The sequence below is a fragment of the Primulina eburnea genome, chromosome 7 (genome assembly GCF_022965805.1).
Source record: "Primulina eburnea isolate SZY01 chromosome 7, ASM2296580v1, whole genome shotgun sequence".
NCBI classification, from domain to species: domain Eukaryota; kingdom Viridiplantae; phylum Streptophyta; class Magnoliopsida; order Lamiales; family Gesneriaceae; genus Primulina; species Primulina eburnea.
In genome coordinates this window covers 30430839-30502927 of record NC_133107.1, presented here as the reverse complement: position 1 = coordinate 30502927, position 72089 = coordinate 30430839, and the positions used below count along the sequence as shown (strand labels likewise).

Sequence of the window (72089 nt, the reverse complement as noted above, 5' to 3'; positions counted from 1 at the left end):
TTTAATTTTTACCATATGGGACAAGAGATATCACAATCACTCCTCCTTCAAAACACGACGTCCTCATCCCAGCTTGATCCCTCGATCGACCAGGGCCGATAATCTAGAGATGAATGCTAAAGGTTCAAAATGTGGCTCCCATCATGTATCACTTCTCCCCACAGGTTCAAGAGGTGCCAACCATGCATGTAGCACTTTTCTCCGCATAGCACTTATTTCTCGGTGTTCCTTGTCGGTGACCTATAGAAACTACTTCGTATTCGTTCTCACTTTACGAAAATGATTAACTCAATTTGCTATAAAAGTCTGTTGTAGACCATTATAAACTCATTTTAAAACTTTAATTTTTAGCATGTAGGATAAGAGGTATCACAATCACATCTCCTTCAGAACGCGAAATCCTCGTCATTGCTTGGCCCCTCGATCCACCAGCACCAAGAATCTAGATGTGGCTTCTACAAGTTCAAGAGGTGGCTCCCGTCAGGTAGCACTTTGCTCCTGTAAGTTCAAGAGGTGGCTCCTATACACGTTGAACTTTTCAGCGCATAGAACTTATTTCTCGATGTTCCTTGCTGGTGACCGGCTCTGATACCATTCTGTCATGCCCCTAGCCCGAGCCCGCGCTTGCGTGGCTGCACAATTGGCCCCTACAACAATTACTTCGTATCATGTGGGACAAGAGGTATTACAATCACCCCTACTTCAGAATGCGACATCATCGTCGCAACCTGATCCCTCGATTCAGCGACGCCGAGAATCTAGAGGTGGCTGCTGTAGGTTCAAGAGGTGGCTCCCTTGCACATATCACTTTGCCCCGTATAGCACTTAATTCTCGATGTTCCTTGCCAGTGACTGGCTCTGATATCATTCTGTCATGCCCAGAGCCCAGGTCTGCCTGACTGCACAATGGTCCCCTATAGCAACTACTTCGTATTCGGTCTCGCTTTACGAAAATGATTAACTCAAGTTACTATAGAAGTCTATTGTAAATCATTATAAACTCATTTTAAATCTTTAATTTTTAGCATGTGGGACAAGAGGTATTACAATCACCCCTCCTTCAGAATGCGATGTCATCGTCGTGGCTTGGCCCCCCGATCCATCAGCACCAAGAATCTAGATGTGGCTTCTATAGGTTCAAGAATGCCTCCCGTCAGACAGCACTTTGCCCCGCAGGTTCAAGAGGTGGCTCCGATACACGTAGCACTTTGCCCCGCATAGCACTTATTTTTCGATGTTCCTTAGTGGTGACTGGCTCTGATACTGTAACTTTTAGTGCTAAAATAATATTATAATTTTTTATTTTTTTGTAATCAATTTTCGAAAATTGTTCAACACATGCATTTAAAAAGAATCATTCAACTACTGAATAAAAATGCTTCAATTGAAACGTCCACTACTCGTTTTCTTAAGAAGTAATAGATTTTTTTTACACTCTATTAATTTCGGCCGAGTACTTAAACATATATATAAAATATTTTCGACCCAATTTTAATATTTTCAAACATAAAATTGTCAAACGTTCGCATATCCTAACTTTGCAAAATTATTAAAACTAACAACCTCTCAAAATGCACTCAAAAGCAATATCAAAGTCGTAAAAATATCTTTAACATGAACTTAAAACCATAAATCATAAACATAAGTCTTGTACGAAAAACTAGCGCTGGTCCTCGGGTTATGTGCACCTTCAGTCCAGTCAGATCAACCATCAAGACCTCCATTATCATTATTTTCATATTCACATGCATCAATCACACCAAGTGAGTCTAAAGACTCGAAAAACCATATTCTTCATAACAAATAATACGTATACAGCTCACATGCAACAGTGAAAATAATTTTACATAAAATATTATTTTCATAATCATGCATAAACTTAAACATTTCCATATCAACATAAACATATTCATATTCATATCATCATAAACATATTCATATTCATCATATACGTGTATGTATTCCTTTTTCGTTGAATTCAGATCGTTAATTGTGACTTTCGTATTCTTATTGGAGGCGATGGATCCATCTACATGTAACCACAGTACTAGGCGGCAAGGACATCAGCGACACTCTCACCAGTCAACTGAGCTTTGGCCTTACGTATTAACATATCATCGTATTCGTATTAGACACAGTTACTTAACTCCCTTCAAGCATATAAGAATCATTTTACTTTTAAACCAAGCATGCAACATATCTTTTAGCGTTAAAGTTTCATTATAGAATTTCATAAACATTTAAAATAATTATATTAACATATAAAATAGCATTCAGAGCACTGCCATGACGTCTACTATTTTCTATGTGTAAAATTATCGTTTTATCCCTAGACGTAAACTTTCACGATTTTGACTTTCTCTTATTTCTGTTGAATCTAGACCATCCCAAATAATTATGTAAGATTAGATAAATTTTCTCATATTTTTATTTAGCTTACATACGAGGTTTTCTAATTATTTCTTAATTATTAATTCGTAGAGCGTTTAAATCCCGGAATAATTCAAACTTTGATATAAAATTTCCAAATTTTAAACATATACTTTTTATATTTAATTAGCCCTCGTGAACCATGATTCGACACCCGTGGAACCACTTCCTAAACCTTTTCACCAAGCACTAAACCCTCGAGCCATGTCACGTTTTCCACGAGCCATGCTCGAACCACCCTGAACCATCTTCGAACCAGAACTGTCTTGGACCATCATGAGCCCACTAGACCCCTAGGACTCGAGCCTATCCCAAGCCGAAACCACCATTAACAGAAGAAAGCTGCGGCTGAGACTGCTTCTTGGCACTAGGACACTTCGAATACTTGCTAGGACTCTAACCATCAAGCCAGCCCCTGACCCAGAACCTAGTGCACCCTCTCAGGACCCTAGAGTCCCAGCCCTAAGCCCCCTAGCCAAGCCATCCATCCATGCGCAGCAGCGGAACTCGTGAGGCTTCGGGGAGGGTCCTAGCTCGCATGGACTCCTCCCCAGCCGCTGTGCGTGAGCCATAGCGTGGCTATGACCCCTCTCCTGACCAAACCATGTCCAGCCCAGCATTGGTCACACCCAATCCGAGCCATGCACTATGGTCCCCCTTAAAATCGTACCTTGACACAAAAACGTGTTTCCATGGTTCCAGCTTATTCCAATTCATGTGCAGCCTATCTAGTGAATTCTAGGACTCCTTAACTCGTGTAAAAACAACCCTTAAACATTTAGTAATCATGTCAGCCCCTTCATGTATGCATACATCAAGTTTTGGATCAAATAACATGCTTTAAAACCCATATTTTTCATACCAATGAAAATAAATAAAAGGGTAACTTGTTTTTCATGCATCTCATATCGAATACATATTTTGGGTGTGATAGATGAGAAAAAGAAGATTTTTGGCATTCCTTTGCGTATTTAACGCACGAAATCCGTTGTCGATGCGAAGAACGGCGACGAGAAAACCTTGGCTGAATTCCTCAAGAATTTCGAAGCTTTCCTTGCGAAACTCTCGAGTGTGTTCCATGTGAAATGACGCTAGGAGTCTTTTAAATTATTTAGGTGTAGGGGTGTGTAGTATATAAAATATGGGTAGGGTTTTTTGGGCTTTTAATTTTGCTAAAAAAAATAAGTGTGCAAGCTTAAGCTCATTAAAAAGCTATGCTAGGCCCAATAAGCCCAATTGTGCATTTAAAAATTATTTCGTTTAAGAAATTTCGCGAAATTATTAGCCGAGTTGTCAAAAAGTTTGTATTTTTGTTGAAAATCGAATACCGATAAAAATTACGTCTCGGCGTATGAAATCGCATCGAAACTCCTTATTTTCAAAAATAATAAAAAGCATCAACCTTATTTTAAATAATTAAAAATAATTATTTAATAAAAAAATTTTCCATTTGTCAGTCATATGTCTCCGTTCTCGATCACAACTCGAATAACTTTTAAAAATACATTTTAACTCATTCAAGTATCAACATAATCTTTTTAGCAATGAAAATCAATTAATAAGTTATTTTCCATATTCTATAGATTTGCATGCAGTTGGATTACGTCGTCTTAATTTTGGACATTACAATTCTTCCCCCCTTAAATAAAATTTCGTCCTCGAAATTTAGGACGAAATTAGAACTTACCAAATAACTCTCGGTAGCGACTTCTCAATTCCCTCTTGGTTTCCCAAGTATCTTCTTCTTCCGAGTGATTCATCCATTGACTTTAACCATTGGAATGACTTTGTTTCAGAGTCTTCTTTCTTGTCTAGCCAAGATTGGATAGATCTTTCTTCATAAGTCATATTTGGAGTCAATTTTAGAGGTTCATAATTTAGTACATATGATTCATTCGACATGTACTTCGCAGCATCGAGATATGAAATACATTATGTACTCCAGATATCATCGATGGCAGTGCCACTCTATAATCTAGTGTTCCAATTCTCTCCAAAATCTCAAATGGCCCTATGAATCTTGGGCTTAGTTTGCCTTTCTTGCCAGATCTAATAACACCCTTCATAGGTGCTATTTTCACAAATATGTGGTCTCTCACTATAAATTCTAGCTCTCTTCGTCGCTTGTCGGCATAACTTTTCTGTCGGCTTTGTGCAATCTTCATTCTCTCTCGAATTTTGACTACTAGCTTGGCTGTGTTTTCGATCAAATCCAGATCAGTCTCCCTTTTTTTGCGAAACTCGTCCCAATGAATAGGATATCTACATTTCTTTCCATAAAGTGCCTCAAAAACAGTCATCCCAATAGATGATTGATAATTATTAGAGCAACCACAATGGGTGTTAAATGGTTGTTATAAAACCCATTTAACACCCTTTCTCCATTGTGAGTGGGTGTTATAACGCTCACTCACAAGAGAGAGAAAGGGAGGCGTTCATATGTTTGAACGCCCTTCTGTCTGCTTATTTTTTAAAAAAAATTGGACATTTAACGACAATTTTTGAAAAAACCGCCGCTGTTTACGACGGATTTTCAGAAACCGTCGCTGAACGCGGGCCCACAAACGTGATGATGTTTCCTTATTTAATGTATAAGTTTAAATTTCAAATTTTCATTTTTTAAAAAAAAAATCGGATATTAAAATAAATTAAAAATAACATTCAATTAAAAACTAACGGTTGTTTTTATTTATAAAATTAAAAAAAAAAATTAACGGCTAGTTTAATAAAAAAATAATATATTCATCTATAAATATTAACACACTACAAAAATTATTTCAAACATCAAAACATATTATTTTTCACTCCAAAAATCTTTTTTCTTCTTTTTTTTTACTCCAAAATGTCTCAATATTCCAATAGTTAAACCTCTAGCTCGACAAGTGAAAACGAAATCCAAGCTGAAGTTGATGACGAAGATTATGATCCGGGGAAAGAGCTAATGTCATTGATACTACAACAAAGTCGATAAATAGTTGAAGCATATCAAAGTAATAACGTGATGCGGTGAAGAAGAAGGTTCATCCAAAGAAATCGTGAAGCCGGGCATGCGAGGCTCTTCAATGATTATTTCTCTACAAACCCAGTGTATCCAGATCAAATATTTCAAAGATAGGATCGTTCACCGTATTTTCAGAAAAAGGACGATGCTGCGAGAAGAAAAGGCTTGTCACCACTACAAAAATGCACAGCTGCAATTCGTCAATTGGCGTATGGAGTCCTGGCCGACCATCTTGACGAGTACCTACGCATGGGTGAATCAACTGCCATCAATTGTATTTTCAAGTTCAGCGGATATGTGGTTGAACTATTTAGTGATCGATAATTGAGAAGACCAAATGCTGATGACGTTCAACGTCTTCTTCAAATGCATGATGAAAGGCACGGGTTCTTTGGAATGTTGGGCAGTCTTGATTGCATGCACTGGGAATGGAAAAATTGCCCAGTTGCTTGTAAAGGTCAGTTTACAAGAGGCCATGGGTCACCGAAAATCGTGCTTGAAGCGGTCGCGTCTCAAGACTTGTGGATATGGCATGCATTCTTTGGTGCCGCCGGGTCACGTAATGATCTTAACGTGTTGTACGAATTTCCCATATTCAATAACGTCTTGCAAGGAAATGCACCAGAGATTAATTTCATGGTCAACGAGACTCAATATACGAAGGAGTATTAGTTAACAGATGGAATATATCCGGAATGGGCCACTTTCGTTAAGGCTTTTCCTTGCCCGGAGGATCCAAAGAGGAGGCTTTTTAAGGAAAGATAAGAGTCTGCAAGAAAAGATGTTGAAAGAGCATTTGGGGTGCTCCAAGCTTGATAGGCAATTGTCAGAGTGTCACCTCGTTATATGTACAGAAAAAAGTTAAAATATATTATGTTAGCATGCATTATTTTACATAACATGATTGTCGAAGATGAGGGGGTTCACGTGACAAATTGGTACAATGATGAAGGTGATGAACCCGCACAACCCGTCCAGGGCTCAAACCGAGGATTTCATGAATATCTCCGAACAAATTCCGAAATACGTGACACTCATGTGCATCACCAACTTCGTGCCGACTTAGTTGAACATATTTGGTCACAATACAACAACAATCCTTGAATTAGTATTTTGCATCTTCTCTTAAGTTTAATTTATTTTCTTTTATTTTTATGCAAGTGTTATTTATTATTATATGTTGTACCGTTTTATTTTAGGTTTATAATAAATTTTTAATTTTAAATAAATGACACTCATAAAATTAAATTATTTTACGTACTAAATAAATAAAAACATATTATTATTAATATAAATTAATAATAATTTAAATTTCTTAAAAAATTTGAAATTGAATTTATTTAATTTAAAGTAAGAATAAAATGAATGAGTGGACAGCGAGACCTACAAATAATTAGTGTGAATGTTAAAATGAATGTGGGAGAATATATGTGTTAATGTAATGTGTATGTGGCATGTGGACCATACGATTTTTGATGAGGTAGTGGGTGTTATAACAATAACGAATGCGGGTGCCCTTATTGTAGGTGAACTCCACTAGAGGTAATTTTGGTTCCCAACTTCCTTGGAAATCGATCACACAAGCTAGCAGTAGATCCTTTAAAATTTGAATAAATCTTTCATGCTGACCATCGGTTTGAGGATGGAATTCTGTATTGAATAATAATATGGTCCCCATCACTGCATGCAGACTCTTCTAGAAAGACGATGTAAATCTAGGATCTCTGTCAGAAAAAATAGATAATGGAATCCCATTCAGACGAACTATCTCTCAAGTATACAGGTCGGCATAATATATCATGGTGAATGTCTTCTTGGTAGGTAGAAAATGTTCTGATTTCGTAAGACGATCCACTATCACCCACATAGCATTAAATCCCTTAATTGTTCTCGGCAGTCCCACAATGAAGTCCATCGTAATGTTTTCCCATTTCCACTCGGGAATAGGAAGTGGCTTAATGTGAGGCCCGGGGCCGAAGAGGGCGGGGGGGTGATCGCCGGTGCCATCAGTTGCACGGACAATGAGCGGCTCCTGGCAGGCTTCTAGGTGGAGGGAACATGAATGAACCGATCCACACGGGAATGAGAGGGATTCCGAGACTGTTAAATGTAATGGACTGTACAGTTGAAGAGGGCTTAAAGGATCTGATTGGTACTACTCATATCACGAAGGTGCATCTTCTTTTCGGTAACTCATCACATAAGAACTCCAAAGTTAAGCGTGCTTGATTTGGGGCAATTTTGGGATTGGTGACCTCCTGAGAAGTTTCCTAGGGTGCATGTGAGTGAGGACATAAGCACGGTGGAAAGACTCGTCTTGATACAGTGAGGACAGTCGTCGAATCTGGGGCGTTTCAGTTGGTACAGAGTCGACCTCTCTTAGTACGGTGTGGTTCGGAGACGAACCAAGCGGAAGCTGGTGGGCATGTGAGGCCTGGGGCCGAAGAGGGCAAGGGGTGATCGCCGGTGCCATCAGTTGCACGGACAATGAGCGGCTCCTGACAGGCTTCTAGGTGGAGGGAACATGAATAAACAGACCCACACGGGAATGAGAGGGATTCCGAGACTGTTCAATGTAATGGTGTGAAGCCCGGGGCCGAAGAGGGTGGGGGGTGATCGCCGGTGCCATCAGTTGCACGGACAATGAGCGGCTCCTGGCAGGCTTCTAGGTAGAGGGAACATAAATTAACCGACCCACAAGGGAATGAGAGGGATTCCGAGACTGTTCAATGTAATGGACTGTACAGTTGAAGAGGGCTTAAAAAGATTTGATTGGTACTAATCATATCACGAAGGTGCATTTTCTTTTCGGTAGCTCATCACATAAGAACTTCAAAGTTAAGCGTGCTTGACTTGGGGCAATTTTGGGATGGGTGACCTCCTGGGAAGTTTCCCAGGGTGCGTGTGAGTGAGGACATAAGCACGCTGAAAAGACTCGTCTTGATACAGTGAGGACAGTCATCGAATTTGGGGTGTTACAGTTGGTATCAGAGCCGACCTCTGAAAGGATCGGTTAATCGAATAATGAGTGTTTAGAAGGAGGGGTTGAATAAACACTGCTCAAATTTAAATATTCTTAGACAATATGAGTTCAGTTTTGTTATAAACTGAAACTAGATATCCCGTCGGTCAATAACAATCAGTTAAACTGAATAAAACAGTTGCGGAAAATAAACTGACCGAAAGATAGAGTATCTAACTGAAAATGACAACTGAAGTAATGACACCAAATTTGTTTCTGGATGTTCGGAGACTTGAATAACTCCTACGTCACCCCTTCTATCACGAAGATAGGATATTCACTAAATGACTTTGATCAAATACAAAACACTGTACTGACCTACTTCAGTTTGGACTTATCACTTTGTCAAAACTAAAACTCATAGTATGCAACACTTTTACAGATCGTAACTGATCTTAGCACAACTTAGAAAATCTATCAACGATTACAGAGTGCTATGTAAGCTTGAGAATGTAGTCTTGAATACTACTGATATAACTGATAAGCAGTGAGCTTTGGTTTCTGATTGCAAGTAGATATTTTTGCAGCGTGACAACAAGTAAAATGAGATAACTGAAAGTCGGTATTTCTTCAGTTGATGCCTTCGACTATTTATAGGCTCTCCTCTCAACGATAACATTAAAGAATGTTTGAATATTCTAACCGTTGATTGCCACGTCGATATACTCTGACAGTCGTACACTGTTCCATCTGTAATGCGGCGTTCCACTACTAGTTGCAGGTATATGTACTATTTGTCGGTTGTCGCTTTCAACTGATGACGTGTACAGTTGAGAGATTAGCTGGTAAAGAATCAGTTGACGAGAATGAACTTCAGTTGTATCGATCAGTTAACTGAGTTCAGCAGATGACGTGTTCAGTTGATGATCAGTTCAGTTGCTTAGTTCAGTTGGTAAGTCTTTTGTCAAAACACCGGAATTAAGTTTCCAACAATTTCCCCCTTTATGGTGTTTGACAAAACTTAGAGTAAAATATAACTGAATAACTGAACTCTTGTAGATAAAATAAGATGTAGATTCAGCTGAACTCATATTCTTCACAAATACAAGAATTTAAGATTTATTCTGCTTTTCTAAGATCTCTTTGATCTCTTCCCCCTTTTTGTCAAACAACTCCATATTGTGAGATAATTTCCGAACGTCAGTTGAAAGGAGCTGGACAGAGGATGAAATTCTATTGATAGCAGTAGACATTGAGAGTTGTAGCAGTTCTATCTTTCTTGAGACAAGAGACTCCACATTGTCAACTCGTTGTTGATAGAGTCTTGAGTGGCAGTGAGACTTGAAAATATCCCTCTGTTTTTCTGTATATCTTCAACTGCGAATGAAAGAGAGGTAACAGCAGTTTGTATGGCGTTCAGTTTTTCTACGTTGAACTGATGAGAATGGTCCAACTTCAGAGTGTGTGACAGTTGCGTATTCTGAATATTTGAGATGGCAGTAAGCATTTGTTGCATACTGTCCTGCATATTCTGAACTTCTTCAAAAATAAGATTAAAATATGATGAAGATGGAGGAGGAGACTGATGAGAGGTTCCTGGTTCTCTTGAGGTGTGTTCAGAAATGACTAAGGCTTGTTCAGTTGAGACTGTAGCAGCAACATTCTGAACTGGAATATCAGTTTCATTGATTTCTCCTTGAACTGGAGGCGGTGATGGTGGATTCTGATCAGCAGATGAGCTGGCTTGATGAATAGCAGATGGTGAAGAAACCAAAACTGGTGCCTGTAACGGATGATCTTGAGAATCAATCGGCACATCAGTTGAAAGGGTTTGGTCAGCAGATGAAACTTTCTGAACTAGTGCCTCTGAAGAAATAAGAGCCTCTGGATCGTTTTGATCAACGGGGTGATCAACTTTGTCAGAAATAGGTTAAATCAAATGGGATTCTGGTACTACTGCTTGAATAATTTCATCAATGTGTGTGAAGAAAGCTCGGCTTCAGTGTACAGTTGCTGTTCAGCAGGAGGTGGTTGAGGCATATCCTGAACTGGCTCTTCAATTGGAACAAGAGCCTGTTCTGAGGATGGTTTTTGTTGCTCAGAGGACGGTTCTTCAACTATATCCTCTTCTTGATGAAGAAATAACTCTTGATCTAATTCCCAAAATTTTATCTAAGATAGCACCCCAACCAAATCAGCGTCGAGCTGATAATTACTGCTTGATCTGCATAGGTAGTGGGATTTGTGGGAACGTAGTTTTCCTTCAATTTCCCAATAATTTGAGCCAACTTCTTGGCTCTCACCTGATCAAACAAATAAGATTTTCTTTCCATAGCCTGAGCAATTGTGGCAAAAAAGAGCGCGAAAAAGATTTTTTGGATAAAAAAAAAAGAAACTTTGGGATTGCTCAATCAAAGATATAACAAATAATCCATTTTAAAATAGAAAGCAACGGAGCCATCATAGTATTTTTTATAGCATTTTTGAACTCCTACGAAAGGAAGGGTGGCAATTTGATCATTTACCCATCTGGGGCTGATAAATTCTCATCGTTCTCAGAACAAAAGCTTCCAGTTTGATAAAATTGTTCAGCTGTGATTTGTTCTTCAGTCGCTTGGCAAAAATTTGGGTGCGATAAGCTGTCCAAGCATCATAGGCCTGAATTTTTGAAGCTGCAAAATTATTAACCTTTGCCCACACAAGGTCAATATGAGTTTGAACAGGGTTGGATGGTCTGGGCTCTTCAATCAACTTGCCCTTTCCTTTATCAGTACTCATGATGTGACGAATTTCCAATCCTGTTCGAGTAGATTCCACCACCTCTATGAATTTTATACCTTTGGGTCGAGTAGGTGCCACACTAGCAAGGCGAGTGATCTGAATCAGAGGAGCTTTGGTCCTAACTGATTCTTTTTTGGCACCAACTGAAGCTTCTGGTGGAATGATTTTCAAAGGGACTGCTTCTATTGGTTGCTGAGCATTTGAAGAAATTATCGTATCAGTAGGAATGGATACCTCGGTAGATGATGATTTAACCCTTTGGGTTCTTGGTTTCTTGGCAATCTGTGGGGATGGAGTTTTCTCTGAATCAGATGCACTCAAAATTAATTTCCTCTTTGCTACCTTCAGTTGAGCCAAAGTTTTGGCCTTCTTCACTGATTTTGGGGCCGCTTGACCAGTCCCAATCTCCTGTTTGATCTTGACAAACTGAGCAGGAGAAATGTCCAGTTTGGTCTTTAGTGGCATAGTGTTCTTCGCATTAAAGACTTTAAACTTTGATGATCTTTCTGAATCATCAGCCACTAACCCTTTCATTTTCAGCAGATAGCTGAGTTGCACTGCAAATCCCTTGGACTGTTTGGAAGACAGGAACATATTCTTCAGAATATTAAATATGAGATGCTTCCAGTTGAGTTGACGATCAGCCATAATAACAGAAATGGCTTGAAATTTCTCCAAAGTAAGGGCAGCAAACGATCCAGCTTTTGCCAAAAGCCCTTTGGCTACAACATCAGCAAGTAACTGAACTTCATACTTCAGTTCTTTCTTTGGATCGGAAACTTTGATCTTCCGTCCATCAGCGGAAAGTGAAGTTTGCATCTCTTCAATATCAGAAGTTTTAACATCCGAGAGGTGTGCCAATCCATCAGAGGGTAGAGAGAAAATTTCTTTAAAGGAGTCTTCAGAGATGGTCAGAGACTGATCATTGACAGTAGAAACTATGTTGCCATCAGAGTTGACCATACCGGTGGAGTAGAAATCCTGAAGTTCTTTTGGGTAGATTTCTTGAGATGATTTTCCCAAGAACGTCCGTAATCCAGCAGTCTCAAGTTTTTGAAAAAATTTCTTGACATCATCATCACCGAAGGATAGAATTAACCCAAAATTGATAGCCATAGCATTTAGCATATAAGCGGAAATTTGAGTTGCCATTTAGAACTGAATGAATTCTTGAAAAAAAAAGTTGAAGGATGAAATTTGTTCTTGCTCTCAAAAGATTGTGGATAAGCGTAAAGAAAAACTGAAATGGAGCGGGTAAAATCCTTTTGTAAGTGACTGTTCGAATTTTTGGACACGTGTCAGTCCAAGAAAATTTTAAATAAATTCGTGTGTACGTGTGCCAATGCATTTGTATTTGAGCTGTTTCAAAGGTGTCTACGTTGACACTAATCATTTACTGAAAAGTAGCATTTAATGCTTGAAAGAGAGTCACGTCGCTTGATTTAGAATATAATAGGTTTAATTAGTTAACTTATATGAGAAGATTAGTGAGAAGCTCAACTGAACGATCAGTTGTTACTGTGTCATTTCAGTTGAGAGCTGACTAATCAATTGTCTTCTCAGTTAACCTCTTAAAACCAATATTCCCCCTTAATAAGTGCATTAAAGAAAATGACGATAATATAAGCAAGATTAATTAAAAGAAATCACGATTCTTGGTAGAGTAATCGTCATTTAAAAAGACATTGTCCTTTCATCTTTCTCGTCTTGTTCTATAAATAAGAGTTAAACAGTTAGTCACAAGTATATCAGCAGATAACATTCAGCAATATAAAATGGCAGGTGCTAGTGGTTCAAAATCTCCGGACATGGCAGAGGAGTTTATGAAAGCAGCGCTGGAGAATAGAAAGATTGAGATGGAAGATGATGTTTTCCATCAAATTCTTCGTTACTGGAAGAGTCTCCAAAAGCTCCACTTTCTCTGGGAGAATGAGATGGCCAGTACTCCCATTTTGGTGGAAAAACTAAAGAAATATCGGGAGCGTTTGCACGAAGCCCATGCTGAGTACATTTTCGAACCAGATAACATCTACGAACTGATGCTTCACAAAGAGAAGAAAATCCTGGAGGACATAGCTGAGTCTGCCAGCTTCGCCAAGACTAGTTCTGGAGACTTAGGACACTGGCTGTCCAACTGGAGAGATTTTGTTCAAGATGAACTGAATGTAATACATAAAAATTTCCTCCAGTGAATAATAGGAATTTGCAATTTATCTTATTCTGGTTATTTTCCTGCATTACTCAATTTCTTTAGTTAACAAGTAAATCAAGAGCAAAATTGCTTAATAACAATTAATTGACAAAAGATTAACTGACAGCAGTTGAAATCAAAAGGAAACTGATTAGGATAAATCAATTAATCCAAGTATATTGCGAAAATGAGAAAACTTAGTCTCGCCCAATGGTTTGGTGAAGATATCAGCCGCTTGCTGCTCAGTTGAGACGTATTCCAGGCTGATGTTCTTCTTCAGGGCATGATCTCTGATGAAGTGATGTCTGACATCTATGTGCTTAGTCCTGGAGTGAAGAACTGGATTATAGGTAATAGCAATTGTGCTTGTGTTGTCACAGAATATGGGAGATTCCTTTGCATCAACACCATAATCTTTCAGTTGTTGCTGAATCCAGAGCAGTTGAGCACAGCAGCTTCCAGCAGCAAGATATTCTGCTTCAGTTGTGGAAGTTGCTATGAATGTTTGCTTCTTACTGAACCAAGAGATCAGTCTGTCTCCTAGAAACTGACATGATCCACTTGTACTTTTTCGATCAAGCTTGCATCCTGCATAATCTGCATCTGAATAACCAACTAAATTGAAAGATGAGTCTTTAGGATACCATAATCCAACATTTTGTGTGCCTTTGAGATATTTCAGGATACGCTTGGCAGCTGAAAAGTGTGATAGCTTAGGATTTGCTTGAAATCTTGCACACATACATACAGCGAACACAATATCAGGACGACTAGCAGTTAGGTACAATAATTAACCTATTAAACCTCTGTAAAGCGTCGTCTCAACTGATGTTCCCCCTTGATCAGTGTCTAATTTAACTGATGAGCTCATGGGAGTGCTTGCAGCTAAACATGATTCCATTCCAAATTTCTTCAGCAATTCCTTAGTGTATTTGGTTTGACTGATAAAAGTTTCTGAATCTAGTTGCTTCACTTGTAAACCAAGGAAGAATGTCAGTTCACCCATCATGCTCATTTCGAACTTATCCTGCATTAACTTGGCAAATTTCTCGCATAATTTGGGGTTAGTTGACCCAAATATAATGTCATCAACATAAATTTGAACAAGTAAAATATGATCATTCTTAGAAAATTTGAACAAGGTCTTATCAACTGATCTAACCAAGAAATCGTGATCAGTTAGAAATTTTGAAAGAGTTTCGTACCAAACTCTTGGAGCTTGTTTAAGACCATATAAGGCTTTGTTCAAATGATATACATGATCAGGAAGATGATGATTGATAAAACCTGGAGGTTGTTCAACGTAGACTTCTTCTTGCAACTGGCCATTCAGAAATGCACTCTTTACATCCATTTGATAGACTTTGAAGTTTTTGAATGAAGCATAGGCAATGAATATTCTGATTGCTTCCAGTCTTGCAACTGGTGCATATGTCTCATCGTAATCAATTCCTTCTTCTTGCCTGTAGCCTTGTGCTACTAGCCTTGCTTTTTGTTCCTGTACACCCACTTTGTACCTATAATAGTTTTTGAAATTTGTCTTGGAACTAAGTTCCAGACGTTGCTATGGACAAACTGATTTAGCTCCTCTTGCATTGCATTTATCCAGTTAGGATCAGCAAGTGCTTCATCAGTTTTCTTTGGTTCCAATTGAGATACAAAGGCTGAATGAATAAATAGATTGAGCATCTGATTTCTGGTTCTTACTGGATCAGATGGATTACCTATTACCAGTTCTGGAGGATGTGATTTCTTCCATCTAAGTTCAGCATTTGTTGCTTCTCTATCAACAATTTCTTCGATAGGTAACTAAGTGTTCTCAGTTGGAGCTAATTCAGTTGGCAACTGATTCACATTTGTTTGCTCCACTAACTGATTGTCAAGATTTGCTTCCAATTCAGCTGATTGATCCAATATCTCCAGTTCAGGTGTTTGGAGGTTGCTTTGATTAATATGGATATCTTCTTCATCATCGTCATCCAAGCTTATATCTGTAAATCTATCAGCTAGCTCAACTGTATCATTTGGCTTAATAGTTAGTGCATATTCATCAAACACAACATGAATAGATTCCTCAACGTTCAAAGTATTTTTGTTGAAGACTCTATAAGCTTTACTAACTGAAGAATAACCAAGAAATATTCCCTCTGCAGATTTAGCATCAAAAGCTTTTAAATGAGTTTTACCATTGACAAGTATAAAACATCTGCAGCCGAATATTTTGAAGTAGGAAACCACGCTTTTTCTTCCATGCCAGATCTCATAAGGTGTTTTCATATGATTCTTACTAATCATTGATCTGTTTTGAGTGTAACACGCAGTGTTCACTGCCTCTGCCCAAAACCTTTGAGAGATACTGGAATCAGCAAACATTGTTCTAGCAGCCTCTTTGAGGGTCCGATTTCTCCTTTCAGCTACACCATTTTGCTGAGGAGTTCTAGCTGCTGAGAGCTCATGCTTGATTCCGGTATTCTCTAAATAATTTGAAAGAATTTGATTGATAAATTCAGTTCCTCGATCGGATCTGATTCTGTCAATTCCAACTGAATTTTCATTTAATAATCTTTTGAAAAGCTTAATCATTTGAGCAGCAGTTTGGTCTTTGGATTTGAGAAATATGACCCAAGTGAATCTTGAAAAGTCATCTACAACCACCAAGATGTATTTCATTCCCCCTAAGCTCATGACTGGTATTGGACCAAATAGATCCATATGTAACAGCTCTAAGCATCGTGAAGAAGATTTACGACCCTTGTTCTTAAAAGAATATTTGATTTGCTTACCAAACTGACATGCTGAGCAAATTTTGTCTTTGATAAAATCCATTTTGGGCAATCCAGTAACAAGATCGTGGTTACTCAAATAAGCAATAGATTTGAAATTCAGGTGGTTTAACCTCTTATGCCACAACCAGTTTTTAGAAGATTTTGAAGCAATAAAACATACTGGCGCATAAGTTTGATCATTCCAGCTGACTTTATAAGTGTTTCCACACCTTTTGCCAGTTATGATGATCTCTTCAGTTGAGCTTTTGACTGAACAAGAATGTTTGTCAAACTGAACTGAGAATCCATTATCGCATAACTGACTGATGCTAATCAGATTATACTTGAGATTCTCAACTAATAATACGTCATTAATGGTGAAGTTACCATGGATAAGCTTACTCTTACCCACAATTTTACCTTTAGAATTATCTCCAAAACTGATGTTTGGTCCATTGTACTTAACCAGTTGAGATAATAATTTTGAATATCCTGTCATGTGGCGTGAACATCCACTATCCAAGTACCATATAGATTCAATGCTTGTACCTGTTACCTGCAATCACACACAAGATAAAATCTTGGTACCCTTTTTCTATTTGGGTCCAAAGTTGATTAGTCCTTTAGGAATCCAGACTTGGATCAGTCTAACTGATCGTCCAGTTGCTATATTCCAGATGGTCTTTCCCTGTCTGTGTGTGCTTGGTGTATGGTGTGCAGGAGATACAACATGTGATTTGCTCTTTTTCAACTGATTGTTCAGCCAGTATCTTTTCTGAACTGGCTTATTGTTGTAGTAATTTGAGTAGTCATTTGAGTAATTTTTGCCGAAAATTTTTGGTTGCTGACTTCGAGAGTCAGTCACAACTTTTGGGCTATAATCAATTCCACATCTTTTGCCCTTGTTCATACTTTGAGTTGGCTGTTCAATCAGTTTACTCGACTCAGCTTGTTCTTGTACCATAATTGATTTTACAAAGTGAATGTATTTCCATTTGTTTATAATCAGTTTTGGCTGAGTATCTTTGGAAGACGAATCATCTTTACTACAGAATCCTAAATCAGTTTTATCAGTAACTGATTTTTGAGAATTCTGTATATCAGTTAAAGCATCAGACGATTTGTTCCAAGCCTGAATATGCTCAGTGTGCTTTGAATTTTCAAGCAACAACTTTTGAATCATTAATTGATCCCTGCTTCTTTCATTACTGAGCTCAGCAATCTCCCTTCTCAGACTCAACATATCAACTGATTCATCAGTTTTTCTTTTATCGTCTTTGGGATCATTTTGCTTTGCTCTGGATTTTTCAAAAGATAAAGTAAGCTTTTGATACTCATTAACCATGTCATGAAGAGTCGAGATAAGTTCTTCTCTTGTGAAATTAGTTGAGCTAAAGTCAAATACCTGTTGACTACTTGATTGATCTTCTGTGTCATCAGCCATCAGCCACTTTACTTCTTCCTCATCTTCACTAGAGCTGCAAGAGGTTTCTGGTTCTGACCTTCGCTGTCAGTCTCTGCCCATTTGGCTTTGCTATCTTCAGCTAGGAGTAATTCATGTTTCTTTTTGTAAGGCTTCTTGTCGTCCTTAGATCTCCACTTGTGCTCATACACTTTCTTCTTTCTTTCATTTGAAACTTGACTATCCTTCTTAGGCTTGGGACAGTCAGCAATATAATGACCTGGTTTGCCACAGTTGTAGCATGCATTTGACTCTTCTCTGGAGTTGTTTCTTTGATAGTGCTTCTGAAAATTCCCTTGATTTTTCCTCATAAATCTTCCAAATTTCTTAATGAACAATGACATGGCATCATTGCTTAGTTGATCAGCAGCTTTCTCAACTGAACCAGTTGGTTCTGTTCTTACAGCAGTTAAGGCAGTAGTAGCTGCTGGAGTAGATGGTTCTCCTTCTCGAGTTTGTAGTTCAAAATCGTGTGCCTTCAAGTCAGCAAATAGATAATGGAGTTCAACTTTGTTCAGATCTTTAGACTCCCTCATTGCCATAGTTTTAACATCTCATTCTTTGGGAAGACCTCTGATCACCTTCAATGCTACTTCTTTATTGGTATGCACTTTTCCAAGTGCATTCAGCTCGTTGATGATGCAGCTGGTTCTTTCATCATATTCATGCATTGTTTCTCCAACTTTCATTCTGATGTTGTCGAACTTCTTCACGGCAACAGAAAGTTTGTTTTCTTTGGTTTGTTCGTTGCCTTCGCAAAGCTGAATTAACTTCTCCCAAATCTCTTTGGCTGTCTTGCACATATTGATTTTACTGAACGTTACTTTGTCCAGTGTTTTATACAATATGTCCTTTGCTACATTGTCTAGATTTGCTTTCCTCTTGTCCTCAGTAGTCCACTCATCTCTGGGCTTTTCTATACGATGAGGTGCCCCATCAGTAATGGCAACAGCTGTATTGGCTTTCAAAATCTTCATGGGTCCGTCAGTTATAACGTACCACATATCATCATCTTGTGCAGCTAGGTGAGCCTGCATCCTCATCTTCCAATCGTCAAAGTCTTCTCTTGAGAACATAGGAATCTTGTTGAATGAAGACATAGTAAACAATTCGAGTGTAGATAATCTCTGATAGGATATAACTCGCTCTGATACCACTTGAAAGGATCGGTTAATCGAATAAAGAGTGTTTAGAAAGGGGGGTTGAATAAACACTGCTCAAATTTAAATATTCTTAGACAATATGAGTTCAGTTTTGTTACAAACTGAAACTAGATATCCCGTCGGTCAATAACAATCATTTAAACTGAATAAAACACTTGCGGAAAATAAACTGACTGAAAGATAGAGTATCTAACTGAAAATGACAACTGAAGTAATGACACCACAATTTGTTTCTGGATGTTCGGAGACTTGAATAACTCCTACGTCACCCCTTCTATCACGAAGATAGGATATTCACTAAATGACTTTGATCAAATACAAAACACTGTACTGACCCACTTCAGTTTGGACTTATCACTTTGCCAAAACTGAAACTCTTAGTATGCAACACTTTTACAGATCGTAACTGATCTTAGCACAACTTAGAAAATCTATCAACGATTACAGAGTGCTATGTAAGCTCGAGAATGTAGTCTTGAATACTATTGATATAACTGATAAGCATGAGCTTTGATTTCTGATTGCAAGTAGATATTTTTGCAGCGTGACAGCAAGTAAAATGAGATAACTGAAAGTCAGGTATTTCTTCAGTTGCTGCCTTCGACTATTTATAGTCTCTCCTCTCAACGGTAACATTAAAGAATGTTTGAATATTCTAACCATTGATTGTCACGTCGATATAATCTGACAGTCGTACACTGTTCATTCTGTAATGCGGCGTTCCACTACTAGTTGTAGGTATATGTACTATTTGTCGGTTGTCGCTTTCAATTGATGACGTGTATAGCTGAGAGATCAGCTGGTAAAGAATCAGTTGACTAGAATGAACTTCAGTTGTATCGATCAGTTAACTGAGTTCAGCAGATGACGTGTTCAGTTGATGATCAGATCAGTTGCTTAGTTCAGTTGGTAAGTCTTTTGTCAAAACACCGGAATTAAGTTTCCAACAACCTCTCTTAGTATGGTGTGGTTCGGGGACGAATCAAGCGGAAGCTGGTGGGCATGTGAGGCCCGGGGCCGAAGAGGGTGGGGGGTGATCGTCGCTGCCATCATTTGCACGGACAATGAGCGGCTCCTGGCAGGCTTCTAGGTGGAGGGAACATGAATGAACCGACCACACGAGAATGAGAGGGATTCCGAGACTGTTCAATGTAATGGACTGTACAGTTGAAGAGGGCTTAAAAGATTTGATTGGTACTACTCATATCACGAAGGTGCATCTTCTTTTCGGTAGCTCATCACATAAGAACTTCAAAGTTAAGCGTGCTTGAATTGGGTTAATTTTGGGATGGGTGACCTCCTGGGAAGTTTCCCAGGGTGCGTGTGTGTGAGGATATAAGCACGCTGGAAAGACCCGTCTTGATACAGTGAGGACATTCATCGAATCTGGGGCATTACAAATGGACTGTACAGTTGAATAGGGCTTAAAAGATTTGATTGGTACTACTCATATCACGAAAGTGCATCTTCTTTTCGGTAGCTCATCACATAAGAACTCCAAAGTTAAGCGTGCTTGACTTGGGGCAATTTTGGGATTGGTGACCTCCTGGGAAGTTTCCTAGGGTGCGTGTGAGTGAGGACATAAGCACGCAGGAAAGACTCGTCTTAATATAGTGAGGACAGTCGTCGAATCTAGGGCGTTTCACTTAAGCTTTCCCGCTGGACTCTCATACTCTGCTTTTATTTGCGGACATGTCAAACACTCGGTCACAAAACGCAAAATATCACGCTTAATGCCCGGCCACCGATATAATAACTGAAGATCTCTGTACATCTTATTGCTTCCCGGATGAATGGAGTATGGCGAGTCGTGAGCTTCTTTCATAATGAATTCTCTTAAAGAGTCGTCACTAGGAACCCATAAACGATCTCAATAATGAACTGTACCATCCACCTCATAATACAACTTTCGGCCCTTGGCTTCATCTCTTTCTCTCCACTTTTGCAATTGCTCATCAGAAGAGTGTCCTTCACGGATTCTATCTCTTAAAGTCGACTATGCTGTCAAGGTGGAAGATTAGGGGCATCACCCCTAGAATAAACTGTAAGCTCAAATTGTTGCATCTCGAACTGCAGTGGTCTTTCAAGTTATAATTGAGTAATATCTGCTGTCTTTCAACTCAATGAATCCGCTACTACATTAGTTTTCTCTGATTGTAGCTAATCTCACAGTCGTAGTCCTTCACCAATTCAAGCCATCTTTGCTGTCTCATATTCGACTCTTTTTGGGTGAAGAAGTATATCAAACTTTTATAGTCGGTGAAAATTTTGTACTTCTCCTCATATAAGTAATGTCTCCATATTTTCAAATAAAAAACGTTTGCTGCAAGCTCAAGATCATGTGTGGGATAGTTTTTCTCATGGACTTTCAACTGTCTTGATGCATAAGCTATAACTCGGTCATTTTACATTAAAACTGCATCTAAACCAAGTTTAGAAGTGTCGTTACAAAGTACATACTCTCCTTGCCCCGATGGCATAGATAACACTGGCGATGAAATCAAAGCTTGCTTCAACTTGTCAAAACTGTCTTGGCACTCGGATCCCCATACAAACTTTGCATTCTTCTTCGTTAAGGCGGTCATGGGTATCACAATAGATAAGAATCCCTGAATAAACTTTCGGTAATAGCCTGGTAGTCCAAAGAAACTACGAATCTCGATTACACTCTTCGATACTGGCCACTCTCTCACTACTCTACTTTGCTTGGATCAACCTCGAATCCATCACTAGAAATGATGTGGCCTAAGAATGCCACTCTTTGAAGCCTAAACTCGCACTTGCTGAATTTTGCAAACAAATTCCTATCTTGCAGTACTTGCAGTGTTGTCCTCAAATGCCGACTATGCTCCTCTTTAATCTTCGAATAGATCAAAATATCTTCAATGAAGACTATAATGAATTGATTCAGATACGGCTGGAAAGCGATTCATGAGATCCACGAAGATCGTTTGTGCATTGGTCAACCCAAATGGCATGACCATAAACTCGAACATCAGACTCTTTCACTTTCAACTGATGGTATCAAGAAAGAAGATCAATCTTCGAGAATATCGATGTTCCTTGCAATTGATCAAATAAATCTTTAATTCTTGGCAGATGATACTTATTCTTAATAATGACTCTATTCAGCTCTCGATAATCGATACAGAGTCGCATACTACCATCATTCTTCTTCACAAACAATACCTGGTGCGCCCCACAAAGAGTAACTAGGGCGAATAAAACCCTTGTCTATCAATTCTTGGATTTGATATTTTAATTATTTCATTTCATCGGGTGCTAGATGATAAGGTGCTTTAGATATAGGTACAATGCCCGACATCAACTCAATAGAAAACTCCACCTCACGGTCAGGTGGAATGCCAGAAACGTCCTAAGGAAAGACACTAGGAAAGCCTCTGACAATATGAACATCCTATAACCTCTGACTGATAGGAATATGTGCGGTATGACACATACTAGAAAAGCTTGGCATCCTCGTCTAATAAGCTTCCTCGCACACAGGCAAGAGATAATGTACGGCATTTGTTTGTTCCTCGCCGCCTCAAAGACAAAATATTTCCCACTAGGCGGTCGAATAGACACTGATCTCTGACGAAAATCTATCAAAGCTCCATTCATTGATAACCAATCCATACCGAGTATGATGTCAAATTCAGGCATAGGGAGTACGATAAGATCTGCCCGAACCACATCTTTAAATAAACGAAGCTCCTGATTCTTCACAATATTAGACATGGTCATTTGGTCACCAGAAGGAATAGAAACTTTAAAACTCAATCCCATATTCTCAGGAATAATATTCAGTCGCTTAACGAAAGTCTCGGATATGAAAGAGTGTGTAGCTTCCGAATCTAGCAATGCGTAGGTAGCTACACATAGCATTAATATCCTCCCTACGACAAAATTTTTTAGATTATTCATGTTGAAGTTTAAGAAATTTGTATAATTTATTTCCCAAAATTTCATGAAGAAGATTGATTGGATCCTAATGTTCCTAGGAAAATTCATAATTTCCCCCTCATAATTTCTGATTAATTGCATTTTAACCCTTCAATTCTTCGAAATTTGCATTTAGTCCCCAAAAATTTCCGAATATTGCAAATTAACCCTTTTAATTTTCGGAATTTTATGATTTTGGTCCATTAAATTTCTAAAATTACACTTTTGGTCCTTATATTTTTGGAAATTGCATTTCGATCCCTGAACTTTTTCGGAAATTTCAATTATGTCGATAAACTTTTGAAAAAAAATTCGTTCTTGCCCCAAAAGTTTCGATCACTGCATAATGTCCCTCAAAATTCGAAAATCCTCTAAGCCCTTGGTTATGATTTTTCTCAATGTTTGGCCATAGAACTTTTATTTAGAATTATTACATCCTTTACATAAATTAAGGCTCAAAATCAATACCATTTTCTATAGTTTCAATCATCATTCCTTAATTTCAATTAAGGTAGAGTATGCAACCTAATTTCTACTAAGTTATATTGATCACAAATTCAAATCTCATAACCAATTTAATATTTCATGCAATAAAAGCAATATAAAAATATAAATAACTAGGTTACCGGTGATAAGGGTCGTGTTTGCCTCCTCGGCATTCATAACATAAGCTCGTCCCACAATGGATGCATTTTCTTCGGGCAATCAGCAGCTTTATGCCCTTCTTCATTGCATATGAAGCTTCTAAAAGATCCCCACATGCACTTGCCGTAGTGTAAGCGATTGCACTCCTTGCATGGTTGCCTCTCTGCAGGATTTGGTGCTCCAGATGTGGTGGCTTTGGTGGTCCTGGCTTCTTTGATTGACCTTGGGGCTTTTGCTGCCCTTGAGGTCTAGGAGGCCCCATGTATGGCTTCTTATTCGGCTGAGAATTCTGCTGGTGTTGCTGTCTTTTCCGCTGCACGTCAAAATAAATCTCTTTCAAAGCTTGCTCGGCTTGAAATGCATAGGCAGTGGTAGCATCATAATCCAAGGGATGCATCATCGTCACGTCACAACGTATAGCAGGCCGTAGACCATCTAGAAAGTACCTCATCTTCTCAGCAACGTCCCCAGCGATAAGGGGTACAAAGTGACAACCCCTATCAAAATTCCTCATAAACTCATCTACAATAGTGTCTCCTTGGCGGAGAGTCATAAATTCCCTCTTCAATCATCCTCGGACGTCAACAGTGAAGTACTTCTCATAGAATATTTCCATGAATCGAGCCCAAGTAAGAATAGCGAGATTAATACCATGCTCAGCTCCTTTCTACCATAGAGAAGCATCATCCCTAATCATAAACGTGGCACACCTCACGTGATCAGCATCTCCCATATTCAAGTAGCGAAAATGCACCTCAAGTGCTCGAATCCAAGCCTCAATAGAAAATGGGTATGTGGTACCAGAAAATTCCTTCGGCCCTAGCCTCCAGAACTGATCATAAATATTGTGTTGTGGCCTAGGAGCCTGCTGAAACTGCTCAAAGAAACGAGCCATGCCCTCCAATGCACACGTAGCAGCATCCCCTTTAGGAGGCGAAGGGTGCATTAACATGGCGATCCTCAACATACTGGGCTTGCCCTTCAGCAATAGGTGCGCATCTAGGAGGCATATATCTGAACGTTTTCCAAATTCTAACGAAACCAACATGCATTTAAATCTAAGTTTTCTAATTATGCAACATATACTAATCCATTTTAGCAATTTTAAGCATATAAAACATATATCCTTATAAAGTTATTAAACATGTGATGTGATAAGCACAAATTATATGGCATTTTAGGGATTTTATTTTGTCGTATTCGTGCTTATCTGGCATTGTTATTCCGAGTTTTGCGCTAAATTTGTGTTATTATTACCATTTGCAGGTTTGACCAAAAGATGTTAAAAAGCCAAAGAAAAGAAAGAAGAGTCAAACATCGCAATGACATGTCAGAAAAACCAGGAATAATAGGAGAAGATCACAATGAGAACACTCAGACCTATACACCGGGTAAGGGTCCGTGTCCTAAAATCCCATGGAAGAATATTCACGAGAAGACACTGACCCCAACCCGGAGGCCTACACGAGGTCCGTACCCAACAGCATCCAAGAATGAAAAGTTGCGCAAAGACACGGACCTGAATCCGGACCCCAACACGGGGTCCGTGTCCGATGACTCCCGGGAAAATAAATTAATCGAACTCACACGGACCCCAATCCGGATGCATACACGGGGTCCGTGTACATGATTTTGAGATCAGATTTCGCGAAGATTTGCTTGTGATTTTGGGGAAGGAATAAAAGGAAAAACAGACCAAACAATTGGGGGTTGTTCAGAATTGAAGGGAGCCGACTTTTAGAGGAAAAAAAAAAGGCGCGACTTTGGGACTCGGGAAGACGGCGAAGACTTGGGAGAAACGAGAGAAAAAGACAGCGCAATTTACACGCAAGATCCGCGCACCATCATTGAGATTTCTCTTCTCTTTTATTTTCTATTTTTAGACATGAATTCAAACAATAAATTTGATTTTAGTTTTGAATTTATGGAGTAGTTTTTCTTGTGATCGGGACCACGATAGAGACAAACGACTGATTTGGTTTATTCGTTGGATCATTTAATTCATCAGTTATTTCATGTTATTGATTAATGTTTGCGTAATTTTCGTGCTTTTGATTTGGCCAATTAATTGCATGTTTGTTGTTCGATCTTGACTCGAAAGGGAATAGATTGAAATTAGCTTCAAAAATATTAATCAACACACAGTTAAACCGACTAGAAATAGTATTCGGTTTCAGTGTGCGATTTTAGGCGACAGCTGTAATTCTATCGTTGATGCATTCGTTTTTGTTTAATTAAATTCAATTAGAAATAATTGGACTGTTAAATGAAAATAGGATTATAAATTCTAGAAATAGATTTATAATTAAATTAGAGGATTACATCGTGACTACGAATAATTGCTAGTCGAATAATTCCAGTGCTTGAATTTAATCAAAGTTTGTTACCGTTGTGTGTTCCCGGTCATTCTATTTAAATTTGAAAAATCCCACGTTCCAAGCTTCTCTGATATTTGATTTAGTCATTAAATTAGCATAAATTGGTTTAAAAATTCACTTAGTTGAAATAATAATCAAATCGCTCGTTATTGTTTGCCTAGATTAAATAAAATAATCGAATCTTAGTAATTAAATAATAGTCTCTGTGGGATCGATACTTGGACTGTTCGTCCATCTACTATAACTTGACCTAGTCCGCTTGCTAGAATTAATCCCAACCGAATTCGTCGGTCAAGTTTTTGGCGCCGTTTCTGGGACTATTTATTTGATATTAGGATAAATTATTCATTTGAGACTAGGCTTTTATTCTTAGTTTTAAATATTTCATTCTTTCTTTAGCATTTTAATTAGATTAACTTTGTTTCAGCTTTTCATACTCTGTTGGAGCTTAAATCTTGCACTTTAATTTTTGATTTCAGGGGTTAGCTCGTGTTATATGAGCCGTGCTCAAGACGTCAGGAATCTAGTGCCACTTGATCTTGAGATTGAAAGCACTCTCCACAGTATCCGCAGAGCTCGAAGGAACAACGACTTGACCCTGGAGTTTGAATCTCAAACAGAATCTGAAATAGACCGTAAACCAGAGGTTGAGGAAATGGCCGGAGAAGAGGATAATCGGACGCTGATGGAACTTCATCGACCCGCATTCGGAGGTTATGGGTCTAGTATTGTGCGTCCCACAATACAGGCTAATACATTTGAGCTTAAACCGGGCATCATCCAGATGATCCAACTTCAAGTCAAATTTGGAGGATCACCTTCTGAAGACCCTAATGCACATCTGGAGAACTTTCTGTCAATCTGTGACACAATCAAGTGCAATGGGGTGAGTACTGATGCTATTCGACTCAGATTATTTCCATTCTCCCTACAAGGAGAGGCTGTGGAATGGCTTCGAGACCTTCCAGCTGGTTCTATCACGACATGGGATGGATTGGTCGAGTTCTTCATGCACATGTATTTTCCCTCAACCAAGATTACACAGTTGAGAAATGAAATCACATCATTTAGACAGAGAGATGGGGAATCACTGAATTTAGCATGGGCGAGATTCAAGAAGATATTGAGGATGTGCCCGAGACATGGCTTTTCAATAGGCCAACAGGTTGAGACATTCTATTATGGGGTAGATCCTTCTGTGAGATCTATGCTCGATGCGGCAGCAAACGGGAGCTTATATCGAAAAACGTCGACTGCAGCACTGGAAATCATATCGAATATGGCCGAAAGCAATGTAGGTTGGCAAGATAACCGGAGGGAAAAGAAGGTAGGATTCCTTGAGATGGATGCTCTGACAGCAATTACAGCGAAACTTGATGGATTGACGCATCAGATGGCACAGTTACAAGCACAGAAGTCAACACCAGTCAAGTCAGTGAATCAGATTCAAGGAAGTGCTGAATTGGTTGGTGGCTCATCTAGTGACCAAGGCCGACAACAGTACAATCCATACAGTTTTTCATATAACCCGGGCTGGAGGAATCATCCGAATTTTGGATGGAAGCAACCTGAAACTTCTGTTGAGCAACTGCAGTTTAATCCTCCACAACATCCTACATAGCAAAGACCTCCTCAACAACCACCTAAACCGCCACAAGGTGCAGGACCTTCTATGCCACCTGGTTTCAAGCCACAGGATAGCAAGTCGAATCTTGAGGATATGCTTGCCAAGTACATAGCTGGGAATGAAATGAAATGGCAAAACCATGATGCTATGATGCAAAGAGTGGAGATGCAACTAGGGCAGTTAGCGACACAAATGGCTACAAGAGCTCCGGGTACACTACCAAGTGACACGGAAAAGAATCCAAAAGGTGTCAATGCAGTCACGGTTACGTCCCCCATAAAGCAGGAGGTGATCGATGTTGAAGGAGATGTGAAGGAGAAGGAATTATCCAAGCAAGGGTCAAATGCCGCAAGGGAGAAAGGTAAGTCTCTGAACTCGAACTCGAATATTGATATTAAATCACTCCCATTTCCCCAACGAGCAAAGCAACTGCAATTGGATACTCAATTTTCAAAATTTCTTGAGATTTTCAAAAAGTTGCATATAAATATCCCATTTGCAGAATCTTTAGCTCAAATGCCCTCATATGCCAAATTTCTTAAAGAAATTTTATCAAACAAGAGGAAATTGGTTGACTTTGAGACAATTAAGCTTTCGGAGGAATGTTCTGCGATTTTACAAAATAAACTCCCTCTGAAGCTTAAGGATCCAGGTAGTTTTTCTATCCCTTGCACTATTGGAACTTCAAATTTTAATAAAACTTTGTGTGACTTAGGTGCTAGCATTAACTTAATGCCATACTCTTGTTTTGAGAAGTTAGAGATAGGTGAGGTGAAACCAACTACAATTTCCCTACAGTTAGCTGATAGATCAATTAAATATCCTAGGGGAGTTGTAGAGGATGTGTTGGTGAAAGTTGATAAGTTTATCTTCCCGGTGGACTTCGTTGTGCTAGACATGGAGGAGGATCGAGAGATCCCTCTTATTTTAGGGAGACCATTCTTAGCCATCGGGAAAGCTTTGATAGATGTGCAAAAGGGCGAATTAGTCTTGAGGTTCAATGGAGAGAGTGTCATCTTCAATGTTTTTCAGTCCATCAAATATTCTAATGATACTTCTGATTGTTTTCGAATTGATGCTACTGATGAGTTTGTTGAGTGTGATTTACAGGGACTGATAGGTGAGGACCCTTTGGAGGTTTGCTTAACTCATTCGTCTCCACAAGAATTGGGAAATCAAGAGCTTGATGAATGTATCTCCTATTTGGAGGCAGGCAGACCACTGTCAAAAACGGTAAACTCTAGGATTGGGGAGCTTGGGCATGTCCCACGACCTTTAAAATCATCCATCGAAGAAGCACCGATCCTAGAGATGAAACCTCTTCCCTCGCACTTAAAATATCTGTTTTTACTTGATAATGATAAACTTCCAGTGATTGTTTCATCTACTTTGACAGGTAAGGAGGAAGAAAAGTTGTTGCGAGTGCTGAGGGAGAATATCAAAGCCATCGGCTGGAGCATCGCGGACATTAAGGGGATTAGCTCTTCTATGTGTATGCACAAGATTTTGATGGAGGCCGACCACAAGACGTCTACTCAACCCCAAAGGCGTCTAAACCCAGCCATGCAAGAGGTGGTGAAGAAAGAGGTGATCAAGCTACTGGACGCAGGTATTATCTACCCGATTTCTGATAGTATGTGGGTCAGTCCAGTACAGGTTGTTCCAAAGAAAGGTGGGATCACTGTTGTGAAAAATGATAATAATGAATTGATTCCCACGAGAACTGTTACAGGGTGGCGGGTTTGCATCGATTATAGAAAACTTAACGACGCCACCCGTAAAGATCATTTCCCCCTCCCGTTTATTGATCAAATGTTGGAAAGGCTAGCTGACCATTCTTTTTATTGTTTTCTGGATGGTTATTCTGGTTATATGCAAATTCCCATTGACCCTGAAGATCAGGAGAAAACCACTTTTACTTGTCCTTATGGGACATTTGCATATAAGCGAATGCCATTCGGTCTATGTAATGCACCAGCGACCTTCCAACGATGTATGATGGCAATTTTTCATGATATGATTGAGGATTTCATTGAGATATTCATGGATGACTTTTCTGTCTTTGGCTCCTCGTTTGATACTTGTTTAATTAACCTGTCTAAGGTTTTGGAGAGATGTGAGGAGTCGAATTTGGTCTTAAATTGGAAAAAATGTCATTTTATGGTGAGAGAAGGAATAGTGTTGGGGCATAAAATTTCTGAAAATGGGATTGAGGTTGATAAGGCAAAAATCGAAGTGATTGAGAAACTCCCAGCCCCAACCAACATTAGAGGAGTGCGTAGTTTTCTTGGACATGCGGGATTCTATAGACGCTTTATAAAAGACTTTTCTAGCATTGCCAAGCCTATGACTAATTTACTAATAAAAGATGTGCCTTTTAATTTTTCTGCTGAGTGTGTGCATGCATTTCAGATATTAAAGGAGAAATTGATCACAGCACCTGTGATGATAGCACCTGACTGGGGGTCGCCATTTGAGGTGATGTGTGATGCAAGCGACACAGCGCTAGGGGCAGTGTTGGGACAAAAGAGAGAAAAGTGCATTCATGTCATCTACTACGCTAGCATGACATTGTCAGCTGCCCAATTGAACTATGCCACTACAGAAAAAAAGCTCCTTGCCGTGGTGTTTGCGTTGGATAAGTTTAGATCATACTTGATAGGGAGTAAAGTCGTCGTGCACACCGACCATTCAGCTTTAAAATATCTGATGTCCAAGAAAGATGCAAAACCAAGACTAATTCGCTGGATTCTTCTGTTGCAGGAATTTGACTTGGAAATAATCGATAGGAAAGGCACAGAGAATCAAGTTGCAGATCATCTTTCGCGATTGGAAAGTCCAGTTCAAGGTAATGACTTTATTCGAGATGATTTCCCGGACGAACAACTCTTTGAAATCGACAGCTTACCATGGTATGCCGACTTTGTTAATTACCTATCAAGTAATTTCATTCCTCCCCATTTTACATATCAGCAAAAGAAAAAGTTTTTCTCAGATTTAAAATACTATTTGTGGGAGGACCCTTATTTGTTTAGAATATGTGCAGGCGGTATAATTCGTAGATGCATTCCCCAAGAAGAGGTAAGTGAAATTTTGTTTCATTGTTATGCTGGTCCGGCTGGAGGCCATTTTGGGGCAACTAGAACTGCGTCCAAAGTCCTCCAGTCTTGTTTTTATTGGCCTACTTTGTTTAAGGATGCGCATGAATATGTCACAAAATGTCTAGATTGTCAGCGAACAGGTAATATCTCTAGGAGACATGAATTACCTCTCAATAACATTCTTGTATGTGAATTATTTGATATGTGGGGTATCGATTTCATGGGTCCGTTCCCGGTCTCTTTTGGGAACAAGTATATTTTGGTAGCCGTTGATTATGTGTCTAAGTGGGTGGAGGCAATTGCATGCAAAACTAATGACTCTAAGGTGGTTATTTAATTTGTAAAGAAAAATATTTTTTCACGTTTTGGAACACCTAGAGCCATTATTAGCGATGGGGGTACTCATTTTTGCAATCGTCAATTCGATAGTCTGTTGGCAAAGTATGGGGTCCGACATAAGGTGGCTACACCTTACCATCCTCAGACTAGTGGCCAAGTCGAGGTATCAAATCGAGAGATTAAGCGCATTCTTGAGAAGACTATCGGTGCTTCAAGGAAAGAATGGGCTAGCAAACTTGACGATGCACTTTGGGCTTATCGCATTGCTTTTAAAACCCCCATTGGCATGTCTCTTTTTAAAATGTTGTATGGGAAATCATGCCACCTCCCGCTTGAACTTGAGCACAAGGCTTATTGGGCTACTAAATTTTTAAATTTTGATGCTAAATCCACAGGTGACAACAGAGTGCTGCAGCTAAATGAACTGGACGAGTTTAGGTTGGATGCCTACGAGAATGCCAAGCTTTACAAAGAAAAAACCAAACGCTGGCATGATCAAAACATCGTCCATCGAGAATTTGTGGTAGGACAACTGGTCCTGCTATATAATTCTCGTCTGAAATTAATGCCAGGTAAGTTGCGTTCACGGTGGTCAGGACCATATACCATTACGCAAGTATTCCCCTACGGGACGGTAGAGATCACTAGTGAAGCGACTGGACCTTTCAAAGTAAATGGGCATAGGCTGAAGGTTTATCATGGTGGTGCCATACCCAATGGACCGACCACAGTGGATCTCCAGGATCCAAACTGAACCAAGGGAGTACAGTCAGGATATCGACTCTAAATTTAGCGCTTGCTGGGAGGCAACCCAGTGTTTTATTTTAGTTTTCCTCCCTGTTTTATTTTGGTTTTCTTTATTTCTGTTTTATGCATCTTGTTAGTGAGTTAATCTCTGTGAATGGTGGTGCAGGTAATTTATCTACTGGTGGTGGAAAGAATTTCAAGTGTGGGGGAGTCTATCAGGACGAGCGGTTTCAGAACGTCAATTAGATCAGGGAAGTTTCTGTACAATTCTTGAATCTTGTGTACTCGATTGTGTTCTATTGTGTGGTATCGATGTATAGAATTGTTTTTTCCCTGGTTTCAAGATTCGTGTCTGGTTCGTAGTTTGCATAGGTTACTGTTAAATCTTGTGAGAATTAAATTCCCGAGTCCCCACGGACTCGGACCCGGACCCCTACACGGGGTTCGTCTCCAGCCTTTTCAAATTTGCCATTTTTTCGTGTCTAGACGGACCTTATCACGGACCCCTGCACGGGGTCCGTGTCCATCATTCTTCAAAACGCCTATTTCCCGAGTCTGCACGGATCTATACCCGGACCCCTACACGAGGTCCGTGTCTAATTACATCAAGAAATTCGAAACTGCGAGGGTACACGGACCAAGATCCGGACCCCGGAATGGGGTTCGTGTCCACAATTCATCATTTTTTAAAAAAATCGTATCGACCCGGACCTCGGAACGGACCCCTACACGGGGTCCGTGTGCTCTATTTTCTTGCCATATACCAGAATCCCTCCGCGACCCTGTCTCCTAAATCCCTAAATCCCCAAATCCGAACCACTCCGCCGCGCCGCCGCTTTTCTGCCCAAGGCTCCGCCGCTCCCCTGCCGTCACGGCCCAACTCCACCTCCACCTCCAGCAACCTTTTGAGAACCCACACAACACCATTTCACCACATCAACCCGGACGCACTCTGCTCGCCGCACTCCGCCCGCCGCGCCGCCGTCTACCTAGCACCACGTTCACCATCTCCTCATCTTTGTTCCGGTAAGCGCGGCTTTATCTTCCTTCCATTTACCGTTTATCAGCTTTGGGGATGTTGTGTTACTGCCGCCAATGAATGTATTGCACATGTTCGTGATTTGGGCATCGTTTTTTTTCCGTTTGTTAAACTGCTGGACTTCGATTGTTTAAAATTTGCGTTGTTTTTGCTTCGGTCTGCTCTCGGGATATATTGTTGTTGAGCATTGTTCAATGTGGGTTCACTAGCATCGGGCATTAGTGTCCTTCATTGCGTTGGGCTCAGTTGGAGTGAATTCGTACTATTTGTGGTACATTATTGGATTGGTGTACGTGTTTGTCGAGGAGTTTGAGATTGGTCGATTGGATTATTGTTATTGAGTTGTTGGAATTTCAGATATCATCGCTTGAATCAGTATGCCACCCCGCAAACAGAGCAGTAAACGCGTCCGAGCCGGTACCTCATCCCACTTTGATGCATCCAGATTCACTAGCCTCGAAAATTTTGAATGGTATTCGGCACTCCATGGGAACTTGGTCATCATTGAGCGGTCAATTCATCCACGGATCGACAATGAGGTGCCACTGAGGGCTGAATTCGATAAGTTTGGATGGGGGCCTCTACTGGACATTACAGGACCATATTTCCCCGACCTAGTCTGGCAATTCTTTGCCAATTTTGAAGAAAAAGAGCTGACCGGTCTGCCATCTTTGCGTACTTATGTGAAGGGGATTCCTATCGAGGTGACCAGCTCTTCTCTGGCAGCGATCTTGAATGTCCCTAATGAAGGACCGCCTGTGTCCTTCAATCAGGTGGATATCTTCTTTTCAGACCTCACTTTCCGGATCACTGAGGCTCGTCGCCGACTCCGTTACCACACATCTCCTACTGGCTCCCGATCCAGCGTCCTGCCGACGACCATCCCGCTGCTGGATCGTCTCATCTGCTACTTTACGGGGTCTAACATTATTCCGCGGAAACCCGGAAACAACGAGGTCCGTCATTTAGATCTTTATATCATTGACAAGATGCTGAATGAATTGGGGGCCATTCCTGCTATTCCGGTAGCGTCGATCATCATTTCCCACATGCGCTCAGTCGCCCACATCGACCCTACGAAGAATAGGACACCCTACGCCCCTTACCCTATCATCATTTCCCGGATCCTAGCGGCCCAGGGTGTCGATCTTACAGGGGAGACCTCTCTCATGCCCACTTCTACGCAGATGCTGACCGACCAAACCATGCAGGGCATGTATTTTATATTCCGACAGGGTGCGTGGTACCGTAATCCGGCTAGTCGCCATATCAGTGGACATTCCCGTGACCCACTGGTACCTCCACCTACAGCAGTTGAGCGCATCCAGGAAGATAGAGTTGAAGAAGAAGCAGCTTTGGATGCTAGAGCCGGACCACACGGCCAAGCGCCACCACGACAGCGAGCCTCGAGGAGTAGACGTCAGGTGTACTCATCATTGTTTGATGCCATGGACAACCTCAGCACCAGATTGGCTCGCATTGAGCATCATCTAGGGATTCAGCCCTCTGCAGACGACATCCCCGCACCCCTCTATGACAGATCTGGTCTTGACGATTGGGATGGGGACTCCGACGACGAATAGTGGCCTTATTTTGTTAGACTGTGTGGAGGACTGTATTTATTTTTTCTGAACTTCGTCAGTTTGCTCGCATGCTGTTATTGATATGTTGGAACATGCTCTTCACGTTTATTATCATTTGGACTTTATTGGAGTGCTTGCATGCTTTATCTATTCCATTTTACGGTTTTTGGTGTACTCGATGTCATTCTTTCAGGATTTGCTGATTTCTACCCCTTCCCACCACTACTCCACATGTCGATGTCATTCTTTCAGGATTTGTTGATTTCTACCCCTTCCCACCACTACTCGACATGTAACCAGGGAAGTGTATTTGTTTTCGCATTCTTGCTACTTCATATTATACCATGTTACACTGAGGGCAGTGTCGTTGTCAAAGTGTGAGGGTGGGTCAGTTTTGTTTCACGTCGTTGCACACACACTTAACACACTTTTCACGTAGGATGGAACTATTTTTAGACTAAGAACTCTTGTTTCACTTGATAATCGGATTAATTTGTTAGATTTTGGATCACCCGGAAAATTGTTTCATGCCTAGTATTGAGTGAGAGGATTCGTAGTTTCAAGGAGAGAGTCTAACATGAACCAGTTCTGTATCAACATTTTGTTCGATACACGTGGTCAAACTTTTACTCATTGATAGTGAATTGGTGAATTGTGAACTTAAAAAAAAAAAAAAGAGAAATCGAACAACGATCCCTAGAACTTGTCTGATTAGCCCTCGAAGCGAAAATACGAACGATGGTGACTTAGGGATGATTTAGGCGATCTTTGGACCGTTTGAGCCTTTCAAGCCTGACCGATACATCATTCATTGCCCCTAGTAACCCCTTTTGAGCCTGAAAAAAAAAAATCGAATGGTGTGTGTCAATGACACACAGTTAGCCCCCATTCGTCAGTTATTTAATGTCCCACATCAACTACCTGAATCTTAGCCTATACACTTTTTCCTACCTACATGTGAGAGAAATAAAACTCCTGTGCACATTGACATGTTTGAATCACTCCAATGGATTGAAGAAATATGTGTGAAGGAGTCGATGAATTTTTATTCATAAAAAGAAAAAAAAAGAAAAAGGAGGAAAATGTATAGTGTTGAAAGGACCCGGAAAAATCTGTGGGTGAAATTTGATGAACAATGAGAAAGAAAGGAGACAAACGTGCTCTGAAAATGATGGAAATACAGTAATTGTTGAGGAGTCGAAAGTTGAATGAATGTACTACAGGAATAATTTTTGTTTCTCTCACTTTTTGATTCCCATATCTTTTATTGTAGCCGTGAGCCTTGGCCTTACGTTATAAGCTTGAAAAGACCTATTAACCAAGTCACTGTCGTTCAACATTTAGTAGAGAAGGGTATGAAATTCAAGCATATGGGGCGTTTCGATAACAAATGAAAATAAGTGATCATGAAACTAAGTAGCTGGAGATGAGTACGAGTCTGACCTGCACACTACACACATCTTGTTCTGTTGATCTTTACTGGGTAAATGTTTGAATCTTGAATCGTGACGAAAACGAATCTTGTGATATGCGAAGCGTAATCTTTTGACCGGGGGTGAAAGAGTTTGACAAATTGAGAAGTTTTGATTGTGGTACTCGAGACCTGAATCTGAAATATTTCTCATCTTAATTTTTATCTGATTTGTTCGAGGACGAACAAAGGTTAAGTGTGGGGGAGTTGATAAGCACGAATTATATAGCATTTTAGGGATTTTATTTTGTCGTATTCGTGCTTATCTGGCATTGTTATTCCGAGTTTTGCGCTAAATTTGTGTTATTATTACCATTTGCAGGTTTGACCAAAAGATGTTAAAAAGCCAAAGAAAAGAAAGAAGAGTCAAACATCGCAATGACATGTCAGAAAAACCCGGAATAATAGGAGAAGATCACAATGAGAACACTCGGACCTATACACCGGGTAAGGGTCCGTGTCCTAAAATCCCATGGAAGAATATTCACGAGAAGACACGGACCCCAACCCGGAGGCCTACACGGGGTCCGTACCCAACAGCATCCAAGAATGAAAAGTTGCGCAAAGACACGGACCTGAATCCGGACCCCAACACGGGGTCCGTGTCCGATGACTCCCGGGAAAATAAATTAATCGAACTCACACGGACCCCAATCCGGATGCATACACGGGGTCCGTGTACATGATTTTGAGATCAGATTTCGCGAAGATTTGCTTGTGATTTTGGGGAAGGAATAAAAAGAAAAACAGACCAAACAATTGGGGGTTGTTCAGAATTGAAGGGAGCCGACTTTTAGAGGAAAAAAAAAAGGCGCGACTTTGGGACTCGGGAAGACGGCGAAGACTTGGAAGAAACGAGAGAAAAAGACAGCGCAATTTACACGCAAGATCCGCGCACCATCATTGAGATTTCTCTTCTCTTTTATTTTCTATTTTTAGACATGAATTCAAACAATAAATTTGATTTTAGTTTTGAATTTATGGAGTAGTTTTTCTTGTGATCGGGACCACGATAGGGACAAACGACTGATTTGGTTTATTCGTTGGATCATTTAATTCATCAGTTATTTCATGTTATTGATTAATGTTTGCGTAATTTTCGTGCTTTTGATTTGGCCAATTAATTGCATGTTTGTTGTTCGATCTTGACTCGAAAGGGAATAGATTGAAATTAGCTTCAAAAATATTAATCAACACACGGTTAAACCGACTAGAAATAGTATTCGGTTTCAGTGTGCGATTTTAGGCGACAGCTGTAATTCTATCGTTGATGCCTGCGTTTTTGTTTAATTAAATTCAATTAGAAATAATTGGACTGTTAAATGAAAATAAGATTATAAATTCTAGAAATAGATTTATAATTAAATTAGAGGATTACATCGTGACTACGAATAATTGCTAGTCGAATAATTCCAGTGCTTGAATTTAATCAAAGTTTGTTACCGTTGTGTGTTGGTCATTCTATTTAAATTTGAAAAATCCCACGTTCCAAGCTTCTCTGATATTTGATTTAGTCATTAAATTAGCATAAATTGGTTTAAAAATTCACTTAGTTGAAATAATAATCAAATCGCTTGTTATTGTTTGCCTAGATTAAATAAAATAATCGAATCTTAGTAATTAAATAATAGTCTCTGTGGGATCGATGCTTGGACTGTTCGTCCATCTACTATAACTTGACCTAGTCCGCTTGCTAGAATTAATCCTAACCGAATTCGTCGGTCAAGTTAAACATATAATTCATGTAATCATGCAGGTAATATCATATAAATCATATAAAGCATATAAACTTACAAATGTGAGGCTTGACGACTGAGCTTCACGGCTCTGATGGTGACACAACCCTTTACAAGAATATTGCTCTGATACCAACTGAAACGTCCACTACTCGTTTTCTTAAAACATACTAGAATTTTTTTTACACTATATTAATTTCGGCCGAGTACTTAAACATATATATAAAATATTTTCGACCCCATTTTGAAAATAAAACATCCAACAATATTTCAAAATCAAAGTAAATAGTTTCAAACATAAAATCGTCAAACGTTTGCATATTCTTTGTAATTACATTCTTCCTAATTTTATTTTATAATTGGTGCACTTGTGGACATGGTAAAAATCTGTTTTTTCACGTCAAGTCTGATCAATTTATTGATTTTGTTTGATCCATTGCATTTGCATGTCGTTCTAGGAGGTGGTCAAGATGCATCTGGTGTTACCACCACTGATCATCGTGCTGGAAATTTGAGGCCAAATTGTACGACAAGGTAATAATACCTTCGGATGTTCGAAGCTAAACACATCGATCAGTAACGGAATGGAGTTTGACAATGTACATGCCTCTGATGATATTTGTGTGGTCTACTTTCTTTGTGATTGATCCCTCAATTCGAGAGGAAATTAAGGATGTACTGGAAACCTGATCATTCCACTCGAACTGATCCACCAGAAGTTCTTTCACTCATAATTTCTACAACAGGGACAGTTTTTTATTTATTTATTAAGCATGCTATTTATTTTCGTTACCAGAAACATACTGTTCTATGACTACACACTAAACAGAAGCAACTTCTGTTTAGAATTTATTTCTAATATAAATAATTTGTGAATGAAATCCAATACACGTTTGCAACGCACTTTAGTCACAGAGATATGAAAAATTCCTCTAAAAATATAATGGAGATATTCTGTATTTTTAGGTGACTCAGAATCCAATAAAAAAACAATTGTTCTTCTTGATCTAATGATACCATATATATAGAAAAGAAAATTCGATTCAGAACAGACACGACTTTTCTTCAGGAAAACCAATATGAAACAAGGTGTTATTTTCGCTGGGGTAAACATTGTTCGTTATCGACAAATTAAATAATAAAAAAAATTGTTCTAACAACTTCTTCTCAAGTTAAACTCGATTTTCATGACTATGGTGTGTTGGTTTCATATGATCGACATGTCTCTCTACGTTCTTTCGCAATCTATTATTTTCGCAATGGTTCGATCATCTCGCTGATTATTACAGTTATGCCTCAATAGTAATCCTTTATTTTCTCTCATTTTGATGCTTTCAATAACTTTTCAAGTGGAGGAGAAGATGGATATGTCAGACTGCCCCATTTTGATCCAGATTGCTTCAACGTCAAGATATAGACAAAAGTATTTTATCCCTGAATATTATTTAATTTGGTTTTCAGTCATAAAAATAAAGACAAAAATTTGTGTGAGACGGTCTGACGGGTTGTATTTGTGAGACGGATCTATTATTTGGGTCATCATTGAAAAAGTACTATTTTTTATGCTAATAGTATTACTTTTATTGTGAGATCACATGAGACCCGCTCAAAAATAAAAATAAAAATATGATTTTAGTTATTAATTTTAAAAATAATTAATTTCTTTACCCTAAAATGAGTCAGCTGTGGGCCTGTGGCCGCGGGACTTCTTCTATATAGGGTTTTGGAGCACTGTTGCTTCTGTCACTTTCACAAATGGCGCCCAAGGTTTCCAAGGCGGACAAGAAGATCGCGTACGACCAGAAACTCTGCAATCTCCTCGACGATTACTCGCAGGTTTTGATCGCGGCGGCCGACAATGTCGGGTCGAATCAGCTGCAGAACATCAGGAAGGGTTTACGTGGTGATTCCGTGGTGCTCATGGGCAAGAACACTATGATGAAGAGGAGCATCAGGATTCATGCGGAAAAGACTGGAAACAACGCCATTCTTAACCTCATTCCCCTCCTTGTTGTGAGTGTGAACTGAGCCTTCTTTTGATTTTCTGTTCGTTGTAGGTGAATATGTGGGATGATTTTATTTTTTCGGAGACCCGTGTCGTGGGATGTTGAAATTTTTCGTTATACATCGCGTTTAATTGTGTGAGACTTCTTGCCCGGACAGGGAAATGTTGGATTGGTGTTCACTAAGGGTGACTTGAAGGAAGTCAGTGAGGAAGTCGCCAAGTACAAGGTAAATTGATATTCTTGTTATGTACAGTTATACACTGTCCCGATCAGTGTATTTTTTTATTGATCTGTTTCTGTGCCACACATTATGTGTCTTGCATGTATATTTCTTCCTTTCCAAGAGCAAATTGTTACTGTTTTCTCTATATTTGTACTTTGTATTAGTTGTTGTTTGGTATGTATAAAGCTTGGAGATTCATGATGTTTAAGTTCAACATTTCTATGCTGTCTATGAACTAATGTAAACAATTTTTTTAGTTTACATTTGTTGGTTGGGTACTTAGGCCTACTAGTTTGTGGAGTGCAATATTTCTATTAAGGATAACTTTTTGCCGGCACTGTTGAATTGCATCCTTTTGAAGCCAAGTGCAGCCTCCCTATGGGATTGCTAGCAAATCATCTTAGGAAATTTTTTATCTTGATTATTTCAGGGCACCTTACTGGGTGGCGATGTGATAACCATGCTATCAGTGTAGCTCGAAAAGCACCTTTTGGTGAAACCCTTTATGGTCATTTCTGGGTTACGATGTTTTCTTAATCTCTTTATTCAACTCTTTAATGCATCAGCTATGCCAACGGGTGAACTTATTGATATTGTGGAAACACTTGATTGTGATAAAATCACTTCATGCATGATGCTTCGAGATGTATTTGCAGACTTTAGTTGTGCGTTCATGAATGCTATGTTGATAACTTGCCCGTTTTTCAATTCTTTTCATATCTTTAAATTTACGTTGCCGGCCTGCTTGATTCTTAACAGGTTGGAGCACCTGCTCGTGTTGGTTTGGTGGCTCCTATTGATGTCGTCGTCCCACCTGGTAACACTGGTCTTGATCCATCACAAACTTCCTTCTTCCAGGTCTCTTTTTATTCACTTTTTATGTTATATCAGTTTCCTATGTTCAGAAAGATAGTATCTAAAGTTGTTTCTGTATAGGTCCTCAACATTCCAACCAAGATTAACAAAGGTACTGTCGAAATTATCACTCCCGTGGAACTTATCAAGAAGGGTGATAAAGTGGGTTCCTCTGAAGCGGCATTGCTTGCAAAACTTGGAATTAGGCCATTCTCATATGGTCTCATTATCACCACTGCGTATGATAATGGATCTGTGTTCAGCCCGGAGGTGCTCGATTTGACAGAAGATGATCTCATCGAGAAGTTTGCAATGGGTGTTTCCATGATCACTTCCTTGTCACTTGCGATCTCATACCCGACCCTCGCTGCTGCACCACACATGTTCATTAACGCCTACAAGAATGTTTTGGCCATCGCTGTTGAAACTGATTACTCCTTCCCTCAGGCTGATAAAGTTAAAGAATATCTAGCGGTAGGGCTTGATATTTTGTTTTTTAGTTAGTGTCCATGTATTTGATATGTTCTAATGGGGTCTTATCCTAATTATGTAGGATCCAAGCAAGTTTGCTGTTGCAGCTGCTCCGGTAGCTGCGTCTAATGCTGGTGCTGCTTCTGCTCCATCTGCCAAAGAAGAGGAGAAGAAAGAAGAGCCCGATGAGGAGTCAGATGGCGACTTGGGCTTTAGTCTGTTTGACTGAGTTCTATGTCTTTTACAATCTGGATCCCTCTGTTTTTGTTTCTGAAAGTTTTATCGAGTTTGGTTCAAATTTTTGATGTTCAGCCTCCTACTACCTTGTTAGTTTTTAGTCTCATATGTCACAGAATTACATATTTACCAAATGCTATCATGCTTTAGTTTTTATTTGTTTGCAAAGTTGAAGATCCATTTGTTTTTGGGTAAAGGTTCTGGTCTCACACTCTCACTACCCTTTGCCTTGATTTTATTGTTTGTTAAAAAATATAGAAAAATAACTTTTCATCATGCATATATTTATTTATTTAATTTGATTCCCAAGCAAATTCTATTTTTGAACTTCCCAACCAATGTTCAGTTGTGATATAATATTTTCTGCATTTGGTACACGACAGATTTGCGACTTCGTATAATTCTTTCAAATATTCTTCATTCGTTTATAATTATAACGTTCCTCAAAATATTCAGATCAACATTATTCTGACAATCTACCCTTTCCGTTGATGCATGTTCTATAGATGCCAAAGTACTCACTAATGCTTCTCAAATTACAACGACAAATCTCCGTTAATTGCTAGAATTAAATTAAAGCTTTTGAGTGAAAGAAAGCTCACTCTACCCCTGCTGGATCTGCTGTTGAAGGGTTAACAACCCGACAAGTCCGCAAAGGAGAGAACATTTTCCTCATCGAAACTTTCAAGTGAAAGAAAGCTTGAATTGTGGAGGGTTGCTTTGATCCAACCACCTGTATCTAAATCTTGAGAATATATATCAACTTTATGACTGGTTTCAGTCTTGTTGCTGTAATAATAAAACACCATCTGATCTTGCCTAGAAAACAAGATGTCACCATTTTCATAACCTCTGATGGGGTAAACAACATCGAACGGAAAAGAAGAAAATATCTGTGTTCCCACAAAAATGAACTGCCTCGTCCATGATTCAGTGACCCCATATTCCTTCATCGTCCAGAAAACAATGCCCCCCTCTTCTTTTAAGCTGCTACTGTCACAAATACACAAGCAGTCATCCAAAACGCCTAAAATATCACAGCTCCCAAACCATACCAGCTTTAGCGGATATGGAGGAGGAGAAAAGGGCTCAAATGATTCAGCTTCAAGATCGAAACATGATATTGAAATGGCTGATCTGGAAGAATTCTGCACCAACCCATGTAGATTTCCATTTAGAAACACGCCAAAGGAAAGGTGTGCGTGATCGAATGGGGAGTTTCTTGCAGTGCTTCTCCAAGAACCTGCCCCAAGCGTGTAGACCAGGTAATCATAGAATTCACACTTGTAGTTTTCAGACCTTACACACTGCCATACTTTGCGCACACTCTTTTGGAACATATAAATTACCTTGTATTGGACAGTTATCGAGCTTACCCCGAATCCATAATGAGTAAAGTTAGCATACTCCACAACGCGTGTAAGTCTGGGAAGAGAGATGTACTCTCTAGTGATTGGATTGCATACACAAATCACATCATCTATTTTGCTGCTGTATCGCAAGCAAAGAAAACCATCTACTGAACCTTTCATCTCCAGTCGGTAATCTGCTGGGGAGCTAATGAATGTTTTGGGATCAAATTTCATTGTCTGATTCCAGCGAAAACCTTGTTGTTGACGTTGAAACTGGTCTTCATGTTCGACGAATTTGCATAGGCACTCACCCTTTGGATCTATTTGAAGGACAAGTACTTCAGGAGTTGAAACAGAAACATGGAATTTGACAAACTCGTGACTCGATAGTAGCTTGTGCCATTGCTTGCAAACGCACTTGCAGCTTAGGATGGTCCGGGATGGAAGTCTTGATAGGATATTGACAATTATTTCTGAGGGTAGATCCATCAAGATTGATGGTAGTTTACTCATTTTTGACATATTTGGTTGAATGCCTTTATAAGTTTAGTGTGATGTATATATATATATACACCCTATAGGAAGCTGAGAATTGGTCTTAAAGTTGAAATTTTCTCTTGCGTGTATTATTCTGCTGTTATTATTATATATGTTGTTGAATGAAAAGTTAGACTTGGACAACTCAAATTGAATTTTAGAAGTGGGCTATCACTTATTTGTTGGATTTGAGAGATTTAGAATTGTAGATATTCTATTTAGTGATTGAAAATTGAATGACTTCGAAATATAACATAAAAAATTTAGTTAAACTCTGAATTGGTCCATTTTAAATAGAGAATAAAATTATCAAACCTTTCTAATTTAAGGCGATGAGAATCTCGGGTTTGAGTAGAACGTATGCCATATGCAAATGAGATATGATACTTTGAACGTACACGAAGTTCTTGGAGTCGATTGGAGCCCGACGGACCGATATCTCAAATTCAATCAAAATATATGAGATGAAAAGATCGTGATGTTAAAAATAATAATTATTTACCATATGTATGCACGTGAACTATATGATTTAATTTTTCTTTTTTTGTGGATAAATAACTATCTTCTTAATATCATTAATGCATGTACAAACCTTTTAGTTTTGATACATGTTAGGAATATATGTTATATGCTTTTATATTGTTTTTATGATTGCATGTATACATGGTTTATACTGAGAATGTAATTCTCACCGGACTTATCCGACTGTTGTCTTATTTGTATGTGTGCATGACAACAGGTGGGACAGGATCAGCGTCAATAAGAGAACGAGGCTGGACTAGATAGCGTGGAGATCCGGGCACAGAAGTAAATTAGGATTCAGCACTGATATGTAGTTGAACCTAGTTGAATTATCGTAAACAATACAAGACTTGTATAAATATGTATTTCGAATTGATTTACATTACGTTTCTGCTTTGTAATGAATATCAGAAAAAAAATTGATAATGATATTTTAATGAAAAAAGAAAAGAATTTAAGAAATAAATTTGTGTCTTGCAAAGCAAGTCTCGTTCCTTTCAATCTCCTCCTTTTTGTCTTTATGAAATAATAAGCACAAACAAGTCTATTCAAGTTGATGCAACTCTATTTATCTCCCACTAAATATGAAAACATATTTCCCCCTTGAAGGATCAATTTTGACACCTTTGAAGGTGCTTCAAACACAATATTCTCCATAAGCTGCAATAGTTTGTGTTCTAAGAATGAATACACCGATGATTAAATCGAATTTGGTTTCCAAACCAAGTAGGAGATACTCGAAATAATCATTCGTTAAGAAAAACGAACAACTTAAACCTTTTATCTTGTGTTTAAATTGAATAACTGAAATAAATGGGATCAGTTCGGGCTTGCATCAGTTCAGTTATTTGCATCAGTTCAGTTATGGGAAGAACTGAACTGATATCAGCTGAACTGATCAAATCAAGTTTAAAACAATAGTTAAACAATTAAAAACACAAGATATGTTTATAAATGTTCGGAGACTTCAAATGGCCTACGTCACCCTTTCTACCACCTCAGATAGGATCCACTAGAAAACTTTGATTTATACAACACCTTTTACAAATCCACTCCGGAAGGGCAGCACCTGACTAGAACTCCTAGCACTCAAGATTTCAGGCAACACCTTGCAATCTGCATCATGTTTAACGTCTTTATGCCAAGACTACAAACACAATCTTTAATGTCTTTGTGTGAAGACTCACTCGATCAGCTAAACAATAAGCTCAACTCTTTGTATATGTAAGTGATTATATGTGAATATGTGAGAACTGATCGCAATAGTACAACACGAAGGTGTTCTCACACAACTAGGCTAACTGCTTCTAGTAAGCTGATATGAAATGAACGTGCCCACTGTTTTTCTTCACACATTGGTTTTAGTTGTAGTTCTGACACTTCTTGTTTTTTTTCAACGGTCTTTGAACTAGTATTTATAGGCACTTAGCTGACCGTTCATGAAGACTCGATAATAATGTCCGTTGCATTTGCACGTGCTTCCTTAGGACATATCTTGTCATTCTGGCAACTATTTTGAAAGCTTTTTCTCTTTGCAACTTTGCGGCAACGTCCATTATTGTACCTTCTTCTGTGAAGTAGCTTGTATATTCACGATTAGCTAGATTCCATTTGATAGTCTTGTTGCGACATGAGAACAGATAAGTTACAACTGATGCTCTGAACTGATCTGGTGAACTTGTTCTCTGTACTGGTCTGATGAAATGAGCTTGGACTTATTTCACTATGTTAGTTCTTTTGTTCAGCTGTGTTCTTCATCAGCTGGCCGAGCTTCTGAAGATCTACAATTGAACCACATATCGACTGGACAATCAGTTGAAGTGTTCTTAAATATATCAGTTGAACTGTTCTTAAATATATCAGTTGAACTGGTTCAGTTTTGGCAATAAGTTGGCATTTTCAGTTTGAGTCTCAACAGCTTCAGTTTTGGCTTCGGTAAATGATCAGTTTGGGATCTAATCAGTTTCAGCTTTCTGCGCACTAGATGAATTTTTTAGATACAAAATAACAAGTTTTATTAATATCAAAATCAAGATTGCGAACATGAAATATTCCAACAATCTCCCTTTTTTAGATGATAACAAGGCTTTAACAGTTAAAGTAAATAAGTGAAAATTTTAACTTGATTTGTTGCATAAGTGAAAATGTTCCAACAATATCGCACTTGACCACTTGATTTGTTGCATCGATTCTGAGTTTCTTTGTCAGAAGAACGGCTAACTTATTTGGTCTTGATTTCTGTGCTAGCAAGCTGGTCTGGCTGATGCAAACTGGACTCAACTGATGTTGAACTGCATTGATCATTTTGATATGATATGATCTGGCAATGAAACGGCGGTATACTGCTGATGATTAAGCTTCATCCAACAGTTTCAGCTAGAAGTTAGGTTTCGTCTGTTGATCAGTTGAACTGGTCGGCTTGCAACTGAAATTTAGTTCGTTAATCATTCTGACAACTGTTCTAGAATCTTTTCTCTTTTCAGCTTTGCTGCAACGTCCATTATGTACATTCGTCTACGAAGTAGCTGGTATATTCTTAGCCGGATTCCATTTGATAGTTTTGTCGTGACATGTGAACATATCAGTTACAACTGATGCTCTGAACTGGTCGGTGAACTGGTTCTCTAAACTGGTCTGGTGAAATCAATTTGGACTGATTTCACTCTATCAGTTCTTTTGTTCAGCTGGGTTCTTCATCAGTTGAGTTCTTCATTAGCTGGCCGGGCTTCTGAGAATCTACTGTTTAATCACCTATCAACTGGACAATCAATTGAACTATTCTTAAATATATCAGTTGAACTGGTTCAGTTTTGGCAATCAGTTGGCACTTTCAGTTTGCGTCTCAACAGCTTTAGTTTTGGCTTCAGGAACTAATCAGTTTTGGATCTGATCAGTTTTAGCTTTCTGCGCAATAGATGAATTTATTAGAGACAAAATAACAAATTTTGTTAATATCAAAATCAAGATTACGAACATGCAATATTCCAACACCCCTGAATTTGATCACGTTAGACCGATTGTTGTTACTAGTGTTGACAGCACGAGGTAAAAACATTCATCAATTAGATTTAATCATAGCGTTAAAGACAAGAAAAAACTAATACTTTATCAATTAATAATAAACAAAACTAAGCACAATTATGAATATAAGGAATAATAAAATATCAATGATCATTTTCCTCATCCTAGTCTACTTCATTATCTCCACGAGTGCCCGAGGGTCCAACCTCAAAAGTTTTTGCACAGCTATCTCCCCCTTCTTGTCAATAAGGGACACCTACGTTCAATAAAAGCATGTAATGAGCCACTTGGGCTTCATGATGAATGATCAATTATTTGGCTATAATGATTTTTTTAAGTTCAAAGTTAATCTGGGCTGGTAAAACCGTAGGGAAAAGCTGGATATAGTTAGAGATTGAGTATGTGTTCCAAACTTCAGGGGAAACACTATAGTCTCACAAAGGAAAATCTAGCTTCCGATTTGCTTTGAAGAGATTTGGGGCAATTTCAAATCTTCAATCACCATGGACAGATGCCCATCGATGTCTCTGATGGATCCTTGTGATTATAGGATCTCAAAGATAAGCTTAGGAAAAGCAACTTGGTTGACTTTAATCCTCCATTAACAACTGTAACACATTCTTAAAAACCATACTCTCAAAGTTAAAAGTGCTGCAAGTGCCAAGGAGAAACAACATAAAAGCTTGTGGCTTGGTGACCATAGTGGAATTGGTTGATGTTGTCCAGTTGCACACGACTGTTTTGTGAAGCACATAGTAAAATAAAGTTAGATTTACGGCTGAAAGATGACTTGGATGACCAGGGAAATGGGTTATCAACCCTCAAGTGAGAACAACAGCAACTTCATTAATTTCAGGCTCAACGACTTCATCATCCTTGGTGGGGTGGTATAGAGCATTGATGGTATCGGGGTTGAACGGAAAGATAAGTTCTCAGGCAAAAAACCTTAGCCAAACATGGCAAATCTCTCATCGCCCATGCAAGATATGAGATTGGCGAAGAACTTTAAGATGGCCTTGCCGCAGTATTGAGCAAATGCAGAAAGAATGGATAGAAATCCTCTGACTTTTTGTCGTCAGCATCTCCCTCAACATCCTCGTTCTTAGCAGTTGTATTATCATCAACAACAAATTCCTCATCATTAGAGGTAGAAAAGAGATATTAGACTGGTCAGGGCTGTTGTTGGCAAATTCCTGTTGCATTTTAGCATTACTTTCATCTTCATATTCTTCAGCAGTAATCATAGATGCAAAGCCCTTTTTCCTTTTTCAAATTGACCAAAAACTAGGCGAGGGAGACATCGTCCTTGTCAGAGAGACTTGGTTCCTTGGGAACCTCTTTTTCTCCAGTGAATGAGGGAATTATGGGTCAGCCAACAATGATCTAGCACCAAGATGTGTGGAATCGGAATCATCACCTCTTTTTCTTCATCTGAATCATCACCATAGGTGTATTCTAGGTCAGCCAACGACGGTCTAGCAGATGATTCGCCTTTGCGGCGAAATTGTTTCGAATGAGTATAATTAGGATTGTATCATGCTTGGCATTTTGATCAACAGACTTGAGATGGTGGTGGATACACTTGATTAAACACCAAGATGTCTGGAAAATTCTCCACATCGATATAATTTCAAGGTTCACCTTGAGAAATTATTTCAAGAAGAGTAGGAAACTTTGTTACAGAAACAATTGGCAGAAGTGAAGTTTGGGCAGCTTCCTCCAGTGTAGTTACACTGGGTGTTACACCAGCACTGTAGCCCATCTTGCTACGAATAACTTGAGGATCAAAACCTGCCATTGAGAATTTTACAGAAGATCGATAGGGTAAGAAATGAGTGAATTTGTGAATTGTGAAGAACAAATAAGCTTAGGTTTAAAAAAATCGATGCAAGATGTAGGTTAATAAATTTATCCGTTGAACGGTAACTAATTAACCTGCAAAGCACTCCTTCAATTTATAGCATATTATTTACCAACGGTAACAATAGTTAACAGATATATATATTTTTGAATATTTAGGAAATATATTAGCATCGTTATTAAAATAATCCATTGTAATTGATTTCTATCATAATTTCATATTTAAACTTCACATCTTAAATCTTCTAAATCATCAGAGATCATAAACATTTTATTTTCAGTAAATAGGGGTCTTCACCATATGTTACTTGTTGAAAACTTATAACCTCTTGAGCAGAAAATATTCACAAACTATGTATATGCATGAAAGTGTTGATTGAAAATGTAAGGTCCAAAATGCGATAACGTAATCCAACTACATGCAAATATAGGAAAAATGAAAAATGCTTAATTTAATTATTTTAATTGTACTAATTCAATGTGGTAGGCATGTTTACATGTTTAAAATATGGTTTTCTATTAGAATACATAAACTGTGTTTTTAATGGTTATTCAAGATGTGATCGAGGAACAGAGACCAGAGACTATAAAGAGAAATTACTGTTATTAAATGATTATTTTTAATTATTTAATATATGATATATTTTATATGTAATTTTTGAAAATGATGCTTTTTCAGATCTTTTTACACAACGAGTCGTATTTTAAACCGATAGTCAATTTTTGAAGAAAATAAGGATTTTTTGGAGGGTTGGCTAATATTTTCGAAAACTTTCCTAAACGAAATATTTTACCTACTATCTAATGGGCCTATTGTACTAAATTTATTGGGCCTATTCTACCACACAATTATTTATATAAAAATATAGAGTTTCCAAACCTTAAAAACACACAAACTCGTGCTAAGCACTAGGACTCTCTCCATCAGCATCCACACACGATCACATACCCTCACATCCAAGGCAATTCACGTGATTTAGGAAGAGTAAAATGCAGCAAGGTTACCCTGTCTATCCGCCAACATCCCCTGCGTCAAGGATTGTTTTCATGCGTGAAACACAAAAAGGCACGCCTTAATCTTCTTTCACTTATCGTTCATACCATATTATGTGTGTTTATACATGTTTGCATGAAAATATAATACCCTTCTTATATTTTCGTTTTTATGACATATACATGAGCAAAACTTGAGTTTTCATGATTTTAATTTAATGATACTGATGCACAAAGGGCCTGCCATGGTAGGGTCTTAAAAAAGGATGAATTTCAGAGGGTTTAGGGACCCCTAGATTCATGGTTAAGGGCTGGATGATAAGGATTAAAAGGTTGAACGAAAATTTGAGTTTTAAGGGACTAGGATTTCGAACTTGGCTTCTTGAAGGGCGCAGGCTGTGCGTCGGTTAGGGGCTGTGTCCAGAGGTCCTAAGATGGTCTAGTCTTGGTCTTAGATTGGTTGAGGGAAGGCTGGTGCAAGGGGTAAGGCTGTAGGCATGAGGTCGGGAGTCGCGCAAGCCATGTAGGGCTTGGGTTTGGGGGCTCTGGGTACAAGGCTCTCTAAGATCGGTCCATTAGGGTCCTTAGCGACCGTTCAAGGTCCTAGGAAGGTTTCATAGGGTTGGGTCTTGTTGGTTAAGAGATAGGGTCGAAGGGGTGCAAGGTTGTAAATGTTAAGGTTTTTTATTTTTGAAAAAAAGGCAGAAATTCAGTAGGCTGTTAGGGCTATTCTATGGGTCTTAATTGGCTTGAATTGGGTTGAAAAAGGGTTAGTTATTTTTAATAATATATGGTTAAAGTTTGGTTTAGTTTCAAGTCGATTCGGGTTAAAATCGAGACGTAGATTTAAGTTTTAAAACTAATTGATAAATTAGTCGAGTAGCTTAAGTTTATGCCTTAGAAATGCTTTTGGCATATTTTAAGGTGTTATGTTAAGTTCGGATGGAATCAGAGCGTCGTTTTAAGGTCCAAGGGTGAATCGAAAAAGTTAGGGTTTCGGGGGCAAAACGATCATTTTACAAATGAAAAATGTTAGACGTTCTGGCAGTGCCCTGGATGCTGTAATGAATGTTAAAATGTTTATTTTAAAAGGTTACGGAATTTTATGATGGAAACGATAATACTAAAAGATGTGTCGCATGCTTGGTTTAAAAAGAAAATTGTTATATGCATGAATTTTCAGAAGTGATGGATACGGTAAAAAGTTTGAAGGAGGTGATGTGAAGACCCAAATTTTACTACACAAAGAGACAAAAGTACCAAGTTGATTTTATTTTTTGCATTGAATATGAATTATGTCATAGAGGAGAATAAATTACATGCAACCTTTGGTATGGAGGTGGAAGGCCTAAAGTCACATTGGTGATTATAGGAGGAAGGCTTAAAGTCACATTGGTGCCTATAAATAGTGGCGTAGTAATGAGTGAAATCACACCAAAACAAAATCAAAAGTTCTCTCCAAAAATTGTAATTTTCGAGTACCAAAAATTCTGCCCAATTTCAGAAAGTTTTGCTAATTGTTTTACATGTCCAAATCCGATCTCCACCGTTCAGAATATAGCCACACGTTTTTGGAGAAACATAACACAAATTCAGACCGATCCAACAGTTCAATTAGGCGCAAACGTTTTTGTAATGTGACTGGTTTTTCAGTGTCAAACATTTTTGGAATAATCTCTCCAATAAGTGGGTTTATATGTTTTAAAGTTATGTATGTTTTAAAATTCGATTGTCTACTGCATGTTTTGTATAAGCGATGATTTCAAAATTCTAAGTTACTTCAAAATCGTTTAGTTCCGTCCGTTGTTCGTTCATGCCCTTCGCTTCGTTCTGTCTTGGTGTCGCTCTGTTCGAACCAATTCATCTCTGAATGATAAGTTATAAGTATGGATATGATAATGATGCATCGGGAAAGCCTGTGAGGCAAAAGGGGTAATTTCGCACAGATTGAAAGCAGTTGCAGAAATTAAATTTCAAGATTCTATGCGAAAGAATAAGCCATCCAACTATGACGACAACTTGAATTTGAGGATTTAAATAAACAGAGATGAGTGTAATGTATCAGAATGATTTGGATAGGAAGGCATGGGCTTTTGCCAAAATTTGATTTCGTCAAATATTGTCTATAAAACTCACTCACAGGCTTTCCCGATGCATCATTATCATATCCATACTTATAACTTATCATTTAGAGATGGATTGATTCGAACAGAGCGACACCAAGACAGAACGAAGTGGAGGGCATGAACGAACACCGGACGGAACTAAACGATTTTGAAGTAACTTAGAATTTCGAAATCATAGCTTATACACAACATGCATTAGACGATCGAATTTTAAAACATACATAACTTTAAAACATATAAACCCACTTACTTGAAAGATTGTTCCAAAAATGTTTGACACTGAAAATACCAGTCACTTTACAAAAAGTTTGCGCCTAATTGAACCGTTGGATCGGTCTGAATTTTTGTTATGTTTTTTCAAAAACGTGTAGATATACTCTGAATGGTGCAGATCGGGTTTGGACGTGTAAAACAATGAGCAAAACTTTCTGAAATTGGGCAGAATTTTTTGTACTCGAAAATTACAACTTTTAGAGAGAACTTTTGATGTTGTTTTGGTGTAATTTCACTCATTATTTTGACACTATTTATAGGAACCAATGTGACTTTAAGTCTTCCTCCTCCATACCAAAGTTTGCATGGTTTATGACATTAATCACCAATGTGACTTTAAGCCTTCCCCCTCCATACCAAAGGTTGCATGTAATTTATTCTCCTCTATGACATAATTCATCTTCAATGCAAAAAATAAAATCAACTTGGTACTTTTGTCCCTTTGTATAGTAAAATTCTGGGTCTTCACAGGTGACTTTTTTGTGACTAATATGAATACGAAAGGATATGATGATATGTAAGGCCAATGCTCACTTGACGGATAAGAGTGTCGCTGATGTCCCCGCCGCATGGTACCATGGTTACACGTAAGATTGATCAATCGACCAAAAGCTGAAACGAAAGTCACAATTAATGATCTGAATTCAATAAAAAGAGAAAAGTATATGATGAAAGGAAATGATTTAAAGTTATGCATATTCATGAAAAGTTATTTTATTAAATGTATTGTTCATTGTTGATTGCAGATGTATATGTACTACTTTTTATAACGGTTAAGGTTTGATAAGTCAATAGACTCACTAGGTGTGAATGATGGAGGTGAAATAATTTTGATGATGTTGGAGGACTTGATGGTTGAACTAGCTAGGCGAAGAAAAAATATAGAGCTATATATTTCATACATTTGCTTCAGCAGCAGGATTCACATTTCCCAATGCAAAGAAAGCTCCCCCAAGTATCACCACTTTCTTCACCTTGCTTACAAATGACGAGTCTCTCTTTATGGCCTAAATCAAGTAACATAGAAAAATAACTAATATTTAAGAGAACAACGATAACAAAATTTAATAACAAACCAATGAATTACTAGAGCAAGATTTGTCAGAGGTCCCAATGCGAGTAAAGAAACTTCACTCGGATATTTGGAAACTTCTTCGACCAGAAATTTGGATGATTATTTCTCATATTTCTGGGATTTAGGAAGAGGAATAGAGATGTTCCCTAATCCATCTGAACCATGAACAGATTCGGCAATACGCGGTTTTCCTCTCTATGTAAGTATACATTATAGTCAGGCTACCTACAGTAAAAGATAATGAGAATAAAACTAAAATAAAGTAACAACATATACCGAGGGAAGCCATCACAATACTATGAAATATGTAAATATAGTTATCTTCACATTAAACAGTACATTTTGCCAAAGTTTAACACCGCTCAAATATAGAACGCATACTAAAGTACTCCGAAACTGGCAGGATTTCTACCAGCAGCTAATATTACTGCTTCAACTAGAGACACTGACTTTAGTAATAAATAAATTCACTCCCAATAGCAAACCAACACACACTCACACACACATACACACACACACAAATATATATATATATATATATATATATATATATATATATATATATATATATATATATATAAGAGCCTGGGGGGGTAGAGTTATAAGAATTGTTTTTACGATATTTTAATTTGAGTTTTAGAAATTTAATTTCTCTTGAGTGTTTTTGCCTAAGAAGGTCTGGGTAGTAAGTCCTAACGTTAAGGCTGTAAAATCATAGAATTGCTTAGGATTGTAGAGAGAAATTAAAAATCGAAACACAAATTTTAATAAAATGAATTCAATTTTCTGTAGATCTACTTCTCTTAACTCCACTACTTCAACTTCTTATGAGAATAGAAGGATAATAAATACCGAAGAAATATTCATAGAAGATTTTGATAAATCAATTGATAATTGGGAAATTCCTAAAGTAAATAAAGATCAAATTTATAAAACTTCAAATTATCAATTCTTCAAAACAGATTGTACAATCAAAACAGAATTCCAAGTAGATAAAAACTTTCTACATAAAGACTTTTATGCTACACATAATAAAGAAAAAAGATTATGGTTTTTTGAAATATTTATGGATACAAGAAAAGATATTCAACAAAAATTCTATGAATTTACAAATAAATATAAAATTCATATTTTATTTTTTGATTGGTTTGAAATATATTCCTTTCAAAATTCTTTATATTATCCATTTTCAAATTCTGTTAATCCTATTAAAAATAATATAGAAACCGCGGTTATAGATAGTAAACTCAAAAACCCAATTTTTAAACCATACCAAATAACTGAAAATAGTGTTAAAAATATCAAACAAAATAATTTTGAATTTATAAAAATAATACAAGATAAATTAAGTAAAATGGAAACAACAGCCAATAGCTCAAATCAACCCATAGATCAAATTGCTCCTAAAACACCAATCTCTAATCTTAGAATAAATACCTTAAATCATGATTCAGATATTAGTGAAGCTTTAGAACAATTCCAAAATCCTACAAATAAAATCAATAAAATAGATTGGAATCAATCTTCACAAAAGTTACAAATTATTCCTGCTCCAGATTTAGGAATAATAAAACCCTTAACACAATCTCGTTTTAATGCTTCTTCCGTTTATGATTGGAACATAGATGGATTGACTGAATTTAATATTCTTAGTATTTTACAACAAATGACTATGGCAGCAAATGCCTATAAAACTCAAACAAATACACAAGATAGAACCATAGCCGAACTCCTTATAGCTGGTTTTTCTGGCCAAATTAAGGGTTGGTGGGACTATTATCTTACAAATCAACAACAAGAAGATATTTTAAATTCTATAAAAACTGATGAAGACGGGATACCAATTTTAGATCAAGATGAAAATCCCCAACAAGATGCTGTAGCTACTTTAATCCTAACAATCTCTTTACATTTTATAGGTGATCCTTCACATTTAAAAGATAAAAATGCTGAATTATTATCAAATCTTAAATGTAAAAAATTAAGTGATTTTCAATGGTATAAAAATACTTTTCTAACCAGAGTCATGCTTAGGGAAGACTCTAATCAACCATTTTGGAAAGAAAAATTCCTAGCAGGATTACCAACTCTTTTAGGAGAAAAGGTTAGAAATAAAATTAGAGAATCATGTGGAAAACAAATAATTCCTTATAATGAATTTACTTATGGTCAATTAATTAGTTTAACTCAACAAGAAGGTTTAAAAATATGTCAAGATCTAAAATTACAAAAACATTTAAAATGGGAAATGAAAAGAACGAAACAAGAATTAGGAACTTTCTGTCAACAATTTGATATAAATCCTAATAAAACTTCTCCTTCTAAATGCCTAGAAAACTGTAGTGAATCTAATGAAAAGCCATATAGAAAAAATTTTAAATACAATAAGAAAAATTTTAAATCAAAAGAAGAATTTTATAAGAAACCTTATAAGAAATTTAAAAATTTCAAACAATATCCTAACAAATCATTTAAAGATATTGAATGTTATAAATGTCATAAAAAGGGACATACTGCTAATTATTGTAGATTGAATAAACAATTAAATGAATTAGAATTAAATGAAGAAATATTAAATAAAATTTCTAATCTTTTAATTGATTCTTCTGAGTCAGAATTAGAAAATTTTTCTTCTAAAGATGAAAATGAATCTTTACAATTAGATGAATTAATTACATCTAGTAATGAATCTGAAAAACAAATTAACATGCTTTCAAAAGATCAACAATTCTTTCTTGATATTCTAAAAGACATAAATGATCCTAATATTCAAAAAGAATATCTTGATAAAATTTTAAAATCTCTCAAAGAAAATAAAGAAGAAAAAACAGAAATAAAATTTACTACTTTACCAAATACTTCTAAAAATACTTACGACCTAACCAATATTTTAGAAAAAAGAAAGAAAAGAAAAAATAAAGAGATAACAATCCCAGACTTACAAAAAGATATAAAAGAAATAAAACTAGAACTAAAAGAATTAAAAGAAAAACAAAAAGAAGATTCTGAAATAATCAAAGGAATATTAGATAATATTAACACTGAAAATTCTGAAGAATTTGAATATAATGAAATAAAAAATATTCAAAACCTTGAGAAAATTCCAGAAGACTTTCTTTTTGTATTAAGAGAAATAACCTCTAGAAAATACATACTAAAAATAAATCTGGTATTTTCAGAAAATTTTAAAATTAGTACAATTGCACTTTTTGATACTGGTGCTGATTTAAATTGTATAAAATCAGGGATAGTACCTAAAAATTTTCAAGAAAAAACTAATGAAAAACTTTCGGCTGCTAACAATTCTAAATTAAATGTCAATTCAAAAACAGAAGCATCAATATTAAACAATGGAGTTCTTATTAAAACTACATTTATTCTTGTTAATGATATACATCATACTGTAATTCTAGGAACACCTTTTATAGGATTAATTACTCCATATAAAGTAAATAATAATTCTATTTCTTTTAAATTTAATTACAAAAAATTAGAATTTGAATTCTTAGAAAAACCACGTACAAGAAATCTCAATTTAATAAAAGCATATTCTATATATGAAAATAGTATTAATGTACTAATCCAAGGAAAAAATTTTCAACTAGAAAATCTTAAAAAAGATATTTCCCAAAAAAGGATAATAAAACAGTTAGAAACACAAGAACTTCAAAATAAAATTTCAAAATTTCAAAAGCTATTAGAAACAGAAATTTGTTCAGAAATTCCAAATACTTTCTGGAATAGAAAACAACATATTGTAGATCTCCCTTATGAACAAGATTTTAATGATAAACAAATCCCAACCAAAGCTAGACCAATACAAATGAATTCTGATCTAGAAGAACATTGTAAAAAGGAAATACAAGATTTGGAAAAGAAAGGTCTAATTTCCAAATCTAGATCTCCTTGGAGTTGCGCTGCTTTTTATGTTAATAAAAATTCTGAAATTGAAAGAGAGACTCCCAGATTAGTAATAAATTATAAACCATTAAATAAAGCATTAAAATAGATCAGATATCCTATACCAAATAAAAAAGATCTATTACAAAAACTGCATAATGCTTCTATATTTTCTAAATTTGATATGAAATCAGGATTTTGGCAAATACAAATTTCTCAAAAGGACAGGTATAAAACTGCTTTTACAGTCCCTTTTGGACAATATGAATGGAATGTAATGCCTTTTGGGTTAAAAAATGCCCCTTCTGAATTCCAAAGAATTATGAATGAAATCTTCAATGATTATTCAAAATATTGTATAGTTTATATTGATGATGTCTTAGTCTTTTCAAACAACATAGATGAGCATATAAAACACCTAAAAACATTCCTTTATATTACAAAACAAAATGGTTTAGTAGTATCCAAATCAAAAATAAGCCTATTCCAGACTAAAATCAGATTTTTAGGACACTACATATCACAAGGAACTATTACACCTATTGAAATATCTTTGCAATTTGCAAATAAATTCCCTGATAAAATACTTGATAAAAATCAATTACAAAGATTTTTAGGAAGTTTAAATTATGTTCTAGATTTCTGTCCTAACATTAATAGAATAGCAAAACCTTTACATGATAGGCTTAAGAAAAACCCAGTTCCATGGACAGAAAAACACACAGAGTTAGTACAGATAATCAAAAAACAAGTATTAGAAATTCCATGTTTACATATTGCAGATCCTAGCCTACCGAAAATAGTTGAGACAGATGCCTCAGATCTAGGATATGGAGGTATTTTAAAGCAAAAACAAGGAGACAAAGAGTATATAGTTCAATATACATCAGCCCATTGGAACGACACCCAAAAGAATTATTCTACTATAAAAAAGGAAATCTTGGGCATTGTTTTATGCATACAAAAATTTCAAAGTGACTTATTAAATCAAAATTTTTTACTAAGGATAGACTGTAAAAGTGCGAAAGAAATTTTACAAAAAGATGTTCAAAATCTTGCATCAAAACAAATTTTTGCACGATGGCAGGCTATATTAAGTATTTTTGATTTTAATATTGAATTTATCAAAGGAGATACAAATTCTCTACCAGACTTCCTTACCCGAGAATTTCTTCAAGACAGAATCAATGCCGCCGAAAAAAGATAAAGACAAAAGGCCTATCCAAACCTCTGTTGATCCAGTAAAACCAAAAAGTTGGTATGAAATTGTTACAAAAGAAGAAGAGGTCGACACTGCCCAATCCAAACTCCAAATTCCAAAGAAAGAAAACTGTGATATTGAAACCAGACTTCAAATTCTTGAAGCTCTTCTTGAAGCATCAAAGGACAAAAAATCTCTAGAAAAAGAAAATTCCGAAGAAAAATCCTCAAAAAACCAAGTTTCAAATACTTTCCAGGTATTGTCAAATTCAGATGATTCTCCTACAACATCCTCACAAAAACAATCTTTAAATCCTCAGGTTTCTTTGACCCAACCTTATTTAAAAGCCTCTTCAGAATTTTTTGAAAAACCTATATGGCAAAATATTATTAATACTGAAAGAGGATTCGATAGTTCTGAACCATTCCAGATTCTTCAAAAATATTTTGGAAAAGGAAGATATTATAAACCATATGATATTAATAAAACCCCTTATTTCTATCAAGCCATTCTTGAAATTACAGAATCCGTAATATTTAAAAATTTCTTCCTAGAAGAGAAACATGAAGATCCGGCATATTCTACTTGTAAGATTCTCAAAGTCATTGCTCCAGCTGATTGGGGATATGAGTTAACCAAATCCCTATTCTTTCCAGAAAAACTTAAAGAAACACATTTCTTCGAAATACCTTTTAATTATTGGGATTATCATCAAGCATGGTACAATTCCTTTTTGATCCAAAACCAAAAACATAAACACACATGGCTTTTTTATTTTGACACAAAAATATGTGATCCCAAACAATTTCCATTTTGGTGGAATTCATGGTGGGAATTTTTCGGTTCATCATATGAAATTCTAAAACCCCCAATCCAAAGTTCGTTCAATTTATTCAAAGCTCAGTATAAACCTACAGATGAAGAAAAATCATTACAACCCTTAGCCCTTTTTTGTACAAAATTCTATGTTCCATGGGTTCTTGCATGGACAGTAGAACTTTCTGATCAAAAACTTCCAGTACTTATAAGAAGATTCAAAGTTAAATGGTGGGATAAATTTAAAAGTCCTCCAAGCCTTTCAATTATGAATATTCAAAAATGGATTAAAGACTGTAACGTCAAGACTCCAGAAACATTCCAAACACCACAGCAGACAGACCTTTTGGTACAAAAATCTCAAATGGCAGCTATGCTTGCAACAGCAAAAACTCCTGAAGAAATTCAGGCAATATTGATGAAATTTACACCAGCCTTATCAAATAGATCAGAATCTCCAGAGCCCTCTATCCATTTAGATGATGATGATGATGGACCTATTTTTGGAAACAGTGGAATGTAAATATGAATTGTAAATTTTAATTTTTGTATTGATTGTAATATTCGTGTATTAAAAAAAAATGAAAAATGACGACGAAATGATGCAAGCATGAAAACGACAAATACTATTCAAGATTCCGAAAATGCCCTTGAAGATATCTATAAATAGAAGACAAGTCTCGCAAGGAAAGGCAAGTTTTTTGATACCAAGTTTTGATTCCCACTTTCACTTCCTTTCTTCTCTCTTCTCTTTCTTACTTTTCCTACTTTCTCCACTCACATTCAAGGTGTTCTTACCTTACAAGCTTTATGTTCTTGAAGAATTTGTAAATCCTTTGAAGATATATTGAAGTTCTTATTTTGATTCCAAGGTGTGTTTTATTTATGTGTTAAATACTTGTATATATATATTATATATTATATGGCCGGTTAAACCGCCTAAATATATATAAATACCTATATATATTATATATATATATATATATATATATATATCTTGAAGATTTTGTGGTGTTCTTTGCAAAAGTATGCTCTACATATAATCCTTTAAAGATTATATGCAATCAGAAACTGGAGGAACCTCAAATCTTTAAAGATCTTTAAATTCCTGCATTTAAATTCTTGTATTTAAATTCCTGTCTTTAAATTCCGCATATATATATATATATTATTATACATATTATATGGCTGGTTAAACCGCCTACTTTATTTATTGTTATTGCATTTTCTTTTTATTAATTGCTTTTATTATTATTGTTTATGAATATTTCTATTGGTGTTCAATTATCCCCCTAAGTATCACTGGGTAGTCTTTGGTATCAGAGCCTGGGGGGGGTAGAGTTATAAGAATTTTTTTTACGATATTTTAATTTGAGTTTTAGAAATTTAATTTCTCTTGAGTGTTTTTGCCTAAGAAGGTCTGGGTAGTAAGTCCTAACGTTAAGGCTGTAAAACCATAGAATTGCTTAGGATTGTAGAGAGAAATTAAAAATCGAAACACAAATTTTAATAAAATGAATTCAATTTTCTGTAGATCTACTTCTCTTAACTCCGCTACTTCAACTTCTTATGAGAATAGAAGGATAATAAATACCGAAGAAATAGTCATAGAAGATTTTGATAAATCAATTGATAATTGGGAAATTCCTAAAGTAAATAAAGATCAAATCTATAAAACTTCTAGATATCAATTTTTCAAAACTGATTTTACAACTAAAACAGAATTTATAGAACAAGAAGAACCCAACACCCAATTAAAAGAAATAACTCAATATTTAGATGGAAGAGTTAAACTTTCTTTTGATAGAACAAGTAGTCATAACAGTAGATCTGATGATTCTTCAACTTCAGATACTATAGATTTAGGAAGAATATCACAAATAAACTCTCCTTATAAAACCCAACCTAGATATTCTACATCAGATATACCCAATTCTATAATAAGAAATGTAGATTATATCTCAGAAATACCTAGACCTATATATACCAAAAATAAGATAGGAAGACAATTGAATATTCCAGAACAACAATTTGAATCAGAACAAAATCCAACAAGTCCAACTTTTTCCTCAATAACAGAAAATAAAATTAATGAACTAAATGTTATAGAAAAAGAATTCCAAATAGATAAAAACTTTCTACATAAAGATTTTTATGATATACATAATAAAGCGAAAAGATTATGGTTTTTTGAAAATTTTATGAATACCAGAAAAGATATTCAAGAAAAATTCTATGAATTTATAAATAAATATAAAATTAACATTTTATTCTTCGATTGGTTTGAAATATACTCCTCTCAAAATTCCTTAGAATACCCATTTTCAAACTATGTTAATCCTATTACAATGAGAAATAAATCACCAGAATGGGAAACTATTACTGATTCTAGAAAAATTCAATCTAATCATCCTCCTTTACAAGGAATTAAAATACTAGTACAAAATCAACAAATTGAAGCAATTCCTATAAAAAAATCCAGGAGATAATGAAAAAATTAATATAAAAAACATCATAATACAAAATAATTTCACAAATACAAATTTAAATACCATAGGAAAACAACTAGATCGGATAGAAAAACAAATACAAAAACAACCAACAACTAAAATAGAAACCTCGAATAGTAAACTCAAAAACCCAATTTTTAAACCATACCAAATAACTGAAAATAGTGTTAAAAATATCAAAGAGAATAATTTTGAATTTATAAAATTAATACAAGATAAATTAAGTAAAATGGATACAACAGCCAGTAGCTCAAATCAACCCATAGATCAAACTATTCCTGAAACACCAAACTCTAATCTTAGAATAAATACCTTAAATCATGATTCAGATATTAGTGAAGCTTTAGAACAATTCCAAAATCCTACAAATAAAATCAATAAAATTGATTGGAATCAATCTTCACAAAAGTTACAAATTATTCCTGCTCCAGATTTAGGAATAATAAAACCCATAACACAATCTCGTTTTAATGCTTCTTCCGTTTATGATTGGAACATAGATGGAATGACTGAATATAATATTCTTAGTATTTTACAACAAATGACTATGGCAGCAAATGCCTATAAAACTCAAACAAATACACAAGATAGAACCATAGCCGAACTCCTTATAGCTGGTTTTTCTGGCCAAATTAAGGGTTGGTGGGACTATTATCTTACAAATCAACAACAAGAAGATATTTTAAATTCTATAAAAACTGATGAAGATGGAATACCAATTTTAGATCAAGATGAAAATCCCCAACAAGATGCTGTAGCTACTTTAATCCTAACAATCTCTTTACACTTTATAGGTGATCCTTCACATTTAAAAGATAAAAATGCTGAATTATTATCAAATCTTAAATGTAAAAAATTAAGTGATTTTCAATGGTATAAAAATACTTTTCTAACCAGAGTCATGCTTAGGGAAGACTCTAATCAACCATTTTGGAAAGAAAAATTCCTAGCGGGATTACCAACTCTTTTAGGAGAAAAGGTTAGAAATAAAATTAGAGAATCATGTGGAAAACAAATAATTCCTTATAATGAATTTACTTATGGTCAATTAATTAGTTTAACTCAACAAGAAGGTTTAAAAATATGTCAAGATCTAAAATTACAAAAACATTTAAAATGGGAAATGAAGAGAACGAAACAAGAATTAGGAACTTTCTGTCAACAATTCGATATAAATCCTAATAAACCTTCTCCTTCTAAATGCTTAGGAAACTGTAGTGAATCTAATGAAAAGCCATATAGAAAAAATTTTAAATACAATAAGAGAAATTTTAAACCAAAAGAAGATTTTTATAAGAAACCGTATAAGAAATTTAAAAATTTCAAACAATATCCTAAAAAATCATTTAAAGATATTGAATGTTATAAATGTCATAAAAAAGGACATACTGCTAATTATTGTAGATTGAATAAACAGTTAAATGAATTAGAATTAAATGAGGAAATATTAAATAAAATTTCTAATCTTTTAATTGATTCTTCTGAGTCAGAATTAGAAAATTTTTCTTCTAAAGATGAAAATGAATCTTTACAAATAGATGAATTAATTACATCTAGTAATGAATCTGAAAAACAAATTAACATGCTTTCAAAAGATCAACAATTCCTTCTTGATATTCTAAAAGACATAAATGATCCCAATATTCAAAAAGAATATCTTAATAAAATTTTAAAATCTCTCAAAGAAAATAAAGAAGAAAAAACAGAAATAAAATATACTACTTTACCAAATACTTCTAAAAATACTTACGACCTAACCAATATTTTAGAAAAAAGAAAGAAAACAAAAAATAAAGAGATAACAATCCAAGATTTACAAAAAGAGATAAAAGAAATAAAAATAGAACTAAAAGAAATAAAAGAAAAACAAAAACAAGATTCTGAAATAATCAAAGAAATATTAGATAATATTAATATTGAAAATTCCGAAGAATCTGAAGATAATGAAATAAAAAACATTCAAAACCTTGAAAAAATTCCAGAAGACTTTCTTTTTTGTATTAAGAGAAATAACCTCTAGAAAATACATACTAAAAATAAATCTGGTATTTTCAGAAAATTTTAAAATTAGTACAATAGCACTTTTTGATACTGGTGCTGATTTAAATTGTATAAAATCAGGGATAGTACCTAAAAAATTTCAAGAAAAAACTAATGAAAAGCTTTCGGCTGCTAACAATTCTAAATTAATTGTTAGTTCAAAAACAGAAGCATCAATATTAAACAATGGAGTTTTTATTAAAACTACATTTATTTTAGTTAATGACATACATCATACTATAATTCTAGGAACACCCTTTATAGAATTAATTACTCCATATAAAGTAAATAATATTTCCATCTCTTTTAAATTTAATTATAAAAAATTAGATTTTGAATTCTTAGAAAAACCTTGTACAAAAAACCTCAATTTAATAAAAACATATTCTATATATGAAAATAGTATTAATGCACTAATTCAAGGAAAAAAATTTCAAAATAATATTTCTCTAAAAAGAATAAAAACTTATGGGAATTATGAAAGAATTCTAACAAATTTATTTGATCCATGCAGGAAAATGGCGTCATCAAGCAAAGTTAATTATTCCCAACAGAAATCCCCCACAGAATTAATTTCTTTTGGAGATATCAATCTCCCTGTTTATCCTCAAAACTCACAAAAATGTTTCAGGACTTCAAAACCTTTTCATCTAGAAAAATCCCAAAAAACTTTATTAAATTCAATATGGAACGTCCAACCAAACGATTCCAATCAAAAAGTCATAGTCTTAAATGCCTTGGCCTATTATTTCAATCAAATAAATCTTTCTTCCCAATCATCACATGAAGCTGATTCCGAAACCATATTATATTATGTTGTTTACCAAGGGAAGGTGACAGGAGTCTACAACCATTGGACCCGAGTGGTTGAAGTTATTAAAAATGATCAAATTTCTTTTTATAAAAGTTTTAAAACCCTTCCTGAAGCTCTAGAATCAGCCAACCGTTTTATTGGTCCAAATTACTTTATTGATTATCCAATCCGAAAAGATATAAATACCCAAAAGAGTTATGGTAAACAAATAGCCCATGAAAATAATTTTCCAAAAAAGAGTGTTTATGAAATTCCTAAAAAAGTTTTAAAAACTGATTTTAAATTTTGTGATCATTGCGAGACGATGGTAAAAAATTTTAAAAGACTAAATGATTCGAAATCATTAATGTCTGATAAAATAAAGGAATTGACGGAAAAATTACAAAAAACAGAAGCAGCTCTTAAGACAAACCTTATAAACTTGGACCTTCTTAAAAAGATTCAAGATTTTGAAATAGACAAACCCAGTCTATTAGACAGACCTAGTCTATTTAATTCTAGCCAAAAACTGAGCCCAACAAGATTTTTCTTTAGACCACTTACAGAATTAAGCATATTACCTACCCAAATAAATGACATTATTTTCTCAAAAGCCAAAGAAAATTTCTACAAAAAATTCCAAATGATCCAAGAAATTCTTTTCTTAAAACCTAATGGCATAAAAATTATTCCTATATAAGGAATAAATGAATATGCCAAACATAAAATTGATTGTGAAAAAGAAACTTTAGACATAGACAATTGTTCTTGTCAACTTCAATTCTACATCCTTTCTACCCAAATACATTTTTCATCATTTAGAGATTTTTTCTTTCAGTTTAATAATAAGGAAGAAAGAATAAGTATAAATTCCTTATTAGATTTAGGATAGTTTCCGAAATCATCATTACAGATAAAGATAACATAGACAGTCTCAACAGTGTTGCCCTTAAAAGTGCAATCCAATATATCTTTGATATCGGCAATAATGAAGTAAAATTAGAAATAAGATCAACATGTCCAGAATGGATTAGAACAGATTTAGAACCAGCAGTTCACAGAATTTGGGTCAGTCCCTTTTTTAAATGGCAAAAACAAGAAGCGGAACCCAAAGTCCATCATCCAACCATTTGCAGTGCTACAATCCAAAAACAAATAAAACATCAGAGATTACAGACATTAGCCTTCAAGCATAAATTCATCGAAAAGAGAAACGAAGACTACAGACTGTATTTTATGAATCAGATTTACAAAATCTACATATTGAGCTCATCACCATGCGTTGATCATTTTCCAGATTTTCATACAGATGCTCCAAAAACTTTTTATTTTTATACTAGAATGTACAACAGATTCTTGGAAGAATTAGAAGACCAAAAGATAGAAGAAATCTTCTACTCCTCAGAAGAAGATATTATCCTTGAAGATTTACTCGATGAAGAAGGAATGCACAATTTAGACACATGATTTTTATTGAATTGTAAATTTTGTATTGTAAAATTTGTAATAAATATATATATATATATATATATATATATATATATATATATACATATATATATATATATACATATATAAATATATATATATGGAAAATGACATCAAAATGATGCAAACATGACAAGGACAAATACTATTCAGGATTCCGAAAATACCCTTGAAGATGTCTATATAAAGAAGACAAGGCCTCCAAGGAAATGCAAGTTTTTTGATACCAAGTTTTGATTCCCACTTTCACTTCCTTTCTTCTCTCTTCTCTTTCTTACTTTTCTTACTTTCTCCACTCACATTCAAGGTGTTCTTACCTTACAAGCTTTATGTTCTTGAAGAATTTGTAAATCCTTTGAAGATATATTGAAGTTCTTATTTTGATTCCAAGGTGTGTTTTATTTATGTGTTAAATACTTGTATATATATATTATATATTATATGGCCGGTTAAACCGCCTAAATATATATAAATACCTATATATATTATATATATATATATCTTGAAGATTTTGTGGTGTTCTTTGCAAAAGTATGCTCTACATATAATCCTTTAAAGATTATATGCAATCAAAAACTGGAGGAACCTCAAATCTTTAAAGATCTTTAAATTCCTGCATTTAAATTCTTGTATTTAAATTCCTGTCTTTAAATTCCGCATATATATATATATTATTATACATATTATATGGCTGGTTAAACCACCTACTTTATTTATTGTTATTGCATTTTCTTTTTATTAATTGCTTTTATTATTATTGTTTATGAATATTTCTATTGGTGTTCAATTATCCCCCTAAGTATCACTGGGTAGTCCTTGGTATCATATATATATATATATATATATATATATATATATAATTTCAAAATTATGTATATTGAATTATAGGTAAGTTGGTATTGCAAGATCTCCCGTGCATGTTTCATTTTTTTTGTAAACAAACATCGTCAAAAATATTTATTCAATCTCGATACGATAACGAATCTGTAAATAACTCAAACTAGTCATATAATTTCTTAGACATTAATAATGTCAAGTATTTTCTTACTTCAACTCGACAACATACCAAAATGAAAAACATGGCATTATTCAAACATAGTCTCAAATCCATTTGGGTTGATGAGATAACCAAGGATAACGTATGTGTTCTTTAAAGTTTAAGCTAAATATTCAGATTTTCATCAGTTTTACCGAATTTTTAAATGACATAAATACTCTAAGTACACAAACAAAATTTATATACATAATCGTTCCACTACGCTCCATCTAGGCATGCGTTTTTTTTATAAATTCCAAGAGATATCCAGATTTATTTGCTTATTTTGTTTTCAGGAAGAAAACGGAATGAGCAAAATATGCAAAACTCACGGCAACAATTTTGCCTTACCCTTATCAAATTTAAGTATATTTCTTTAAAAGTTATAAATCTCAACATGTATTCCATTCAATTATAAGTTACACAAGACTTCACAATCCATAATAGATTTCAATAAATGAACCAATAAAAATTATGCTATCTTATGAAAAACCACGATTTACACCACCTTACTATTATAAAAGAAACTTTAATAGTTACACGATTTTAATGCATGGACATGAGATTAATTACAAGCAGTAGAAGACCTACGGAAGAAGGAAGCATATTCACACAACCAACACAAAGTTCAGGCAACTAATATGTTTTTGCTTCTCATAATAACTAGTTCAAACATTAGACATCAGGCAGGAAATGCAGGGATATGAAAAGTTATTACTTGGTCAGTCATCATTGGCTGACTTTAAATTTGTCATATAAGCATTGTATAAGACATGACTTACATGAATGTTGAAATCATAAGACAAAGAGTTTGGAAGAATTTTTCTCAGCTCAAAAACTTAAGGAAATATCATTGGGAACAGAACTATAATATGTGGCATCAAGACAGATCATATGTCCTCAAATATAAATCTACCTCGCCAGGGGTTTCAAGTAGAGGTTGCTTATCGATTGAACCAACAATCAGATCGGCTGTATGGTTTTCCAAATGGGCATGCCTGAGATAAAAGGAACACTATACGAGACTTACAGTTGCAAGAAGAGTAATTTTAATAAATTCTTGCACCAACATTATTTTTCCCAGCAAAGTTGGAGATTGAAGAAAATAACCAATATGGTACGTGAGAGAATAAACTAAAACAAACCTTCTTTCGAATACAATAAGATTGACATAATTATCAGATTTCAAGGAATGTTCCAAGTTTGGAAGAAGATAGGCGTATGAATCCACCTACAAGTTTTACAGTTAACATTAGCTTATGTTTTTTAGGAAACCATAAAATATTGTTTATCAACGAATTTGTAAAGGATTTCATATGTTTTAAATGCACACGATTACTGATTATATTTATTGTATATTGTGGGAACCGTATAATCCTAATGGTTGTTGAACATCTCAGGAAGGAAATAGATGAGTTATATTTTACAATACCTCTAGCTCATGATTTATGCCAGACATTATACTGAGAGTTACTACACCTTGAAGGACAAACAAGAACCTGATTTTTCAACACAATACTATTCATCAAAGGTGGATTGATATACCAAAAACTAATATAAGCTAAGCTTTGCTGACCTCTCAACATCACTTGGAGGTAGTACTGATTTCGAATTTTCTGCAAATATTCCCAAACATCAAATAAAGAAAATACTTTGCTAAATCTATCACAATCTATAGAGTAAAAGAATTTTACTAATCACACCTTGCATCTTTGCCAAATACATTACAGAATGTGAAACCATGGGGGAGTAATAAGATAAGAACCCTGAGTGTTAATCCTATGAAACCAACCGAAACTCAAAGATCAAGCCTGTTAAATGAATGGAAGAACTAAATAAATCACCGATTTGATTGTACCAATCGGGCAAAGGGCTAGACACATGACTTTCAGGAGTAATCAGAGCATGGTCCTTTTCGTACAAACTGCGGGTGAATACTGGTAACTCTGAAAAATCCAACACACTCGAAAATCAACGTTCGTATCAAAGTAATTCACGTATATGGATTTGAACATTATTTCTCAAGCAACAAAACAAGGACTCACCTCGAAGATGAGCTGGTGAAAGAGTGGGGTTGGTGGCTTTCCAATAGAGTGGCAGAGGGTCCAAGATTGATGGAGAAGAGCAAATCCTTTGTTGCGAAAATGAGATTCGTAAATCACTTGAAATCGATTTCACGTTAGCATATACAAATCAAAAGGTGAATTTAACAGTTCGCAAATCACCTGAAATTGATTTCATGCTAGCATATACAAATCAAAAGGCGAATTTAATAGACTAACTTAACTAAATAAGAATAGAGAATTCCGTCCCTTACCTTTCCGCTTAAATCCAATCTGTCAGCTTTGAATTCAAGCCGCAAATTTGTCTGCCCAAATGTTTTTTTTTTAAAGCAGCATTAATTGACTTTTTAAATGTCTTTCTCCCCAATTCCTATTGTGTGCCCTTCCTCCCCTGATAAGCAATTTTTTCAAATCAGAAACACCGGTTCACTATTTATAGTTCTCACAAATGAATAAATGTTTCTCTAATACAATTTGTAAATACAAGGGGTAAACCGAAGGAAATACTTTCACGTATTGCGTATTTACCTGGAATAAAATCATAAGAGCAGAGAAAGGGGTTGGGTAGTTAGTCGTGGGAGCTATTAGGGATGGATGAAACGAGACAAGAGAGACAAGCAATTGGGAAGAAATAAAATAGAAGCACCAACTACACGCATCTCAGGAAACGCCTATAATCTCTACAGCAACGGCGATGGAGGAGGAAATAAAAGAGAAGGTCATGGAAATAAAAGTGATTCGGGGATTTTGCGAAAGCTTATTATTGAGAATACTTACAACACTCATGTAAAGTACGCTGCTGTTAGTGTTAGTAAATAATAATAACAGCGTGTATCAAGAAACGCGCCCTAAATAACAACGATGACAGTGTGCATTTATTGCGCGCTGTAGATGTAAATATATCAATAGCGCACGTAATGAGGAACAATGTTCATAATAATATCAACGGCATGTGTTAAAAGCACACTGTTGATGACGTGCCTCGAAAAGTCATTTTTGTTGTAATGTAGAATCAAATATATCGGCTAGTGTTTAGTTAGAAAATAAAGGTGTGGGAGTGAGAAACGTAAAAAAATGCATTCACCCCTTTACAAACAAGGTACAAACACTTAAAACACGAGCTTGATCAATGTTGATTATGTGTATGTGCTTGTGTATAACTAACACGTTTTTTTTTGTGTAGATGGGCATTACAGTTTTTATGGTATGAATTTTATTTTTGAATTATATTGAAACAAAGGAAAAGAAATGATTTAAATATGAAAAATATTAGACTTGAAATTCATGAAGATACCCAAGTGCATCCTGAGAAGCCAACGACAAATGTGAAAAAATATTTTGCTCCAATATGATAAGGAGTATGTAATGGATCCCAAAATTCCATGTGAAGAAAGAAGAATGCATTTGGGAAAATGTTGGAGAATCTTTTTCTCACACCTAAGGCGTAATAGAATTTTAAAATTTTTTGTTTTTGACGATAGAAACTTAGCTTGGATATCGTATGTTTATAAATCCAACGCTCGACTCTAACTAATTCAGATTTTAAGCAAAGATATTTCTTTTTGTAAGTCCCTAGGACGATCTACTGGATCAAATGCCTTCTTCAATCTCCGAATCAAGTCTACGATTGATTGCTTGTGATATTCTTCTAATTTGCACTAGAAAACTAGAAGAAATTGTGCATTGAGATCAACGGCCGGAAGAAGGCAATATTTCGACGACGACATGGAGGAATTGTAGTGGAAAAGCGGCGGAGTACGATGGAGTGGTGGTGGTGCTCTGCCAATGGGATGATCAAGTCTAAATTTTCTTGATTGTGTTGTGTGTTATCAACTCTGGTAACATATATTTAATGTCTCTAAATTGTATATGTATCTTTATAGATTTAAGAGTTTCTCCTTTCACAAATCTCTAATCTTTATCATATCAACTTTGGAATAAAATTTTACAGGATTAGATAAGCCATTATGTATGCATGATATTCTAAAACCTTCTAGAATTCTCTTTAGGTGATTTGACCAACTAGAAAATCTATCAATCCTTGTTCGACTATGAAACTTCAAGTTTATTAATCAAACAATCCATGAATGTGGTTTCATCATAATCCCGCATGATTATTAGACATTGTCGACGTGAAGAGAGTACAAAATCTGTTATTATGATGCAAAGTGAAAATTTCTAAGTTCAAAATTTTCAATGATTCATTTTTTGCGGCTGCTTATTTTGGAATTTCTTCAATTAATTAGGCAATTGCACTCTCCTCAAATAATCAGCAGTCAAGTTAACTCCCACAACTTCCAAATATGTAATCTACTTATAAATTCTTTTATAAGCTATATGTCCATAAAATTTAATCATCAAATTCTACTCCTTGAATTTTACTATGTTAACAGAAACACGGAAATAAATATTTTTGTGACCTCAATGGTTCAAGGATACAGTTAATTGTAGGTTCACAATTAATGTGATTCAAGATAATATTTATCTTTTATATGGGCTTACCCTTGTTAGCCTTATTCTCCGTATCAATATGTTGTTCACAAGAATGTCATAACTTAAATTTGATTGCACCCAAAGAATCATGGTACGAGCGTCTAGTAGTATTGTCTCACATTTCCCTATGTATCACTAATAATACCTGAAAAAACCAATAGATTATGGTTAACGTATATTAAGATAGCTTAAACACATATATCCTGATGGAATTTACAATCACTGATATATCGAGAATTGCACATGAATTTAATAACAATGTGATGTATCTTTGAGTAATCATAGTGGCATCGTGTGTGAAACTAAAAAAAATACTTTTTCTTAAAAGACAACTCAAACTCTGGCCAGAGATTCCTTTTATCATTAACTCACCAGATACACAAAGGATATCCACACCTGTAGATGAGCGGTGAATCCATGAATACAATGCATTGGTTACTATATATATCTAAAATACAATCAATCTAGCTGCCCGACAACCTTCATGGAGTCGATAAATGAGTCAAAATGAAACATTAGTACTTACAGTCTCTATGTTGTCCTGAGGCAAATGACAAATGGTGTACAACCATAACCATATACTTAATCCACTATTGATAATCGCTTGGAAAGTCCGAGAGAATGTTGTTCAATGAGTCATTATATGATCACTCATTTATACGATTAGACATTTCCATGCTCATATCAATTAAACCTTTCTTTAACATTACTGATGCTAGCTCTGAGCTCGAGAAAGTTTTTTCCTTATTTTAGGTGGCTGAATTGATTAGGAATAAACTTAGAATATACAGTAAATTTCTAATGAATTTCATGATCAACATGAGTTGTGAAC

At 36.1% G+C, this 72089-nt stretch overlaps 2 protein-coding genes, 1 long non-coding RNA gene and 1 pseudogene across 3 annotated transcripts; 1 reads left to right on the top strand and 3 right to left on the bottom strand.

Annotated features, from left to right (window-relative positions):
* Positions 1-39058: 39058 nt before the first annotated feature.
* On the top strand, positions 39059-41314 carry LOC140837421 (large ribosomal subunit protein uL10-like). Its single transcript, XM_073203575.1, has 5 exons — positions 39059-39379; positions 39530-39598; positions 40355-40453; positions 40532-40924; positions 41004-41314. The coding sequence occupies exons 1-5, from the start codon at positions 39122-39124 to the stop codon at positions 41148-41150; spliced, it is 966 nt and encodes a 321-aa protein (XP_073059676.1). The 5' UTR covers positions 39059-39121; the 3' UTR covers positions 41151-41314.
* A 103-nt stretch (positions 41315-41417) lies between these two features.
* Positions 41418-43061, bottom strand: LOC140837420 (F-box protein At2g23160-like). The gene has a single exon (XM_073203574.1). It carries the CDS (start codon positions 43030-43032, stop codon positions 41791-41793), a length of 1242 nt encoding a protein of 413 aa, XP_073059675.1. The 5' UTR covers positions 43033-43061; the 3' UTR covers positions 41418-41790.
* Positions 43062-51955: 8894 nt separating this feature from the next.
* Positions 51956-53126, bottom strand: LOC140836210 (uncharacterized). The gene is made up of 3 exons (XR_012119023.1): positions 52930-53126; positions 52745-52849; positions 51956-52454 (listed from the first exon to the last, which is right to left on the bottom strand). It is a non-coding gene; the product is annotated as an uncharacterized lncRNA (long non-coding RNA).
* Positions 53127-67417: 14291 nt separating this feature from the next.
* On the bottom strand, positions 67418-68891 carry LOC140835853 ((S)-ureidoglycine aminohydrolase-like; annotated as a pseudogene).
* Between the last annotated feature and the right edge of the window lie 3198 nt (positions 68892-72089).

Bases quoted from the DNA above. Each gene is read 5' to 3' on its own strand.
- LOC140837421 (XM_073203575.1), top strand. From the start codon at position 39,122: ATGGCGCCCAAGGTTTCCAAGGCGGACAAGAAGATCGCGTACGACCAG. The intron at 39,380-39,529 runs GTGAGTGTGAAC...TTGCCCGGACAG, and splicing joins ACCTCATTCCCCTCCTTGTT to GGAAATGTTGGATTGGTGTT. The intron at 40,925-41,003 runs GTAGGGCTTGAT...CTAATTATGTAG, and splicing joins AAGTTAAAGAATATCTAGCG to GATCCAAGCAAGTTTGCTGT.
- LOC140837420 (XM_073203574.1), bottom strand. From the start codon at position 43,032: ATGTCAAAAATGAGTAAACTACCATCAATCTTGATGGATCTACCCTCA.